The 72,089-nt window shown below is 33.1% G+C and overlaps 1 protein-coding gene across 1 annotated transcript; it reads right to left on the reverse strand.

The window, feature by feature from the left end:
- Nucleotides 1–2,233: 2,233 nt before the first annotated feature.
- On the reverse strand, nucleotides 2,234–46,951 carry LOC128987453 (uncharacterized). The gene is made up of 3 exons (XM_054408299.1): nucleotides 46,929–46,951; nucleotides 40,810–40,890; nucleotides 2,234–3,484 (listed from the first exon to the last, which is right to left on the reverse strand). Exons 1-3 carry the CDS (start codon nucleotides 46,947–46,949, stop codon nucleotides 2,720–2,722), a joined length of 867 nt encoding a protein of 288 aa, XP_054264274.1. The 5' UTR covers nucleotides 46,950–46,951; the 3' UTR covers nucleotides 2,234–2,719.
- Between the last annotated feature and the right edge of the window lie 25,138 nt (nucleotides 46,952–72,089).

Consider the following 72,089-nt stretch of genomic DNA (forward strand, 5'->3'; position numbering starts at 1 on the left):
GTCTGTATCCTTGCGGAATAAATCACAAAGCTTTTCAAACAATGTATTAAAATCAACAATATTAAATAAGAAATATAAAACAACAAGATTCAGAAGCTTAACCTATATACAGTATCTTACACTACCAATAGCTTAAACTATAAATCAATTTGGCTTTATTATTGCACACAGTTATAAGTTAAAAAATAATAGGCTAGACTTAATTCTTATACTGTAAGAAACTAACAGCACATAAAGAAGATTGCACAGCACATTTTACATTCCATGGATTTTTTGTAAACGTAACAAATATGTGACAATTACTATCCTATCCTAACTTTGAAAATACAGTACAAAATTTCCAAACAGTAGAACAAATTTTAAAAACAGTGTATTCTTTTCAAATATTTTCTGATTCAAGATCTTGCATACTTATCTTTGGTTAAACTACACGTAAAATACAAGAAAAGTTACTTAAACTTAAAACTAATTTAAGGTTTGAAAGGAGTTATGTCATATATACACAGATGTGTCTCTATTTTACATTTAAAGGCAGTTGGATATTACTATGCAAATTTCAAGGTATTTCAAGGTATAATTGACTTGTAGTGGAAGTTTGTTAGCAATGCAGAGTCAGCAATTCTTGCCTGTGGAACCCATACGTTTTAAAATTTATTTTTAGGTGGCACTATAGCTTTAGGTTGAACCCGAACTACTGGTAAAACCAGTAGAAATTTGTTTGTGTTAGCATCATACAACGCTAAAAACGTTTAGTGATTGGCGGGATTAGGACCTTGCATCTCCGATACAGAAGTTCGGGCTCTAATCCCTCAACCTACTCACCTATAAGTACAATAAACGATTGTACTCCTATACAAAATTACAGGTCTGAAAAGTCATTCTTTTACAAATCAAATTAAGCCATACTTTACCAAACAAGGATACATTTTACTCTAAGACGATATTCAAACTTAAGCTACAACCCGTTTATATTATATACACTATACGCTAAAATATATTCACTTCCTACACACAAATATTTCTTTCAATCACTCTAGACTTGCTTAAATTTCTATAGTTTATTAATCGTGAATAGTTGGTGATATGAATAAACGCATTCTCTCTACATATCTTTACAAATTAACACAAATCACAATTACTAAAAACATTCGTTAAAAATAAACTTTCCGAGGATCAATTGAGAATTGAATTAACTTTACCGGGATTTCTCGTCAAATTGCAAGACTTCACGTTTCCGAAGCTCGTTTTCTGTAACCGGAGTAATTTTTTGTCAACATTTGCTCTTGGCAGGCAATTTTCCGGTGGATTTTAGTGATTTGATATTTTCATTCACCTGTTCAATAAGTACGACTAAAATCTTTTAAATATTTATAAGAACTCCAATAATAATGTTGAAGGGCTACGTAAAATAGTTCGATAAGTCGTTCGATAATGATATGGTACTACAACTAAATGTTAAAGAAACGCTATGTTTATATAATACGTTTTACCTCTGTATTCCGTACTTGATCCAAGAATTTCAATTAACCTTGATCTAGCTAATAAGAATAGTTCAGTGTTCTATTTCGTTTCGATCTCAACTAATTATCGGACAAAGAATTTTAATACTTAAGAATACTGAGATAAAAATAATCAACGCTCTTTCATAATTTCTTCTTTAATTACCTATCAAAATATGTTGGATTTTAAAATTGTAGTTAACATGTACAGTACTTTGATCTCACGCTAAAACCAAAACCACCTTCTACGATTGATATTAACAATTTAAAATAACAAATTCTCTTTACGATGCTAAACAGTGTACTTTTTAAAACGGAAATTTTACAAAATGATTGGAAGCAGGGAAACTGCTACAAAGGAGCAAAATGTTGGCATGGAACATGGCGAACTATTGACACAAAGTATTGAGAGTTTTGAATTATTTAGTTTATAATGGCTTCCCTCTTCAGGGATGTGTGGGACTACGGCACTGATGTCAAAAGCTTTTTGCGTGTTTGTTTTGAAATGTAAACATGTGAGAATATTCCATATCACGTTGTGTGCTTTTAGATTTTTGTATAAACTATTCTTTCTGGTAGCGTCTTAGCTGCAAATATATTTGTTATTTCTAGAAAATGTTAAATATACAAACAAACTATTGAAAAAACACTTAAGTGTATCATTAAAACACCTGAGTTATATACATAATTTTCTATACCTTGATTTCGTAAATGCCTTGCGAGTTTTGGTTGTAAAACACAATTTAAACAATTATTTCGACTGCGATAAGTCGATCGATTCGCCGAATCGGATTTTGCAATCGATTGTAAATCACGACCAAAGTCTCACTGTCAGTTTTGTGAAGTTTGCGAAAGAAATACAAGACAGTATCGTAATTCAACCACGATCACGCCATGAATCAGATCCAACTCAAGGTCTTAGCGATAAATTATTTTGCTCTTCGATCTTTGACCTTCAAAAATAATTACAGGAATTGTTTGGATTGAGATAGCTATTAAATATTTTGTATTGTATTCTGTTAAATTACTGATGTGCCTCTAGTATAGTACTAACATCTCACTACTAACTTCCATTATAATGTAGATCTAAACATAATGCAATATTTGTCAGTGGAAAACATCACAGTAGTCTATAGGGCGACTAATCTAAGACAACCATCCTATCCAATGTTTATGGCGAACTTCAATACACGTGCTTTGGAAGATCTAGGAGCCTTGAACTATTGATATAATCGAACAGCGGGTTTGGGGTAGGAGTAGCCTAAACTGGAAGATAGAGAAAGGTGAGTCGAAGGTCGTTTCTGGGTGTTTACAGGAGTGCGGAAAGCTTTTGGGGTCCGGTTTACAGTAATGATTGGTTTTGGTATTTTCACACCAGAAGTCTGATCAGGAGGTGGGTTGTTCAGGTCAATGTCAGGATTTTGTGGGAACAAAACAGGTCCTGGGTTGTTCACCGATGGGGACTGCTGCGTCGGCGTGGGCAGTTCAAACTTGAACCCATCTACATTTGGGAAAAAGTTATTAGAGTACAGAAACGGGTAGGACTCGAACCCTCCAAAGTAATCCGGAAAAGACGGAGTGAAATGATTAATAGAAGGGGTTAGTGGTTTTTCAAACGACGGAGTCAGAGGTTTGTACTGAAAGTCTGGAGAGAACTCTGGGTAAGGGTAGGAAACCGGTTTGTGAACGAACGTGGGGGTGTAAACCGGTCTGGGCGGTGCCGCCGGGAGAACCGGTTTTGCTATGGTTACAACCGGTTTTTGGTAAACCGGTTTTGGATGTGCGTTGACTCCGGACTTAGAGACTACTGCGTTGAACCCGTTGTGGTCGTCAGCTGTGTATTCTACGGTGCGGACTGAACCGTCGGCCTCCACAAGGCTGTATTGGCCACGGACCGTGGCACCGTCACGGGTCTCCCATTGGCTCTTGATGTCCCCGGTCTTGATGTCGTGGACCCCGTAGTTAAACAGGTAGTTGGGGTGAGCCTGAAACAAAATGACGGATATTAGGAACAGTCACACACATTATACTCATCATTTATAAGTCATAATAATAATTTATAGATCATAATATAAATTAATATTAATTTTATGACGATTTTATAGTTACGGTGTATATGCGGGATTCTTGGACGCGGTTTAAATTATTTAAACATTACAGTTTAAAGCAGGAAGTAGGGCTTATCAAATAAATACACGAAATGAGTAAGAATTATATCAGGATAAGGCCAAGGACAATATATATCTATATATTGATATATAGATATAGATATAATAGATCTAATAATAATAGATCTATAATAGATCTATTATATCTATATCTAGATATAATAGATCTAGATATATATATATAGATATATATATATATAATATATATCTATATACAGTATAATATATATCTATATATAATATATATATAGCCTATATAATAAAATATCAGGATATAGACTAGGACGGTGGCGTCATCCTGTAATCCAACTACTAGGTCATGAATTGTGGATATTTATAGGCATGCTCTAAGGATAAGATGCTCCATGGTGTGGATTGACGTCCGCACTAGTGAGTACTACGACTATCCGCAGTACTATCCTGATAATAAGACCAATTCCAAAATTTACAAGGAAAAAATGTGCTTCGGAATCCACTATAAACTCTTAATCGCCATCGGCTGTATGTTGTTAAGACACATGTTCCGTCTTAGTCACAAAGAAGACTACAAGATCGTACCACTCATCCTACACTCATCCTTCACTCATATTTGGGTTGAAATACGCACATAGTGGCGTCCCAATCATAAATAATTGATATAATTTATATATTATTAACGGTATCTTATTGGTATATTATTGGGATAAGATCTTATCCCAAAGGCTGAAACCAAGGTTTAAAAAATCTCAACAAATCGTTTGAACTGTTTGAAGATTCATTTCGCTGTTGATTCATTGAATTAAAGTATTCTAAATATTGTGTATACGAGGAAACCGCAAAATTGCATGCAAGTTCATTTCACCATTGCGAATAAATAAATGGAAAAATTGATTATTTTGTTTGTGATGGAAAAAAAAACAAATATTATGCGTGATCTAATAAGATTTGCTATACATGGAATATTAATGTTTCCCCAATGTCCAGAGTTCTTAAACATTAAAATTAAGAAAACTGAAAAAAACCATTAATATCGTATTGCATAAACTTAAACAAAACAGATGGTTCCAGCACTGGTCAATGTATTCAGTGTGTATATGTAGGCTTAGTCAACTAATTCTACCAATAAGAAGCTTAGGTTCTGAAATCGACATTTGGTATCGTTAATCCCCAGATTAATGATGCTGGGCAAATAAAAAGCTAAACTTAGCCAAAGATATTATTCATTCATTTATTCGTTATTTACGAATTACCTTAAGCATGAGATTCAATCAGCTGAATGTGACAACAATTGCAAATGAAGATATTAAGTAAAACAAAGGTTTACGAGGTAAAAGGTTTTCTCACTGTTTTGTATTTTATTGGCAAACTTGTTCATTTATTTATTGTCTTGTTCATTGGTATAATTGGAAGTCAGGTAGTAATAAGACCAGAGATTTAACCATTTGAAAACCACCTAAAATGCAAACGGCGTGGATAAAAAAAATACTATATTGTAATCATCTACTATAACCATGATGATTCATTACGTTATGTATATATTAAACTGGTGAGTACACTAATCAAATTATGGTAAACAAAACCAAAATATTATACAAACTTTCTTTTAAATGGTCATGTATTCAGTATTAGCCTATATTTATACTTTTAGCGAATTCTCTATAGGCCCAGTACCGATATACTTTTTTCATTTTGATGTCCCTAGAGGCCAAAAACACCATTCCTTCAAATGTTTATAAACCGTATATGTACAAAAGGCGGGACAAACTTGAATGAGTTCGCGGACCAGCATGATCGGACCACGAGAACGGGGTTTTATGGGGTAAAAATTTGTGTTTTTTATTATTGACCCTCAAAACACAAAATGTGCCTATTCATCTCGAGGTCTTTTTAAAGGGCTTACAAAAACAAATAATTTTGTATATCAAAGAGCTTTTTACGGTTATTGTAAACGGAGGAAATTTTAAAAATTTTAAATTTAAAATTCTCATGTTATTCTTATGGAGAATATTGTAGAATGTTGTAGTTAGCTTGTTTATGGATATATTTTGTGAGCTATTACTATTTTACCATAAACGCACATTAATAGTTTCCTTGAAGCAGCAAACCTAGGTACTCGTTAAACCTATTGTTTTTAAATAGATTTAATTCAGAGGAATGGAAATTCGCTTAGTCGGCAGGTTTGCTGCGGCGGGGGTATTTATACTTTCTTAGAGAATTATATAACCTGTAAAATGTAGAATGCACTGGTTTGTTTGAAGCTTTATCCCGAAATAAAGTAAAGTAACTCATTAACATTGCAAGTTTAATATTAACAATTAGCTTTTAATTTGAGTCTCCCAAGGCCTGATTGCCAATTAAAAAGTTAAACAGGATTTTGAAAGTTAGTGGTTAAAATTGAATTACTATTAAACCACGGATATAATTGATTGGTTCTGATTAAATTATGTACAGAAAGTTACTTTCGGTCATTTTAGAGGTGAATAAAATAACTACTTAGGCCTATTTACAAGATATATTACTAACTGCAGTTGTGTGAATATAGTTATAAAGTTAAAAAACAAACCTAACTACTTGTATATCTTACGAGTATCCTAAGAAATGTGAATGGACGTAAAATAATTATTTTAATTGATAAATACAGGTTTTAAGTTAATTTTATTTTAATGGATAGTTTGATTTTTACAAAGAAATGGTTTAAGCTTTGTTGTGTAACGGTTTTATACCCTAGACCTATCAACCTATGACTGGAAGACAACGTTACGTAATTGCGATTAAACAACACGCTTAATTTGAATAAAAATAACTAGCAATTAGGTAAAATTATTAAACGCAAAAGTGACTGTTTCGTATAAAAAGTTAGTAAATATAATTGTATAATTGACATATTTATTACAAAAAAATATATTTGTAAGTTTGTTTAACTGAATAACAAAAATTAATATAAAATGTGGCTCTCTTATGTGAAATGTTTTTTAACTGGAATTACTACTATTCTAGGACCTAAAAACAAAGAAATCATAGAACAAAGGATTCTAAGATGTAGCCTAACTCAGGGAGGACAAGATTTACAGCATAATTAGTAGCCTACATAATGGAAATACCTACTGTAATTACAAAGCTGCTAAGTTGTATTGTGACAGTATTAGTATCACTGAGGAAGTGTATTGTGGTAGTTTGTACCAAGACTTGACCGCAGCATTGTACTTACGTTCTCAAATCCAATTTGTAACACCTTATTTAGAACCATAACTGATTGTACTTGTTTTAATTGGACGAAAATTACATAGGAAAAATTTTTATTTATTGAAAATCTCATTCCAGAGTTTCTATCAACTATTTACGAGTTACTCACATTTTTAAGTACTACCTTTTACGTACAATTGTTCGATTTTTCAGATCCGAAGTCAAAAAGATTTTGTTTGAAATATGCACTATCGTATGCAGATAGGGAGTAAAATTATACAAATTATATTTATCTAGGAGAACGAGGTGATTTAAATATTTGTGTGTTCACCTTTAAAATTGAGATTTGCCAGTTCTAACCTTAATATAAAGAATTAAATATGGACCTTCAACATTTGATATTCGCAATGTATGTAAAGACAATTGACATTGTAGTTAACAACTGGGTCAGATTTCATACAGTAAAAATTCTTCTACAATACTACAATACGATACTACAATACAGTAAAAATTCTTCTAAAATTCTACAATACGATACTAATCTACCTTTACAACCCAAACATTACTAAAATCCCCTTAAGTAAATATGCTAAATAAGATGTATATACAAATAATTGATCTTGTGCGTGTATTTTACTTCATTCCTAGGGGAGAATAAACTTTTGCCACCTCGTTGTTAAATCTTAATCAGTATAAGTTAGTTTAAAATTATTTTAAAAACTATTTTAAAACTATAAAATGTATGTTTAGAGAAATATTTTATTGGCACATTTCGTACTGCCTAAGAGACAAATTTTGACTTTCCACGAAGGAATTCAGCTCAAGATATTCTCCGATTTCCCAGGCTACGACATTATTAATCTAAATGGTTTTCTACATTTTCAACACTAGCTTCACAAACATCAGTTCTACATTCCTAAAACTTAACTACAGCCATACATTAAACAAATAACCACTCGTTGCATAAGTACAACGCAAAAAATTAAAACGCTAGTTGGATAATTATTGAATAAAACGTGACCAAAGATGGTTTCTCGGACTGCTATCTCACGACTCTCTCCAGTCATAAATGTATCGTTACAAATCGCCTCGCAACACACGAGCGAGGTAATGTATGCGAGAGCAGGTACCTCCGATATCTGATGTAGATGAGGCTAGGACAAGTGAAAGTTCATTAATGTAGAGCCTGGAGCAAGTCCGGCGCTCGGGGTTGTCAGAGTAGAGAAGGAAACTGCTTCACGAGGATGTAAACTGTGGGGAAATTTATGTCTCGATCTTGTTTGAGAAAATATTTTGTCTCAGAATAGAAATGTTTTGAAAAACTAACAGTGGTTTATGGTCGTGCATTAATTGCGTCAAAGAGTTCCTTAATTGCGCCAAGCCCTCAAAGGGCCACAAACGTTGATCCTTGGTTGCGTATCCCAAGGATAGGGGCGAGTTGCCGAAAAAAGGAATGCCAAAATCCTTTTTTACATGTCATCCTAACCTAACCTAACCTAACATAACATAACATAACCTAACCTAACCTGAGGAACTAAATTGGATAGAATTTTTTTTACGATCTTGTTTTATAATATTTTGTCTCAAAATAGTAATGCTTTAAAAACCTAAAAACTGTTTAATTACTTTTAGTTATCCAGTACAAATTGAGTAGTTTTTTTGTGACCCGGGTTTCAACATATTATTTTGCTATCATGCTGCTATCAGTGAGGAATAATCATTCTACTATGCCGTTTATTTGAAGCTACACAAATTTTATACAAACGCAGATATGAATAAATAGACATTGCCGATTGGTTTTTACAAAACAAAGACTAAGAATATTTGTGAGCAGTGGCCGTAACAAGTGGCATACAAGCCACAAACGGCTTTTAAAATAACTAGAAAGCAAAAGGTACTCTCTACAATTATTGTTCTACATTTTCAATTCACCCAAAAAATCATTCGTTGATGTTCTTGTAAAATATTGTATATTGAGTCTTGCTCATAGTAACGACATTCATAATCATGGGATGGGATGTTTTGCTAAACACCATGGAAACTTAAGAAAGCCACGAGGCCTTTGCAATAGCTCACTAACAGAGATGTTTGTTAGCCAAAAGCACATGGCTCTTTGCTAAAAGCCGTAACCTTTTAGAAAAATAACTGTTATGACATAGGATGTTTCTATTTTAGATCAGGAACACTTGATCAAAGTTATCGCGTGAAAAAGTAGAAAAGTACAACATTACAACTGTGTTGGCCTAAATTTTAGTTACACAGTTAGAAAACATCTTTCAAATATGCAACTAAATACGACTGTCGATTCAAACATGGATTTAATAAATGTATATAACTTAAGTAATGCCCATATGGAGTTGGCTATATCCTGATAGAAATTCAAGAATAGTGGAGGTCCATAGCTGTGAGTATTAGCACAAACACACACTGAACTCTAGATACTTACACTTTGACAAAGTTTCAAGATATCATATGTTACATAATAATGCATTAATAATGCAAAAATGTATTTTGTAATTGTTCCATTCGATTTTTTTACATCTAAGTAAACCACTAGTAAAAAAATATTCTTCAATATCCAGTTGAGCTGTAATTTTAAAATCGTTAAAGACAAATGACTTAAAACAATTCAGAGATCTAATCAGTGTAATGGATAAGTATAATGGCCGTTAGTTTCCACTATAATTACATATTTCAACACAGATCGTAAATCTAGTATTTTTACATGTCAAAGCTACATATACTGCCCCCAACGGGTGGCTTAAAACCATATCAAACATTTAATAACATAACTCTACCAATATTTTACCTTTTGAATTCCACAAATTCGGCTATTCAATAAAGGACATTTGTTTCATCAGAGGCAGAGTTTTGGTGTATTACCGTAATCCTTTTCACTTGGGAAACCTTACATACGGTTCACTTTCAACTAATCTATTTTTGGCTATACCAGGGTGTTAATAATCTATTTTTCTTTTTGTTTTGCTTTGTTCATTGTTCCCAATCAAAATTGACATTCTGGCTTAATTGTGTGAGTTAATACCCCTGTTCACTAGTTGATCTTAATCTCTTACACAAAGGATGGTAATTCACTGTTAAAGCCGATTATATTGTTTTCTTTCAGATGTTTGATTGGGAAAATCAACATTCTTCATAGATTTTGATCCAATATCTTATATATTAAAAAAAATTTGGTTTTCTTTTCCGAGTTCGTTTGGCTCTTCTACCCGACCGATTTTCATTATTGAGGTCTCTAATTGAAGGTATGAACGCACAGATTTGCCATCAAGAATCGGCATATAATTATCTATAGTATTACTCGGTTTATACGTAAACGAAATTTGCTCCCTATGCATTTCTTATGGGAATAAAATTTGGTTTTTCTTTGTCGAGATCGTTTGGCTCTTCTATCAGACCGATTTACATGATTGTGGTCTCAAATTGAAGGTATGCACGCACAGATTTTCCATAAAGCATTGACATATATTTATCTATTATCCCACTCGGTGTATATACAAACAAAATTCGCTTCCCATGTATTTCTTATGGAAGTAAAATTTGGTTTTTCTTTGCCGAGTTCGTTTTGCTCTTCTACCCGACCGATTTTCATGATTGAGGTCTCGAATCGAAGGTATGCACGCACAAATTTGCCATCAATCATCTACAAATATTTACCTACAGTATTACACGACCAGAACACATAGTTTGATTTATTTTATAATTCTTACTTCAATTTAAGATGTACCTTTACCAGTTATAAATTTATAATCCTATATATTTTAGTCTAAGAACCTTTAATTAAATACCGGCTTTCATTTCAGCTATTAGCAATTCAAATCGGACGAGTTTCAAGCAAACGCAAGGTAATAACCAATATAAAAATTATTTTTCATAAGGTTTTAATATGGTTAAAAATCAATAGCTCCATTATTGTTAATGTTTTTCTCTTTTAGACAAAAAATAATCAGTAAATTACAGGATTTAATTTGAGATATTGATTGTTTGAATCAGTTAGCTAAAGATACTGTATTACTCAATCAAAAATTGTAAGTTTGATTATTTCTAGGATATAATAATTATGTTAACGCTGCGGAGCAGCATGGGTCCTATAGTTTCGTTATGATTAGAATTTATAACAAAAAAATCTTGATGTTTTAGAATTTTTTTACTTTGATTTATTACTCTACAATATTTTGAGTGTATTAAAATTATTTCTGTTATTAGTGTTGGTTATACTAAAGGGTCTAATCTATTTTCCAAAGGCTGCATATGAACAATGGTACAAGAAAGAAGGAAAAACGATGGTTATGTTCCACGCAAGGCCTGTTTGTCTGTGTGTTGAGCCTTTATTGTTTAACATTTGCACTAAAAAAACCCTCGAACAAACACAAAGATTACTGAACCATAGTAACGTCCTCAGTTCAGAGGTAGAATACCTAGAAAGATAGAATACAAAGATTCCACAGCCCAATTAAAAGGTAAGGTTATTGTTTGTTACATTTTTATGTATTCAACATGTTAGAACTAACTTTTGTTTATATTTGAAATATGAATAACATCAACCAACATTTCTATTCTCTGAATTACTCAATTTCTAGTAAAGCTGGTAAGTACATTTTTGTGATAAGCGTCAACTTCTACGAAACTAACGTGGATTTATAACACAACAATTAAGTGCTACATTTCCATTTAAACTGGTTCGTTCTGGAGATAACTGCTTAAACCTCCTCCGTTTAGAACGCTAATTGAGATCAATTAGTGGATCATTAAGCTCTTAAGACCATTATTTTTTAAACTGGAACAACACAAGCAGTGATAGCGCTTCTATTTGCAGTTGATGTCTACACCAGGTAGTGGACCTATAACTGAATCACATGGTACTCCATTTCCTTTGACTAATACAACACAGCAAGCAGAAATAACTACAGTGCATCTCTTTCACTTAAAACGCTAAAAACAATGTGGGTCTATAAAAGATGCCTTGTGTTACTCCATTCAAATTTAGATGGTAAATCAATAAAATTAACCAGAACTCCTGTAATACTCTCTCTAGAACGCCAACAGCAGTGGACCTATCACAGAACGCGGCGTTTCTCCATTCACATTTAAATGGTAAATCACTAAAATTACCCACAACTCCTGTAAAAATTCATTTAGAACGCCAACAGCAAGGGACTATCACAGAAACCTGTTGTACTCCATTCCCGTTTTAGCAAGTTCATTACAAAAAATACCCACAATTCCTGTAAAAGTTCATTAAGAATGCCAACAGCAGGGGACTATCACAGAACCCTGCGGTACTGCATTCCCATTTAACCAAGTTCATCGAAAAAAATACCCACAACAACTGCAAAACTCTAATTAGAACGGTAACAGCAGTGGACCTATCACGGGAACCCTGTCACTAGATTCCCACTTAACCGAGTTCATCACAAAAAATACCCGCAACTTACAAAATGCTAAGTAGTTATCTGACACTACCACAGAACCCTGTAGTACCCCGTTCTCATAGAGTTTTGCAGGAGTGGTGGGTATTTGTTCGCTAATTAGAACGCTAACAGCAGTGGACCTATCACACAACCCTGTGGTGCTCCGTTCTAATGCTTACTCCTCGTCACGGTCGTTAATGTTGTATGTGTCTGTACATCCACCTGAGGATGTAATCCGCAGACAGTGGAACGTCTTACACAATCAGACGTCTCCCAGTGCTGTAACCAGCGTGGCAATGTTGGCGCAAACTTCTTTCTTCTCAAAATTACCGGTCCAGATTGAATCACGGATATTATTCCACGAAGGGGGAATCACAACATAAAGAACGAGCTTGCACGCTCCAGATGTGGCCAGTGTCGATTGGTAGAAGGTGCTTGGTTCATAATTTAAATGAAGCGTGGCCTGGTTTTAACGGGAAAAAAGTGGTTGGGTCAAATATCATTTAAGGAATTTCTTATTTAATGCCATGGGTATTATACCAAACAAATATAATGCGAGTTTACTGGTAATATATTAACGATTAAAATCAATCCAGAAATGTATAACTTAATTTAGACATTTAAAAAAAGGTACAGAATGTTTACAAATCATTTAGCTAGGTTGTTTTTTTGTGACTCTAAAACATTAGAAATATTATACGTCCTTCTAAGGTATATTATATTAGTAAACATTATATCAGATATTTAAATGTGTTTTCAAGCTCAGTCTATTCATTCCCAGGTAATACTTTCCTAAAGAAATGTTTTGCAACATACATTATAGGCACACAGGTGTTAGTTATAAGGGTATTTATCTAAATATTTTATAATATTTCCAAGATAACTTAAGGGAAAATCTCCTGAAATAGGTAAATCTTCCACGTGCTGTTGCAACAAAGCATACACGTAAATCTACAGTAAATACATATAGGATATCTGCTATTCAGTGCATATCCGCTTTCTTATAATCCGCGTGCAGAACGTAACCTAGACGTTTTACAAATCTGAGCGGTTACATTACCCAGATCCATTTCCCAATATTGGGCAAGCTGGCATTCTTTGAAATGAAATTAAACTAAGCAGGTACACATTCGCGTCTGGTATTGCGGCATTCCGAGGGCGAGGATAATCTATTGTTGAAATGAGGAATTCCTTCTTTACTCTGCACATGCAAAAATGTCAGACCATGTAGAATTTCTTTGTACTTCCGTGATTAGATCAGAAAAATTAAACTAAGTTTTTAGGTTAAGCTGCGGAAATAATTTCTCAACGAAACAAGGTAAAAAGTTTAGTTTTAGATCAGTCAGTAAAAACTACCACGAACAAAACTCTAGTTAACAGACCATAGCCAATTTTCACTATGTATAACCTTCCCTACACCATTGTTTGAATATATTCTTAACTGACTTAAGCTCTCTTAAACAATCGTATGCCATCCTGATGCTATTACATCATATGAGTGTAGTTAATTAAAATATATTGCAAGTAGAAACAGGATACTCCCAATCAAACGTGATTGGAAAATTAATTTGTAAGTTTTAAATTTTCCTGCAAAAGTTTTAAGAAAGCAGATTAAACAGCAGAGTATAGCAGATTATAGAATATCCAAGTTAACATAGCTTTCTATAAACGAGCAACTAAAACGAGATTTGTCTTCATAAATCCAATTAATTGCTTTATTATAAAAACTAGTGGCCTGTAGGGGCCATAGCCCCTAATTTAGACTAAAAAAAAACCATATATAAAAAGACAAATATTCGAAATGTGTTTTTAAAATTATCAATTTTATGTTACTTCAAATTAATAGTGTTTCTTGTTTATATCTTGGTTTTCCTTCCGTCGGAGTCGTATATTAGTTGCTTCTGATGTGTCAATGAAATACAATTGAAAAATAATGATAAAATCAATAACACAACATAGCCTATTAACAAATGGAAACGTGCACACGGTTGGCCTGAGCCCGGAGAACGACGAATCAGAGCTGAAATCATACAGCCAAACATTGCACATCTTTTCTAGTTTAAAATTGAAGATTTGTTTCGTAATCTTATGAATTCTGTTATAGTTTCCATTTTGAGAACCAAATGTAAAGGTTAAAATTATTATTAATTATTATGAAGGCAACTCCCCATTTCGCGGTAGTAAGTCAGAAATATATCTATGAATTTGTCCCTGAATTTTAAAACAGTAAGACCCATTTCCCGGAATCTCTTTTTGTGTATCGGAAAGCGTCGCAAAAGCCATTGCACTGTGAAGTGCACTGTTGAAGTGAAATGCGCCACAATGCATGCAAGTGCTTTAAAAGGACCTAGATTGTGATTTTGCATTATGTTTTATATTAAGTTCGGATCATGTAAAAACAGTTATTTTAGTTCGTCATTTAGTTGTGGTTGTGGCATGTCCATTGTGGCAACATGCGTTGAAATGTCCATTTGTGGCCTCCTCTGCGAAGTGAAATGCGCCACAATGCATGCAAGTGCTTTAAAAGGACCTAGATTGTGAGAAATAACACTCCATCTAATTTTCCAGCGTTCTTCTAAAGACAGGTTGTAAAACAGCTTCTGAATTTCTTTCACAGTTAGCCCTACATGACATTCTCTTTTGCATTTCTTAAGTCTGTTGAATTCCTGGACACTCTTCCACGTCTTGCAGGTCTTCCCCTACCCTGTGTAGTTACTTCACTCATTATAAAAACGGAAAACATAAAAATTAAACAGAATTCATTTTAAAACATTATTTACCAACATTTACTTTTGGAATAAATGTAAACATTGCAAATAAATAAGTAACAGCTGATAGAATGCAGACGTTTTTCATTCCCCATGCATTTCTTATGGGGAATATTTTACGTTATATCTCGTTTTCTGGTAACTTTATGGGAATTCTGCTATTTTTCCCTAGTCCCTGGGGTCAAGACATTTAATTTAAGACCCCTCCCACTTTTCTGCGACTTACCAGACGTCCACAATTTTCTGGTAAAAATTTGGTCTTACAGAATTATATATAGATTGCATGGCACTAAGTAATATATTTTAGTATTGCAGACAAAGGTAACTAAGTATCCTATTATATAAAATAACAAATACTCTATTACATTTATTTATTTTTTAATAACATTATGTGTTGTGTACAGCGTTAAAATTGTGTTAAACCATTTTATCAAATTGTAAGACTACGTACTGTTGAATGAATTGATCATTTTGCATTTATCCTACTAAAATGCAATCATAAGTGAATTATAATGTCATGAGTATCAAATGTAGAGACAAATATTATCAATACTTTACAACGAATGATTTTGAAAATGTTTCACTTTGTCGTTTAGCCAAGATATTATAATTATTTTCTAAACATATCGATCTGTTTGCGAAGAAATGTCAGTAATGAAAGGGAGACACGCTTTTCGACCTCGGGGGAAATTCAGATTCCAGCAGCGGAAGTTTAGATTAAAACTACGTCTTATATTAAGACAAAACGAGCTTACCTCGCCCTTAACTTTAACTTACAGCTACCCACTGTGTACAGAGCTATCCAAACTAACCTAGTTTTGGCTTCGTGTTTGTTTTCTTGATTGTTGTTTGTGAGTTTTGTACCATTTTATTGGTCTGGAGTTCACAAAAACAAAATGATCCGTTGAAAAACTAAGCATTGCCAGAAATATTACAAGTTTAAGAGTATGGTTCAAAGAACGTTAAACTATGACTGAATATTTGTTTTTATTTCATAAAATTTAGATTTGGGATCCATCAACAAACGATTACTCGTCATGACTTAATTTGTTATAGTTCCAACATACTAATAGTAGTTGTCATCACTAGGAGCAAAACTGTTTTTTTTTTCGTACGCAATCGTGTTTTGCGTCGATACGATTATATACCAAAAAGGCACTTTTGCTCCGTGTAGTGAGGCCCTATTTTCATCATAATGTGGAAATAAGTTTCTAATCGTTGTAAAACTAGACCGCATAATTTGATGTTATAAAAAGTCTTCATCGATGTTTACATTACTGTTTACAAACATAACTTTAAATTTTGTGTGGTTAGTAGTGTTTCTATAATGCACTGATACAATTTTGAGGTAAGCGAACCGAAAAATTTACCATATGTTTTTTCTGTTCCCTATTTGAAGTTACCTGAAAACGATGATTTTGCTGACGATTTAGAGAACTAAAAACGGCTGCTTTCCGAGTATGATGAAAACCTAGTTTTTAAGCTTAGCTGGAATGTTTATAATTAAAATGCATATTAAATTTACTTCAACCTGAAAGAAGGTTTTGATCAAAGACTTTATTGTATAACAAAATTGAATACGATGAAATTTACCGTAATTAAGTTTCTTGTAGTTTAAATACAATTAGAAACTAAGACTTACATTGTAATCTAAATCGTTTCCCAGGCTGCATGTTTAGGAACCATTAGGTTACCTAAGGTGTATCAGAATATTTCGTAAGTATATATCAGTTTTTCGAAGACACACGATCGTTATTTACAGCGTTACAAATCTCTCTTCTGCTCCGTAGGTCGCCACTATTCCGATATTTATCACACGCATGTATTCAATCAGTTTTATACTGGTTCCCTAAAGACAAAAACAGAGAAAAATTTAATTTCTAGAATGATAAATACTTATTTACTCTGCCCAAAACCATTATTTAATTTTAATATTATTCTCAAACAAGTGTATTTGCAAACAATCCCGTAGGATTTTAATAATTGGGTCAAACGAATTACTATCAACGCACTCGTGGTCTATTTGAATTATTTGACGCAATTTCTCTTTAAAAGGCTGCATGGGAGACTTTTGATGTATTAATGTCAACTAAATATCTGAATAATCCCCCCCTAGGGTAGACGAATGGGTCAGTGTTTGTCTTGAAAATTGTGTTGATTGAACAAATCAACATTCATTTATTCACTTTACATTATTATATGGATATTTAAGATAACATACAAGAGTAATTATAATAATACATAGTTCATATTGCTTATAGTTTTATTTAATTATTTATTGATTATTTGTTACCAATATAAAAGGTTTTATAAGAAAGAAATAAAAAATTATATTTCTAGAGAATAGCAACGTGTATAAGAATAACATTTAATAATGCGATGTACAAAATTACAATTTACATAATCAAAAAGATACATTTTACTAAACTTTGTGGCCCTTTAAAGACACATTAAACTTTAAAGAAATTCAACCTGACAAGTCAATTCTTTGATAACTAGTTTTTGTCCTAGGATGCTAGGTACGGGCCCGGATTTGTTTTTCACATTACTTCAGGCTAAATCTAGGGATTGCGGCATTATCACTTAGGTACAAGCCATTGGTGATTTCGCAGGATTTGAACCCGAGTCCTCAGAAACTGAAGTCCCGAGCTCTAACCACTAGACCAGCTCGCCCCCCCCCCCCCATAACAAGTAGGATTCCACTATCTTTGGAAACAAGATCATTTGCACCAAGGAAAAGTGTTCAAATATAGATAGACATTGTAGCCGCTGATAGTTTTAACATGGAATAAAAGAAAGTTTACTTTTCTTCTCCATCCAAAAGGCTGAAGTACAATTTTTACTTCTACTATCGTTGTTTGAAACTAGAGTTTCGTGATTTATCACAGTTATAATCAACCCAATCGTATTTTCTTACTTAACACAATTTCTTTTCGCAACAGTAGCATTGTTTGTAACTGTACACAATAGAAAATTATCTAAGAGTGCGTGCCCCAAACAGAGCCCTAAATCACTTGTGAAATTTTGACCCACGCAAGACATAATCAAAACACGATATTGAAGTTGAGTTTCAAAATCAGACAAGCCACGCAGTTGCGAATATTGTAATTAGTAACAAATTTCTCATCCTTAATCACAGTCTTGTACTAGTTAGCCTGCTTGTCCGTCCGTTTCCTGGTTTCCCATTTCATGAATAGGACCCGGGAAACGGCGCGTTTCAAATCCGCCGGTTCGCATGTCCAAATGACAATGAAGACGGAAGGGAAATCCTGCAAATTTAATGAAATTTGGAACCGCTCTGCTTAGGTAAAAGTAGCCTGAATATCAAAATTATATTTTATGCGTTGAAATATTTGTACAAATTCCTATACAAAAGCTACGTACGTTGTTGTCACTGCCATTTTGTAACCAATTTCATTATTTAACATCGTGTTACACAGCATTAAAGTGCAGAACAAATTACGAATTTGTTTAGTACGGATTAAGTAAAAAACAATAAGTGAAATACCACATCAATCATCCTGTTTCATAGTAAAATAGTTTTAAAAAGCTGCGTTTTAATTATAGAACGCTTGATATTTTCAAGAAAGTTTTTCATTATTTTTATTAAACGTCGCAAATACCTGCTTGACACTTCAATAATAAAATGTATTGTCTTGAAAATTATCTAGAAGTATCATAACAATGCACTACTCATTATTGGCATGCTCATATTTTGTAGTCTTTGGATATTGCAAGGGGACATTTTCAGAAGACTGTTCAAGTTTTACAACCACTTGCGTTTTAGTGCGCTGATTACAACCGAAGGGTTTCAGTTCAGTTCTTAGAATTGAAAGGTTTCACATATCATCATTGTTTACTTTCAAAACAGTATATTTTTTTATAACAACACGGGTAGTGGACTAATGAGGTTCAAGGATTGAGAGAAGAAATCAAATTATAATGATTCGAGCTTCAACTAATCAGCTGTTCATGCCAATTTCATTGTTGAATCGAGCAATTAGTGTTTGGTACAATGTTTCGTTGTTGCTGAGAGGTTATAAACGAAAACATAACCTCTCAGAAGTTGAGTAGTGATTTTTAGTAATTAAAACACTGTCGTAGGTAAAGTAGTGTACGCAACTTGCGTAAATAGTGTTATGGCTCGTACCTTAAATTTTCTACTGATGTCGATATCATTATCTTTACGCAATCGTTGCGTAAACTACTATAACCAAATTCATTCAGCAAAACTAAAAATATTTTACAAGGGAGTATTTCTGCAAATGTGTCTAAGAAATTATTTAAATTTTTATTTTTCCTAATTATATAATACTATAATTTAACATCATCATGTTTTAATTATTTAATCTCAACTCATTCATCTCAAGAAGGTGTGTTACTGTAGTTAAAACAGCTGATCTATTAAATAAGCTGTTAAACTGTAGACGACCATAAAGACGATTGTTCTCAACAGTGGAACACTTGGAGAACGCGTTACTTCGCAGATGACTGATTATTGACGTTTATGTTACTAAAGTGGCTATAATTGCGAGGCTTTTGCATTTCAACCCACTTCCAGAGGGTTTAATTAGTTTTTAATCTATTTTAGCTTCTTCAGTAATAACTGTTGAGCTATTTTGTTCTTCAATATGATATCTTATGACACAAAAATGTCAAGGAATTCATTGTATTGATACTTATATGGTTTGTTTTTGGATTCTTTGGGCACATTGACGTCAAATATAAATAGGGTTATAAAGTCGAGCTAAACTTTCAAATAAGTTTACCTTTCCATATTACATCATAAAATGGTTTAAAAATACAAATCAGCCCCACTTAACACCACAATAAACTGTCTAGTAAATTTAAACTTCTTACCTAAATTGAAAGAAAATATTTTGTGTGAATTTGGGTTTGGTTACCAAAATGAATTATTGATGTGTAACTATTTCAGACAGCAGGTGTAAAGAACCATATTATTTTCTTTATTGTCCTCTTCCCGTTGCGAAGCAGGAGTATGTATAGCAAATAGTTGTTAAGACTAAATCCAATTTAAAAACTGTGTTGAAAGTCTTATAGGTATTAATAAAAGTGAGGAATTGATTTTCCTGTTCCATAATCATCTTGGTTATTGTTAAGTGTGCATGATTGTTATTTCTCAATTACGTTATTTAAAGTCTACAATAATAAACTATTAACAACAAGATTTGTCTTTGCCTGCTATGACCTAACTTAGCGGAAAAATGTCAATTTCACTTAGTGGTTATGTCACTAAACATAGAGTACTGTAGACACTGACATGCAAGTGACGTCATGAAATAATGCAAGGGTATAAATCACAAAACTGCCTCATAATTGGTTATAAACTGCATTGTTTGTGGTCACTCTTATGACTTCACTCAAATCATGGTGTGATTTGATTGGTCAAAGGAATTACTACGTATTTTCTCCATTGGCTACCGTTATCAACCAGTATTGTATGCAAAACAAGGATAATATAACATGTTTTATATATTTTTCCTCAATCTTGAGTATTATACAGGGTGTCCCGGAACTCTCTACCAATATTTTAGGGCATTGTTCCTGGGTAACATGTCTAAATATAATATTTAAATTTTCCGCAAGTCTTTAATTACTCACACATCCGCCATTTTGTTGTTTTCCTTATAAAAAAAAAAATTTAAACGTACGAAATTGAAACTTTGCAGAAACATGCTTGACAAATAGACAAAGCTACAAAAAATACGACAATTATCCAGTCATAAAACAAAATGGCGGGTATTTACAATTTTGTTAATAACTCAAAAACCGTTGATTTTACAACAATTTTATTTTATGGCTGCCATTTTGTTTTATGAATTTGGAACATTGTCATGATTTTTTGAAGCTTTTTCTAGTAGTCCTAAATGTTCCCGCATAGTTTAAATTTCGTATGCTCAACCATAAAAAAATAATAAGTCATAAAAACTAAATGGTGGCTGTGTGAGTATTTAAGGACTTCCAGACGATTTAAATATGATATTTCGATATGTTTCTTACCCAGTAACAATGTCCTAAAATATTGGTAGAGAGTTCCGGGACACCCTGTATTTTAAAATAATAATACATTATTGTAATATCAATCTCCAGTGAAGTAAATATAGATTGATAACTAAACACTAATGGTACACATAGGGAATTTCATATGTAAAGCATTTGTTCCCAAATTGTGGATTATATATGAATTTACTTTTGCTTAGATAATGTTATAAGATTAAAAGATAAAACATAAAAATATTCTCCTGATCTCGAACAAAAGACGGCGTTTTTTGATAAACTTATTAGTAAAAAAACAAATAAAATTAAATCGTGAAGATCAAATATCAAGGGTGCACACTAATACCCCTGCAAACCTGCATACTAAGCGAATTTTCATTTCCCCTATTAGAGTTTTAATTAAATATTTCCTTACACCTGTCAGATTAATTCCCTACTATATTAACATTACGTTTAGCGAGTACTAAGGTTTGCTGCAGAGATTATTAAAAGCGTGATTTTAAGTAAAATAATAATAGCTTAGTATAAAATAAATAAATTCGCCAAGTGTGATCAACACATATCCATAAACAAGCAAACTACAACAGTTTACTTATTGTCCATAAGTAACATCAGCAATAAAGCAGTAGTGTACAATAAAACTTAAAAGTTTACTAATATTTTTTGCTAGAACACTAGGCTTAAGTAAGATATTATTGAAGTGGATTAAGTCGAAGTCTTCATAAGTTTTAGATAGCTCACAAGGGAAATTATATTTGAACCACTTATATCTACGTGTATTGCGTTTGTCTTCCCTCCGTTTAACTTCCATCAAACACAAAACAGTTTCTTCTTTTAGCGAATTTCCCATATAGGGAATAAGCTATTACCGTAGGACTCATAATAAGACCTGGACCCGGGACCGATTTACTTTTTCGTTTTGAGGTTCCTAGAGACAGAAAACACCAACCGTTCAAATTCATATATATGTCCGTTAGCACGATAACTCGAGCAAAAATTATCCGATTTTGATGAAATTTTGTATAAACGTGTAAACCTACATTTATTCGAACGAGTTTACGAACCAACGTGATCGGTTCATGGGAATTATTGTGGGGGATTATAGGTGGTTGTATCGGGTAAAAATGGGATTATCTCATTTTTGACCCTAAAAACTTAAAATTTTGCAATTTAGTTCAAAACCATTTTGTAGAGCTTAAAAAAAACAAATAATTTAGTATATTGAAGCGTTATTATGCGCCTAATTGTTACGGAAAAAAATTAAAAAAAATTTAAATTTTAAATTCCCACGCTTTTCTTATTGAGAATAAGTAAACTGTTGTAGTTAGCTTGTTTATAAGCATATTTTAACCACATTTGGAAAATGCATTTATTACATAAGCTATTAAAAATTTTACAAAAAATACTATTTTACCCTCCTTATTGCAGCAAACCTAAAGTACTCGTTAAACTACTACTATTTAAATAGGGAATAATGTGATATTTTTAAGGAGACATTTTAGTGTAAATCCAATTAGGTAATTGGAAATGAGCTTAGTCTGCAGGTTTGCTGCGGCGGGGGTGATTGATAAGTATAATATACAGAGCGATTGTGTTTTTTTATCCACAGACAAATTTGCTTTGATAGATAATTGGCTATAATACGTATACGAAAAGCTAGATTACAGTGTAAATAGATTTGAATGATTGAATTAGTGAATTTATTCTACCACATATATAAAATTACACAACCAAATATACAAAAAAGAAAAAGGGTTTTATGCAAAACTAAACTAATTTAATCGTTACTTGGGTTTTTCTTATCTACACATTTGGAGATTGTTGCTTTAAATCGGTAAGAGCACGGAGCTTCTGTTTTGAAAGCTCGGGTTCAATTGCCGATGATCACCGATAAATAGCACGATGAATAGCAGCTGGTTGGTATGGGAAATTACACTTTGGAATAAGTCAACCAGATGACTGTTCCAGGCAAGGAGAAATATCCAAATCTTAGGTCAAAGCCATAATTAATGTTCAGAAATAAAATTGTTTCACTAATTTTCAATAATTTTCGTAAATACATTACCTTGTGTTGGGTGTCGCTTTTTTTTTTTAAACAAACACTAAGTACAGTTTAAGGATGTTACTTTTATTTCAATATTTGTGCATAACAGTAACAAATAGATAAGGTAAAGAAATTGTGAAAGTTATGTAATTTGAATGATTTCAAATAGCTGAGCTAAAAGGTAAGTAATAAAATGAACCTTTGTTATTTTTCCTTATAAAATATCATAGTTACTCCCACCGATTACCCATGATAAAGGTTGTTGACAAACTTATGGGAGAAAGTATGTGTCAGACTGCTGATACTGTTTATTTCATTTTTACTGTTTTATACCTTTATACCTTTATACCATGTATCCATCGATGACCAGTAGTGACTGGATAGATTTCGTCAAAGAAAAAACATTTAAGTTTTAATACTTTATATATTTATGCGGTTAACATGGCTGTAGATTTACGAGGTCCATTCACCATTTTCCTCTGTGAAATATTCCTTCATGGAGTACAGGGGCCGCGCCTTGAGTAGCTCCTCTACTTTCATTTTAAAGCTCTTAAGAGGGAGTGACTTTATGTCCTGGTGCAGGTGGTTATAGAGTCTGATGCCAAGGACCGGATAACATTCTTTTTGTTTACTAAGCCTGCAGAAAGGAACGTTTAAATCTACTCCTTTTCTCGTATTATAACGATGTAGCTGGTTTCTGCAGCTGAGGTTATCTATATTTTCCTTGGTCTGCACCAGACAGTTATAAATGAATTGGCTGTAGATAGTCATTACTCCTAGGGCTCGGAAAAGTGGCCTACAATGTTCGTGTCTTTCGCTGGATGTTATGGCTCTATGGCAGCCTTTTGAACTATCAGTAGTCTCTGAAGCGTGTCACCAGACAATGACACCATAGCTCATCAAGCTGTGGACGAGGCCATAATAGGCCAGCTTTAAGTATGCATCTGTGACCAGATTTTTTAATTTTCCTAAGAGGAAAACAGTTCTGGAAAGTCTGCTTTACAACTCATTTATATGTTTGTCCCATGTCAACTTACTATCCAGCCAAAAACCTAGTAGTTTGACAGGTTGTTGTTGCAGAGTTTGGGGTTTTACACTGCATATAAGTTCTTGGGTTTTGTCATTATTTATTTTGAGTTTGTTGGTTGAAAACCAGGCTTTTGCCTCGTCCAGGATTTCAGCTGCTTCGAGTTTTAGTTGGTCCAATTGACTATTGCTCGTAATGAGGGTGGTGTCATCAGCAAAGAACAGGGTTCTCCCGTCAGTCCCCAGGTCGTTGATAAAAATCAGGAAGAGAACAGGCCCTAGGATAGAACCCTGGGGGACCCCTAAGCTGACATTCAGGTCACTGGAGAGAGCTCCCCTTATAGATACCACTTGCTTTCTGTCTCTCAAATAGTCATGAAAGGTTTTTAGTGCAACGTTCTTTATCCCGTACCTATCTTTCCATTTCATTCATATTCATTCGTATTCAATTGTAAAATTGTGGCTAAGCTAAAAACCATGGTATTTATTTATGCTTTAGATACACTCTCTTTAGCTATGTCATTCTATTTTCCCAGAAAATACAATTATTACAGTACTATAAATTTGTAGCTGACTAACAAGGCGAACAGTCAATATTTGTACAAGAAATTTGACATTTGACATCTAAACACATATTTATATATGCAAGATTTGATCCCAGAATAATAAACTTGTGGATTCTAATTCATATTAATTTGTAGCCAAAAGCAAATTAATTAAGTCTAATCATTTTATGTATTACAATTTAATAACATAATAATAATTACATAATAATTAAATAACATAATTTAATAACTTTTTTTAAGACATAGCTATATCAACCAATTTCCTTTACATTTCTAAACCTAAACGGTGTTGTTAATGAAAGATTAAAGAGGTAATGTACATTTACATAAGAAGTTTGCGTGTTCTATACCCACACTTGCACAATTGCACTCTATTTAAATTCCACATCGTAGTCAGTGAGTTGTAGCATTACGATGAGATAGCTGATTACAAGCGAGAGCATCTTGGTAACTAGAGACATGTCTATAGAGAAGACTCCTCCAACACTGAAGCTGACTCTGGCGTTGAACGTCGATAGAGAGAACAGACTGACTGTCTCGATGATCACTTCGGGTGAGTTACACGTGACCAGCTGATGGGCGAGGACAACTGTCTTGTGAGCTTCTTGACAACAAGCCTCACACGCGGTGCAATGAGACAACAGAGCTGTTAACTCTAGAACTATGAAGATGAGTCTTGGCCAAGTGAATTGCTCGGATCCAGCTGTGACTAGAAACGTGAATCCTTCACTACACAAGTAGAGAGTGCGGACGAACTGGACGGAGAGCAAGTAAAGAGTGAAGAAAGAATTCATCTTTTGAACAACCTCCTGGAGTTCAGTGTACAGTTGAAATGCGTTTGCCAACTGCGAAGCTGTTGTTTGAGAGCTAACAGTTCCTGCTAATGATTTTACTTCAACGATGATTTCATTAACGGCTGTGTAGAGTCTTCGGAATGTGACCACGAATATCACGTGATATACTTGGGGTGCCAGGAAACAACCATATGTGAAGCTCGACAGAGTGACGGCCATAGTTTTACCAGTCCAAGCGGCAACTGCTAGAGCCAAGTACTGTGCGAGGACCCCACAGAGAATCATCTTCTGTTGTCTCGACGTGTATGTCACGTTTAGACGATCCATCAGACGACCTACATCTGCCCAGATTGTCTCACAATGGCCAAAGTATTTCCAGTTGTAGATCATGCTCACTACTGGAACGCTATAAAAAGTGACGACCGCTAAAGCAGCTATCACTTTATTAAATGTTGTTTTGCGTTTGTCATTTGCAAAAGAATAGAACCTCTTTTGATACAATACCATCGCGACTGCTAGGATTACGAAACAGAAGAGTTTGCTACGGCGATGGATTCCACAGCTGAACAATATCCATTCTAGGGGTTTGTATATCATCATTGTATCATTTATTTTCTTCTACTGCTAAAGGGATTGGTGAACTCAAAACATGGTTACTAAGGAAAACATTTGTCAATATCATTAGTGTAAGTGTTTGATATTGCTGTCCAATCGAATCAAGTGTTAGAGAAGAAAAATGTTGTGACATGATCAAATTAATGTGTTAAAATGTGTGCCACTCTTACTTATGGCTTTATTAGATACTTACTTTTAAGCTTACATTTACGATATTATTTACAAAATATTTACTTGCCTTTGTAATAACAACAAAGTATACACATGTATTTACAAAATGAAATTTCTTAGAATCCCAAAATACGTTGAGCACTCAGAGTTGAACTCACAGCTTGAAGTAAGCCACGACGAAATCATAAAGTTTCTCCGAAAATTGAAAATGCTTTACGGATGAGAGTTATTCACCACAATAAAGTTTTGCTTGAACTTAAAAATGACTTTTGCTCTATTGTGCGATCCGAAAATCGTTGTTGTGTATATGTTGCCCTGAAAATCGTATTTAACTTATTTATTGGTTCCCGGTAATTCACAATCATACTCCACTTTCAGAATGTAGAAAATAGTATAATCTAAGTTAAATATTGTTTTAGTTTGTTCTGGTTAGTAAAGAATTGGTTCATGCGAACGACAACTGTTCACTTTTTAGAGTTATATTGGTTTTGAAAATCGCAGAGATATTTAATCGGTCGAGTCAAAGCAGATTTTCAGATAAAAAATTATCTTATCATTGGTCTTTAGGGTTTGAAGATTGCATTTTTTACCAGAATACTATCACGAATCAATTCAATCCAAGCACTTTAGGTCAGTGAAAGACATTTTATACAATTATCTTAAAATTAATTTAATTACTTGGGTGTTTTTAACTACAATATCCGTTGAAAAATAAATCATTAAACTATGGGGGCGGGGTGGGTATACTAAATGGTATTACAAATCTTATTATTATTTAATGTCCCTTTTAGTCATGAGCTTATTATTCACCTTCTTATTGATGAAGTTCATGTAGCATCTTTATGTGGCAGCTACTAAACGTGAATAATTTATGATACAGTTTTGTAATTTTTTATTTTTTTTTTAGGTTGGCGACCTCTTTTAACCTTGCATTTGCCTGTCCACATAGACTACAGATCTGTACGTGGAACGTATCCAGCAAAGCAAGGGGTGAGCCAGTACAGTACGAAGGTGAACTATACTGATAAATTTTAGTGGTAGTGACCAGGATCCGAACCCACGACATCGCTGCCTTGGGCCCGAAGTCCGTGACGCTACCAACTGAGCCACCGACTCACCATTTAATTAAATAAAAAAAATTGATCTTAGTCGCTTGGAAATTCCGCTTCAGAATAATTATTGTTTAACTTTTAAAACAATGTAACGTATTAACAATAAAGGAACAATTACTCGGAAACACCCCCTCCTTTACAGTTTTGGAAAATGTTGTGTTTTCTGTGCTGTTCCGAGTATTAATCTAACATAAATTGTATGTTGCATACATCTTAGTCAAATATAATTTAAATCTCATAAAATTTCAAGAAAACCATTCCTACCAGAATTTAACTATAATTAAAATGCCAGAGATGAAAATAATCACCATAGACTTACACAAAACTCGATATTCAACTCGCATAAATTATCAAATGCCTCCGTAACAACCAACACGGTAGCCGATGAAAGCTCGAACAAATTTGAAAACCCGCCAGGAAGTCTGCTAACCAGGTATTAAATAACCTAAACCATCTTTACCTGTTGGAAATATCACCGTTGCTAATGATTATGTTCTCCGCAGATCGTCGGGAGAAACCGGTCCGGTCCGGTAGGCCCAGCAGGTGCCGTTTACGGAGCCAAAAATTGGACCGAAAAATCAAAATGTTGGGACAGTTTCTCGTAGGATGAGCCGCACGAGGACAGCTCGTGTTGTACGCGGCCGCGTAAGTCATAATTATTACGTTTTCACCACGGACCCCCAATTGTGCGTTGACTTTCGTTCGGTTCGCTTTCTCAGAACTGGTTCTACATTTTTATTCCGTCCAATAAGGTCCGACCGGTTTCCACGGAGCCACCGTGCAGCTTCACTTCGAGTTTGAATGAAATAAACAAATGTTGTTTTAGTTACATGAATAGAAGAAAGTAATTGTTGTAATTTTTTTTGGAGAATGTTAAATTTTATTATGAATTACAAAATCTTCAAGGGCTCGCGTAGCGATACAAGGACTAAGAAATGCACGTAAATAGCTTTGACGGTCCCTAATATAGTGAAAAGGAAATCCAAACCTGTGATATTAGATTAACGTTCTGAAAATGAATAATAAACATAATTCCTTGCACAAGTGATATAACTGAATAATCATTTTCGTCCTTTAGATAATATGGTTTCAAAATGAATTTCACGGAGACCGGCATCATTTTTTTTTCAGATATCCTCTCATATACTTTGATCACTTACAAATTAAAAGGAAAATTCATACAGAATCCACGCTCTAAAGGGACCAAATTTCATTTATCATCTATATTTCAATATATATATTCTATTTCTATATTTTACGTAATGCGTTTCTTTGCGTCAAAATTGTGTGCAGTCGTAGAACGACGGAAGAGGGCTCAAATAAAAGGAATTGAACTTTGAATGGCTGAAATATCATAAACTTTACTAAAATTTTAACAGAGGATTTGATAACAGGTCAAATATCTGTATAATTGTGTATAGCTGTTAAAATATTTTATAAAGAGAAATCTTGATTATGAGCTTCTTTAAATACTATTTATTATAATAATTTGTTTTGCATTTGAGCTTTTTAGTTTCTTAAGTATGTGGGTCTCTACCAGCCACTAGTTTAGTTATCAGCTTACATTTTACGGTTATTTATTGACAATCAACCAAATCACGAAGTATTCTGTGAATTGAAGAAATAATTTTTGATTACTTTGATCAAAATATTCTACTAAATTTTATTTCAAATACTAGACTTAAAGGTGTGAATGGTGACCGACATAAGTTTTCTTCACTTCGTGGAGGAGACAGCTTTCAAGTTCGGTTTCCCAATCCACTAACAGCAGCCTATCCAAGTTCTGAGAGTGTTTTATTGGAATCTAAAAGTTCGGATTTGTCTTGGGAACTAAATATAATGCTGCGTCAGTAAGATTCCATTATTTACTGCGTATTTTCCTGCCGAAATGTAATTTATTTTATTGGCTGTTTCACAAAACCTCTATATTACAAATATTATATATTTTACATGGTATACAATCTTGTTACGCGTAACCGTATTAGAGTAGGATTGTGCATTTAAACTTACTGAAGTATAAATCATTTAAATGCGTCACAAAACGACAACTAAAATCAACAGAAGCCCTAGGATATTGTTTAATGTGGTAAAGCCTTCATTGGTTGTGTTTTTACAGTGCAACATCACTAAAATATATCATGTTTTGTTATTTCGTGTAAGTAATCAGTTATATTTTCTATCATAACAACTGTCTATGATTTGATGCATATAAGAAACAACAAGTAATGTAATTGAATTGTAAATTGTATGAATTAACTAGTATGAAATGTATTATTTTTCACCTCCATCAATGTGTTTTTATGAGACATTTTGAAGTGGGCGTGGTAAAATGAAATCCAGATATTTCTTCAAAAATAGTACAAACTTTTGCACGATTTTCAAGCTGTGAGGTCCTTTCAAAGCTATTATAATAAGAATAGCAAAGAGGTGTTTATTAGTAAATTCGACGTTTTATTTATTTCCATGACCATTTAGATGGGTTTTCAAAGGGAGACATTTCAACCACAGACCAAATGGGGGGTATAATTCTAGAGGGATACAAATTCAGCCCGTCCAGATTTTTTCATGACGGTTGATAATCAAACCACCCGTGCATATCAAATCCGGATGAGGGAGCATTATTCAGACCCATACATTCCGCACCGGTTAGACTGAGAAAATGAGATACCATCATGTCGTCACTGCTCTGATCGGGGTACAATTCCTTCACCCCGTTGATAGGTAATAGTGCTCGCCTTGCAAAATCTGCTAGTTCAATTCAAAGAAACTACAGAGGCTTTAGCGCAACATTGTGTTTGCTGAGTCATCGACACAGAAATCAGGATCATTGTCATTGCCACGGTCACTGTGACAAGGGGAGATCTACATAACCGGTCTAACGGCAACGGCGAGAAACCCGCGACCACTCTCTCACCTTCAGTACGTGACAAACCAATTAGGATAGGCGCATCCCGGCAATAGTTACTTGGAACTGTTACTTCGACTCATTCGCCTACAGCTACATGACAGAATGACAGACTAATTTGGATATAGGTGCATCACGGCAATAGTTACTTGGAACTGTTACTTCTACTCATTCACCTACAGCTACGTGACAGACTGACAGTCTAATTTGGATATAGGCGCATCACGGCAATAGTTACTTGGAACTGTTACTTCTACTCATTCACCTACAGCCACGTGACAAACTAATTTGGATAGGCGCGTCCCGGCAAAAGTTACTTGGAACTGTTACTTCGAATCATTCACCTACAGCTACGTGACAAACTAATTTGGATGGGCGCATTCCGGCAATAGTGACTTGGAACTGTTACTTCGACTCATTCACCTACAGCTACGTGACAAACTAAATTAGATAGGCGAATCCCGGCAATAGTTAATTGGAACTGTTGTTTTGGCTCACTCACTTGCAGATACGTGACAAAATAATTAGGAATGGATCATATCGGCAACGGTTACTGTGAAGTGTTACTTCAACTCATTCACCTCCAGCTGCGTGACAGACTAGTCAGTAGTACTTCATCCTGGCAATAGTTACTTGGAACTGTTACTTTAACTCACTTACTTGCAGATACGTGACAAACTAATAAGGAATGGATCATATCAGCAACGGTTACTGTGAAATGTTACTTTGGCTCACTCACCTGCAGATACGTGACAAACTAATTTGGATAGGCGCACCCCGGCAATAGTTACTTGGAACTGTTACTTTGGCTCAATCACTTACAGATATGTGACAACTAATTAGGATGCGTATCCCAGAAACGGTTACTGTGAACTGTTATTTTGACTCATTTATTTTAGCTACGTGATAAACTAATAAGTAATGACACTTCCCGGAAACGGTTACTTACTTCGAACTGATACTTCAGCTTACTCATCTATGGCTACGTATTAACCAATTAAGAGTTGCACTCAAATTTACGACCAAATTACCGATACCGGACATGGATGGTTCAGAAATAGACTGCAATGAATGGTGTTGGACTATGGAATACACACTACGGAGCAATTGTAGTATACCTATGAAGGAAACTGCTTATCACTTAATTTTTGTCTCTAAGGAGCTCTCTAAGGTAATAAGGAGAATTCTTCGCAATCTGGTAAGTGTAAGTCACCTTCCTTAAGAGGAATTAATTGATCGTTAATAAGTAGGCTATATCAGGTTATTGCAAAATCAAAGGTCGCTGAAGACCTAGACTGACTAGGGTGAGCAACAATCTGACTCATGATGAAGCTTTTTTTTAATTGTGAATTTACATATTAATGATGACTAAAGTTAGTTGATTAGACAAAGCTATAGTCGATACAACAAACAGTGGGTTTTACGAGGAATTGTTTATTATATTACGAGTAATATAATATATGTTTATATCATTTTAAATTCTCCTGATATTCTCTTCTTTATGTTTTGTGCATGGCCAAAATAAATGGTTCTGATAGCAGAATAAATTATAAAAATATGTGAGTAGTATTTTAATTTTGAACCAATTTTTTCACCAGTTGAGATCTATCATTTAAACATAAGCACGATATTACTACTGTAATATAATAATTTTATGAACGGTTTACAAACAGAATGCATATTCAAAGCTGATTTAATCTTTCCCGACATTTTCCTAGTACCTCTTAAAATCATTCTTTAAAATATTTGACGACATTGTACATTTTACAAGACATTTAAACGGCATTTCGAAAGTTTACTTGTAAACATTTGTTTTAAATCCCTTTTAACTTTCGAGCACTATCATCTCAACTTAATCAGAATTCCAGTGCGGGAAAACCCTTTTCAAATATTCCCAGCTTTCCAATACAAGTAAAAGCGCTAACGCGTACATTGAATAGCAGAAATGTCCACATGAGCAAATTTCATTCACCGTTATTTCGTTCGGCGGCTGTTCTCAAAGGACCATTTTCCCGCCTTAATGGAGACATTTCCCGGTAAACGGGACAGACTGGCATTTGTATGGTTATACAACCGTGGGTGATTACCCAGTAACTAGATGGACAATGGATCGTGTAGGTGCAAGAGAGACAGACTTATGTGGGTCCTGTGCTAGACAGAGAGGGAAATATGTGGGTAGTGTGCTAGACAGACAGGAGAGTTTCTATTACAGAGTATGGGAATTTACCTAATCATCGAGCATTTCACTTAATAAGCAAAGGCAAGAGTTCCGCGTTTTGAAACTATCTAGTTTGCTAGTTTTGTTTGCAAATTCGATTATTGACTTAAGAACAGTGCTGGAGTGATTTTCTACCTTAGCATTGTTAACCTCATCAGTTGAATGGAATATAATTTGATTATTAAATGAACGTTTGACTGTTACAGCAATTTCTTTCTTTATTTAGGAACCATAAAGGAATATTTCAGTATTCGCATGCAAATCAGGTTATCGTAAATTCGGGGAATATATAATTGTTTATGTTTTTACTGTAAACACCGTAACACTTCTTGAAATATTTAATAGATTGTAAACCTTTTATAATCAATGTTAACTACAGTAACCAATTGTTTCATTGGCTACACGTATTTTATTTATGATAAAATGCAGTAGCAAAACGACAAGTTTAAAGTCAAATATTATTTTTTGAACCTTAAACAGTTTAAATTAAAATGTTTTTGTGTAATATAATATTTTAAGTTACTTGTTATAAACTTTTATTGCCAAATAATATTGACCTACCAAATTTTGTTAAATATGATTGTGTTTTTAATAAATTCCCATGAGAGGGCGTTCTTTATGTTTAGTCTTTTGTTTGCATTTTTACCTCACTCTTAAAGCTTTTTTAGAATTTGCTTATGCAATTTCCACAAACTGCTTTTTTCGGTACAATTTACTTAATAGAAAATGTAGGCTACGAATAAAAAAAATGCCAAAACAATGTCTTTTTCACCACACGATGATGTTTTTAGCTATTTTACATAGCCTACGTTAATTGGTGGCTGAAAGTAACGTTTTGCTGGCCATGCCAGCTGTCATCGTCATCTGGGGACCAAGCAGGTATTTACATCCCTAGGGCCGCAAAATCAGCTACCCGCTTATTTTCTTAAAACATGAAATACACAATCAGTAGTCATAGCTTTGCATAGAATTGTTTTATTGTCACCGTTGCCTAGCAACTATATTTATAATTATTTTTGCTGATAACTCAAATTATTTTTTTCACATAAGCTTAAAGTTGTAGTTATGTTGCCCGTTAGTGTGCATTATTATTGTGGCGAATAGTGGTAATAGGGTATAGTGTGGTGAAAAATAGCGTTTCTACCACGGGCCGAAATGGTTTTGCAACTCTCGATCGTTTTAAGTTATTCACTTCGTCTCGAACTTAAAAACAATCTTGAGCTGGCAAAACCTAATTTTTGGCCCTAGGTACGAAATATACTATTAATTAACTTATTCGATAAAACACATCCTAAAAGTAATTCACATAAGGAATGACGGCCTTAGTCACTAACAAGACTACAAGATCGCACCACTCATCCTACACTCATCTCCATTCATACTTGGCTTAAAATACCTACTATGTATGGTCGCCATTTCATTGAACAGTATGAACAGTAATTCACCAGATGCAGACTTGATGTTTAGCATTACACAACCTAACTTTAGCAATTACATCACATATACAAAGCACGACGTCGAGTTATGTGAACTTCTGTGTCAATCAGAAAGTCGCAATGTGTTATCCGCAATTTTGGGGCAACAATACGCTTTCCCAGGTACTTGACCCCGTGCCAGACAATAATGACAGTTTCTCCCCATGATTGTTTGCTTTTCCCATACTTGTCCCTGTCTCCATACAACACCTGGCTCTTTATGTCCTTCATCTCATTTGGCGCGGTAATGTTATCGCTGTCTAATTTGGCGGGAACTGCAAGCCAATGCAATTGGTTGTAAGATGTTTATTGAGTCGTTTTGATTGCTCGACCAAGTTGTAAGACTAGTTTCTTCGGCGTTGAACGAAAAATATGGTTTTTGAATAAAAATTGCTTCGTTTAGTTAAAGAATGATTTATGCTTTTTCTTACACCAATTTTATAATCATGTCTAACTGAAAGGCCATTTTTGAGAGCTAGCGTCTTTTGTACTCAACAACTACGAGTACTATTGCATAACACTATATGGAAGATGTATTTATTGACGGTAGTATAAAAAAATGTGTCAATTAACTGTTTTGGATTTAGGTGAAAAATTTAACACAGCTGGTCCATATAAATGTATATTTCATATATTTTGTACCTAGGGCTGCAAAATTAGGTTTTGCTGTCTGGAGATTGTGATTAAGTTCGTCTCGAACTAAAACAATATCTCGAGCCAGCAAAACCATTTCGGCCCGTGGTACAAACGCTATATTTTACAACACTGTACCCTATTACCACTATTCACCACAATGATAATGCACACTAACAGTCAACACAACTACAACTAGGTTGTGTGAAGAATATTTTGACGAATCAGCAGAAAATAATAAATTAGTTGCTAAGCAGCGGTGATAATAAAATAAGTCTATTGCAATGCTATGGATATTGATTGTGTATTTAATATGCATAATGTTTATAGTTAGTAAGCTTACGGCTAATTTTCGGCCCTAGGGTAGTAAAAACCGGTTCAATCCCCAAACAATGATGACAGCTGGCATAGCCAGCAATACGTAGCTTTTGGCCTCCAATAAACATTTGTAAAACGGCTAAAATCATCTTAGTGTGTTAAGTCTGTTTCAATGTTCTTAGCAAATGTTGGTAGAAAGACTCAAAATTTTTTTATTACTAAATCGAAATTTGGTATTCTCAGGAACACGAGCTATAAACATGTAATTGTCCAGCCTGAATACTACTTAGGTGACTAACTTTTAAAGATATATAAAATGAAGGAAATCCATCAAACACACTGAGGCGACAATAACCGTTATAGCAAAAACATTCAGATCTCAAGATGGGCGAGTTCCTTTGAAGTAACGGAAACCTAACACAATAAGAACAACTACATTAAAAAACCACTGAGCAATAAAGATAGTACAATACAAATTCTAAAAGGTCTACAATAAAATTAATTCCAATATGTTTGATTAATCTATTTTAAAATTGAGTACAATCGATTAGACGAGCACTGTAGAATCAATACCATTTACATCCCTTCTCTCTGTAACGACAAAGTTTAAGTTCACCTTTGCATGTTTTGTACCATTATCACCACAGTTAGGTCTCAACTAGTTACTGATAATAACAGGTATTTCAACGTCCGGTCGCTTTCGCTAACTCTTCCTTTCAAAGACCTTCAAAGAGATCTTCCAATGATGGTGCCGTTTGATTGGGCTACGTTGACTTTGGATATTCCAAGTAGACCTCGTTCTATTGTAAAAACTAGAGCAGGTTTTATGGATGTTTCATTCTAAGCTATAGAAAAATTGAATGATGTCTCTGTCTGATTTATTAAGAAAGCGTATATTTTACGGTTTGATTCTAGTTATTTAACGTATTCATACTATCTAAGCCGAACGAAACAATCTAATTTCAAACAATAGCTCGTATACTGTAGTTTTTAGCAAAATTTCCCATAGGGAATTAGATATTACCTTCTGGCATGGTAAGACTTTAACCCGGGACCGAATAACTTTTTCACATCGATGTCCACAGAGTCCAAAAACACTATTCGTTGTAATTGTTATGTATATCAATTGCTATCACTAATTAGTCCGCAGCAAACCTGCAGACTAAGTGAATTTCAATTTGTCTGATTGGGATTTTACAAAAATATTTCCATAAACAAGATATATGAGTATTATTCCCCCATTTAAATAGTATTAGATTTAACGAGTGCCTAGGTTTGCTGCTATGAGGAAGGTAAAAAGTGTTTGTTCACCAAATGTTAATAATAGTATGATTTCATAAATAAATTTGCCAAATTTTATCAACATGCACCCATAAACAAGCAAACAACAACAGTTTTTCCTCCATTATAATCCATAGGGGAATCTTAAATGTACAGTTTTGGGAAACTTTCTTTGTAACGCTTGATGTTATACAAAATAATTTATTTTAGCACTACAATATGGATATAATAAAAATTGACCATTTTAATGTTTTAAGAATAAAAATTTGAAAACCCCGTTTTTTTTATTTAAACACCTTATAATACCCCGTTGTTCCCAAGTTCCGTCCTTGCTGGTTCGCAAGCTCATTCAAGTTTATCCAGCACTTCACATTCAAACAAAATTTCATCAAAATCGGAACAACTCGAGTTAAGTTATCGCGTTCACGGACCCGGGACCAATTTACTTTTTAATAATATGTCCCTAGAGGGCAAAAACTGTGTTATTTCAAAATTGTATGTACGTATATACATATAACACTGTTTTTGCCTTCTACGGACATATTGATTAAAAAAATTGGTCCCGGGCCTCGGTCTTACCAAGCCACCTAGCCACCTACGGTAATAACCACTTCCCGGAAATTCGCTATAAGGAAAAGCGTGCCACAAAATCAAGATCATTATAGAGTTTTGATAATTTCTCTGTAAAAAAATATTTGTTCTTCTGTAAAATATCTAGCTATGTTTCCAAAACATTCAAAGTTGCTTATGTAAATAAAAGGGAAGGTGATGCTTTATAACAAAATGTATGGAATACTGAAAAAAATCTTGCTAACAAAATATTTTACACACTCCAGTGTAAAACTTTGAAGACTTATTTTGCTTCAACATTTCCGTCTCCGTTATTTAAACTTTTGTAAATCAAGTTTATTATCGTGACCTGATTGTTAAAACTTGGCATCATGACTAACAGACAAAACCAAAACAGACTAATATTTTTGCCCGTTATTATTGCAATCCTTTCGAGTTTCTGAAATCATTTTATCTCAGCCAACATAAGTTATTTTATCGTAACAGCAAACTTTTGAGGTTCTTTCCGCCAGTGTATATTTGTAAATAAATATACCATTGTTTAATGAAAAACTTCCTTGAAGCAAGTAAAACATACACGATACGTTTGTAAGTATTGAGTGTGTTTATTTTTTCATTCTTTATACCTATTTATATTTAGTTATGCTCAGCTGGGCGTATTCGAGTTGATTTAAGATACAAATTTACATTATCGGCCTATCTCTTAGAAATTCTTACCTGTAAAAATGCTTATTTATTTTCTAACTTAGTCCTCAGTTTTAACAATGGAAAGCTGAAAATGTATTGTTAAAAAGTGCAATTTTTACACATACTTCAATCTGTAATTAACTCTATGTACTAGGTTAGAAATATATACACTAGTCATTGCACGATGTTTGAAATAACGAGATTTAAATTAAACTAGTTGCTATGCCCGTGCTTCGCTACGGGGTGACTGGGGTGAGAATACAGAAAAGAATAATTCTGTTTTACTTTGAGATACTATAATATACTATAAGAAACTGTTACAACACACTTACCAGGAAACATATAGGCAAAGGCTCAATCGTGCTTATTGATTATTCAAATGAAGATCTCTCAATGTATTACAATACTATCATTTTATATAGTGTATGGCATTTAAAAAATATATGCTAAAGTATAATTCATTGACCACATGGCACCAAGAAACAATTTTCATTGTAAACAAATTAAATTAAATAGCAGAACAGCATTTCTGACAACAGCTGGAGTTTCATAACAATGTTTGTTTCCCATGTTAATCTTATGGAGAAATATGAAACTTTAAAGGGCCCCAGGGCCTTATTCTTTAATTATTTAGCTAAAAAGAAAGTTTCCTGCACAACTTCACGTTACGCTCTTTCCAATGACACCAAAAACATGTCAATCGGTTCAGTAGTTTCGGAGGAGTAATTGTCACAAAAAACTTGCTTGCGTATTAAATAAGTATAGATGAAAAAGATGGTAGATATTAAGTTTTACTAGTATCATAAGCCTCTCTAAAAGCCGCTGTGTTGAAGTGTGGCAACGTCGCAACGGCCTATTATTGCCATTTCAATTTCATTTACTGACGGAAATCCTTTAACAATTTAAGTTCGTAGAATTCATAGATTCCTGTATTAACAAGGTGTAATCGTGGAAACATTTCTCAGGAGCCATTGATTTTTAGGTTAGTGCAACAGCTGTTGCGTTAGGCCGGGGCGGCGGCGTTGCCACTTTTCTCCCCGCGTTCTTGTGTTGGGTTCTGCTAGCGTCTCATCTCTTTAGATATGTTTCCATAACATTTTGTGAACATACTGAAATCCAAAAACTTTATTTTTCAAAAGGTAATTGCAGTTCAAGTCAAATTGTACAGCGTTTGAGGACGGACAAGGTGCTGACGATTTTATGGACACTTTTACTTGAAAGTTCTGAACTTGGCAAGATGGTCACTTTCACGATGTCCGTTACATAAGCGGACATAACACCCAAATAGCCTTAATAAACGCCGCTGCCCAATGAAGATTATGTCGTTAGACTAGAAATCAAGTCTCATTCCGGGCCCGGTTATTAATTTTCACAAATACTAAAAATGAGTTTGACGCCTCCTGGACTCTCGCTTTCCAGATTCCAAAGACGGCGTGATTTTGAGCGATTTTCACTACATTCTTGTGGTAGGTATTTTATTTTACAATATAGAACTCTTTTTCAATGATATATGAAGTAAAACTAACTAATAGGTCAAATAAAAATGTCACACCAATGCTGGTCTAAGTCTCACGAAATGTATTATCAAAAGTTTGAATAGTAAAAAATATTAATATTTCCACATAGTTAAAAAAACAAATTTTTAATAGTAAATCCATCATACCGATTTAGGATATTGAAATCAGTTAATTTATAGGGATACTGACATAAAAATAATAAAACTCTTGAGTTTGAATACATACTTTTTCTTTGTTTCATTTTTTGGATATCCTAGAGAACGATTGTTAATTTTGATAAGGAGAAAGAAGAAAATACTTAAAATGTGCTTATACATTTTAAGCACAAAATTAATAAAGTAAAAATGTACAATGACAAATGATCTTCTATTGGGAATGAATCGATTTCAACTAACGTACACTTTACTTGCAAATAGTACATAAACTTCCATTATTTCATAAAATGTATTCCGATAGTAATGTTGGATATTTTATAATTCACAACCAAGATAACCTGGCCTGTTGAACTTGTAATAATTTCTGCTTATCAAGAAACCTTTTTACTATCGCTACATTAATAACTGTGGGTAAAACAAATAGTTTACTTTCTCAGTTTTAAGCCTCGCAGTTAATTCAAACTTCGTTTTAAAACTTTTTCTTACGGTCTCTAAGCCTATATATCCAGGTTGCCTATTGTAACTATATAGTTCCTAACTAACTAGGTGATATGAGGGAGGTTAAAAGTTATTAATAAGGTCAATCTACTTAAGCGACACAATTTGACTTCTAGGTTATACGGGATTTATATGGATTATATTGCCATTGGTTACGTTCAGTGTTGAACTTAATTGAGTGAGATTTATCTTTCTCCTGTTTTACTCTTTTTTATGGCTTAGTTAAATTTTCTCTGTTTTATTATATTTAATGGTTTGATTTTACAAAGATTTTACGAGGGCGATTTATTGAAAAATATAAGAATCTCAACTAATAACAGCAATACATTGCAGTATATTCTATCAACACATTTTGTACACATTTTTGGTTTCGGAGTGTTCTAAATTTGAATTGATTCGGAAACAGTGGTGTTGTGGAATTAATAACCGTTTGACAGATTCTATTACGAATATTAAATTGACTACAAAAAAGGAATAAAATTGATCCCTTAACGCAGCTGTTGTTGGTGAAATTGGCAGAGTTAAGCTGCAGCGGTTAATTTCCCCGATTATAAAAATCATATACAGACATAACATCATTAAATTGGGGGTAAGATAGATCACAACTGAATATAAACAGCTCAACCATATACAAACTCATTAGAATATAATAATATAACATTAACCATATGTCATAGGCAAATTAGGCAGGCAAGGTGAATATGAAAGATATACTTTACAACAGCTTCCCGTGGTATTTTCTTTAAACCCCAAGTGAGCCCCGCTTTTTCTATCAGCGTCGATTTTGATGCAATGTTTTTCACATATTAAATTTGTTGGGAACAAATGTTTTCCAACTCAAACAATGAAGAAAATAATTGAAGAAAATCATCACTTGAATAAAACTGGGTGCAAATATGAAACCTTACCCGTCTTTGCTATTTCCTTGTGTCAATCTCACAATATCTGCACGTTGCAGATCGGAGATTCGTTCAGGTTTATTTTATGTTGGTAATATTTGTGAAATTTTAACAATTCTTTTGAAGATAAAACTTTTGTCTAAAACAAAACTGTTGTTAAAAAGTGATAAAACTGTATCGAACTAGAGACCTTTTGGTTTTAGAATCGATCGATTCAACCATTTCTGCTAATTCAGTTCTAGGAATTGTGTATATTACTAAAGAGATTTAGTTCTACTTACATAATGTTCCAAGCTGTGATCGTATGTGAAGTGACTTGGACTCGAATTGACCAATGATACTAGACATATCACTGCGAGAACCTGAAAAATAGTATATTGAGTTAATAGCATGCACCTCAAAAGTGGAAATGTTATTTTCTCATAAATCTACGGTGGGATGAGCTAGGAAAAGTATTTTTTAAGATTCGCAGACAATTCCATGATCTACTAGCCATATTTCAAAATACATCTATATCATCAATACAAAATATCATCTATGGCTAGTAAAAAGTTACATGCTTGGATAAACCTATAAACTTATAAGTATAATGCTTACTGCTTATAAGTATATAAGCAGTATTATAAACATTTTCTTTGAGAAAAGGACAAATTGAGGTTACTGGGAAACTGTATAAATTACTATTATTTTTTTATCCTTTTTCTTACTAACTAACCAGACGAAAATAATATTATGTCAATTAATTTAGTTTCAGTTTAGTAATTATGTGCTTTTATCAAAATTGGTGTGTTTATTAATTTAACATATGTAAGTTTAATTTTGTGATTTGGTTATTTTATTAGTACGCAATGTTTTACGAGATCGCCGGCTAGATAATTGCATGTTGTATACATTCTACCTGTATTAAGCTAGTTATGTTATTAGCTAGTATAGCCAACGTGCAAATATTTCCCTTACAAATATTATGTTTTAATTAGGTGCCTTCTAAAAGAAAATATTTATGGTATTCCAAAAATATTGTTTCATATTACAGTACATGGTTATTTTATGAGCTGTTTGTGTAAGTCATGTAGTAGCATAATATGTTTACATTAGATTGACTCATCACAAATCAAATAATATTAAAATAAATCACAGACTTAATTTGTTTTTGGTTCTCAACATTCCGACAGATAACAAAATTTCTGATTTGTTTAGAGTATTATGCATTTTTATGGTTTGTGTATTTTGTTATTGCATTAGAAAGATTCAATTGTAATTAATTCATTATGCAACGATTGTCCCAGGGAACGAACTCAATCTTTATTATCAGGTCATTATGTAAAATTTAATTGTAAATGTACTTAAAAATATTTGTTGATATATTACGTAATAAAAAAAATGTTTTTCAACAGTGCAAAACAAAACTTAACGAGCCCTTATAACAGCCCAGACTATTACTCAAAAGCATTTCTATCTAAATACTCATCTCTGAATAAATAAGTAGCCTACAGTGGCTTTTTAAATCCTTAGCAGTTCATTGCATGATAACCAAAGTTCTTTCAAAAGGGGTGTTCTTGTATTATTGTATATTAACAATAACAGTATTAAATAATGTTGAAAATCATGAAAATTGTTGTTCTGATGACAAAATATAAGCTATCAGCTACAAGGATATAAATATGACAGGAGCAATAACATGTTCTGGACGTTTTTAAGCATTATGTTTTAGTGAACCCTTTTGATTCAACATTTATTAATCTGGCAATCAAAGTTTTTGTATTATCCGGTGTAACGATAAAATTGCATCCGTACTGTTGTACAGGTTTAGTTATGTTATAACATTTAAAATTAATCTGTCTCCTTGAAACATCTGTTTGTAGTGTGGAATTCCCATCAGAAATACATGGAAGACTCAAACGTTCTCAAAATGTAAATTGGTTGGAAAATATATCCAAAGATTTTTTTGTCCAATGAAGCGTTAATTGGGAGCAGAGTCAGATAAAAAATTGAACCAACATCCGGTACGAAATTAGGAAGAAGTTTCGTAGCATTTGAGAGAAATTCAGAACTTAAAAAACGTTTCTACATTTCTTTTTCGACCAAATAATATCAGAATGATAAACTTATTGCTGATAATGAGATCTGTAATATGGTAGCTAAAGGTGTATTTTACTTACTGAATAAAATGATTGCTTAACTGAATTTTTTTAAATAGTTTAAATTTTTAAATACCCTCTACTTGAAGACTTTTCAAACACTCTTTTGGACCTTAAATGGTTCCACCATGGACACACACTAGATATTTTATACAGGCTGGTTAAACGTAGTAGTTATTTAACGAACACAACATCAAGATAAAATTAAGTAATATCACGAGTGAAATCCAATGTCATTTCGGCAAGTGTAAAGCTGACATGCGGAATGTGGGAGAAACTAAGATGAATTGGCAAACGAGGCATTGTGGGAGTTTTGAGAAACTACAAACGGATGTTTGGGAACAATATGGGAACAGGAAAGAAGAATTTCATATGATTACAGAGTTAACAAGGCTACAATAGAGTATACATAACTTTAAACACGTTTACTATATTATTTCATATTCAAAGTTTGTGAAAGATGAAACCAGCAGAGAGGTTTTTATATGTTTAAATGGCTAATTAGGTACATCATGCTTGTTAATGATCTTGAGTGCTCAAAATGTCCAATTGCTTAACTAAGATACAGGACTTCCCTCTATACTTGATATCTCTTTCAAAACCAATTGGAAAAAGGTATAAAAGAATAATTGTTTAAGTATAGAACCGTATCACATTTAATGGGAAATATTTTCATGGGAATTTGATTTATATGAAAACTAGCTGTTTTGTCCGCTCATAGTTCGGAAACTTTTGAATGGTAGTAAAATAAGTTCACTGCCTGTGAAATATAGTTGTATAAATTGGGAATAGTTATCGAATGGTGGAATTAAACAACAAAAAAGTAAACCGGTTTGAACAATTTGTTCTTCTTAACAAAGTCATCTTGTAAACACGTATTTCTTCAGGGTGAATTAAGTGAAATGGTCACCAATTTGTGTTCATAATAAATGCTTGTACATTTAGCATTTTATAAAAATTACGATTTAGCGAATTTCCTTATAGGGAAGTAGCTATTGCCATAGGTCTCGTGGTAAGACCTAGGCCCGGGACCGATTTCCTTTTTCATTTTGATGTCCCCAGAGGCCAAAAACACCATTTGTTCAAATTATATATTTATGTCCGTCCAGACGATAACTTGAGTAATTTTAGTCTGATTTTGATACAATTTGTTTTGAAGGTAAGGCCGGATAAACTTGAATGGGTTCGCGAACCAGTTCGGGAACGGAGTTTAACGGGGGATTTTATGGGGTAAAAATGGGGTTTTCTAATTTTTTACCCTTAAAACACTAAATTTATCAACTTTCTCCAGGCCTTTTTAAAGAGCTAAAAATGTTTTTTATTGTATATCAAAGTGATTTTGTACGGTGATTGATTACAGAGAAAATTTAAAAAAATTTTAATTTAAAATTCCCATGTTATTCTTATGGAAAATATTGTAAAATTTTGTAGTTGGCTTGTTTATAGATAATATCTATATTATATTATATTATATTTTTATCAAACTTGGCGGATTTATTTATTTCATACTAAGCTATTGATATTTTAAAAAACGCGCTTTATTAGTTTCCCTGTAGTAGCTAACGTAGGTACCGTACTCATTAAACATAAATGTTAATTAATGGATTAATTGAAAATCAATCCAGGCAAATGGAGATTCGCTTAGTCGGCAGGTTTGCTGCAGCAGGGTATTTTTATTTGTTTCATTTGTTTATTTGGGTGCCAAACTGGTGAAACGAGAACAAACCTCTCTCAAATTAAACCTTACCCTTAACAAAATGTCCTCAAGTACAGTAAGTTAATTGCCTGATTAATGATACCAAATTATCTTTCATCGGGGAAGAAATAAAAAACGAAGTGAAAAGTTTCAAAGACAATTAGAAAACCATCCAAATCTACTGAAAGTAAACCTTCTTGATACCAGCGAATACACATTTAGGCTTAAACGAATTAATTCATGCAATTAGCTTTCCAAATGGTTTATGTTTAAATTTGTTAAAAATGTTGTATGTGTTTTTGTTAGTGCACTCGTTGAAGTGTATCCAACCCTTGTAAAATTGACATCAATTTTCTGTTCTAGTAATAAGATCTTTAAATAAATACTTGTTAAAAATATGGGTCTTTTGAATAGTATCTACAATTATTGTGTTTAGTTCAAATATTAAATTACCTACCATTGATCTTAGAACACTAGTTTCGTCATGTCAAACATATTCCCTTTAGTTTATCCCCCTTAAGCCGGGTTTTCCTAGAAGCGTAGTCGGCCAGCGGAGAGAGGAACGCGGAGAGCGGACTCAGCTTGTCTTAGGTAATTTAATGTTACTGTTTTCCTAGCAGCGGAGCGGAATGCCATGTTAATTTCAATTCCGCTCTCCGCGTTCCTCTCTCCGCTGGCCGACTCCGCGTCTAGGAAAACCCAGCTTTAGCCCCCCCCACCCCCTCCCTACGTATACGGTACAAAGTCATATGATATTGTATCTAATTTGCGTCTGTTCACATCGTTTGATAAACACCAAGTGACATGAATAATTACTCATCACTTCCTCCAAATGCATTATCACATGTGATGTATATTACAACCTTATGAGTTTCAAACGTAATCATCCATCAACGTAATTGTGTGCTTAACATCAATGTATCCAAAGCGGTCATGTATTTATTTCAATAGCGCGTCATTTATGGCGAAGGAGAATTTTTATGCTGATTTTGACAGTACAGTTCTAAATTTTAGAGTCTTGAATATTTTAATGTCTTTTGGGAGTGTAGGATAATGAATTGCCTTTATTCCAATATTCAAAGCATTCTGTGAAAGTGTTGGTCTCATTTAATTGCTTTTGAGGAAATAAATGAATTGATTAGTTTCTATAGTTAGGACAAAGAGGAATTTTGATAAAAGTATATGGGGCCCTGTTGAGGTTATGACCCTCGTTAAAATTTAAGTTTTTGTTTCACAGATTTTAGTTTAGGTTATATGTTTGATTCCAGGAAATCTTAATCGTTAGAGAGCTTACCGACTTAATGTATGAGTTTGTTTAAATTTTGCCTAGTAAATTTGTCTCATTGTGAAATTAAAAACCCCATTACGATAGTTAATGTTGTAGCTAATTTTGTAAGTTAGGGTGTTTTAACCACTTTTTTACAACACTAGTCTAAACATCAGCTAATAGATAGTTTAAGGACAATTTAAGGTATGTCTATGTCATGTAACACTTTATTGTAAAAAAAATGCATCTCTTTTTATAGGCTGCATGGCACATTTTAAAATCATTATGCCAAAATAAAACTATTCATTATTTGTGACTTCTGTTTGTACTCTGATAATAGAACCAAATAGAAGGACATCCACTGTAAAACGCTAGAATCGCTAGATAGAAACATTTCGGTCTAGTCAGAGTTACTAAACAATGAAAACCCCGAAAAAGAACTTCAGAATTCACAATAGTATGATAAGGCAGACCGTTTCATTCAATGTCTAATGTTTTGATGGTAATTTTATTTCATGTGGTGGCAGATGTAACAGTACACTTTGTACAGTTTTACTAACAAATATAAATAAATCGTAAAAATAAACATTGCTTCAAGTAATCAGAAACTCAAAATAATCATTGTCCACCAAACAATAGTAATTCATAAAATTGACATTCAATATTAATGGTTATCACATTTTGAAGTGCATAGTGAACGCGGAAAGACTGAACTAACAGACATTATTTATCTTCCGAATTTAAATATTATTTGAATGTTCAAAATCTTAAATCTTAAAGGCAATTGGTTAATTCAGGTTGGCCATTTTCAAATCAGAGTTAAACAGAATTATGCTGTCGGTAATAATATTTCTTTATAATTGTGTCATATGTATGACTAATTTTTTCATTTAGATAAGGGCACAACGTATAATTTAAGCTAAACCTAAGTCTGAACTGAGTAAGGTATTCTGTAAAGCTTTCGCTCACTAATTAAGATCATCTGGTTAATTATCCTTGATCATATGAAAAACTCGATCAAGGACAATTTGTTCAGTTTCGAATCATCTAAAAGCTACTTTCCTTAAGACCACCCTCTGATTATTGTTCGAGCAAATTATAATAATTCGAATTCTATCACGATGAAAGTCTTGAAAAGCTGTTAGATATTTTGCAAACGCAATCTGCGCACACGAATTTTCAACTCCACAAAAAACTTAATATTATACTCCTGGCAATTCAAAAAATGTAAACCAATGTGGCAGCCTGTCTACCTAACAGCCAAACCTGCTAAGACATATCCAAGGGCCTCGTACGCACCTGAGAATGTGAACTCTCCATGGCACACGATGAACTGACCATTCTACTCTCACTGACTAGGATTCTTACATCCCCCCTCCAAGGGCACGGGCACCGTGTCGTCAAATTCGGACAGACGTTTATGGTGTCTTGTGTAAGAGCTTTCTTTCATCCGACTTTATGGTGGGCAAGGTCATAGAAATGAAGATTTCCATAAGTGAGTTCATAAAGTGTGCACTGTTTGTACGATTGTGGCGTTTAGTGTACTTTCTTTTGGTGTTGGTTTTACAACCGATTTATATGTGCTGGGATAGTACAGTGCATGTATAGAGCTCAGACAGTACACGGTTGCTGGTTCAAACAATGAAAAATTTCAGAAGCGTTATTTCTAAATTAGGCTCAGCAGTCTTTTGTTGTAAACAACTATCTACTTAATGTTAATATTAGAAATAAAATAAAATGATCTGTTATTTTACCCCCGTCCTTCATTCATCTTGACTCAAAGTTCATAAATAAACAAAAATATATAAAATATTTATTATAAAATATATTTATTTATATTAGTTTGTTATATTTATGTATCATGAGTAGTACAATCTGATATATCATATTATTTAAAGCTAAATCTTTACTTTTATCTTTAAATGTATCAAATACATCTGTATTTATATGGTAAATATATTAACTTGTAATTTTACATACTTCTCTGATTGCTGAAGATTACTGTTATGCTATATGTGATGCTTCTATGTTTTATTTCTCCAATTATTTGCATACCATTATCAATCCATTTATCGGGTTTCATACCAAAATCCACATTTGCGAGTGAAAATGTTTAATTTACTGAATTTAAACTGGTTATTTTATGTTTCATCACGCTTTCTTAGTACATAAAACGGTTACAATGTAATTTGCTGGATCCACAAAACTTTATATACCTATTTTTCATGACCATATAATTGAAACATAGTCCACAAATAAAAGTGTTTGCCATGAATGAAACAGTAAAGAACTTTATTATGTTCTTATTAATGTACGATAGTTAAAATGCAATAATATGCAAGGAATAAGGGAAATGAAAGGTCTCCTTGCAAAAAAAGAGGTATACAGTACCATATTGTTTGTGGGTATTAAAAATTAATGTATTGTTCGTCGCAGTAACATATTGGAGTAACAGGGTTATCCCCTTTTTACTAACGGCGATTAGTGGTTTTGTTATAACCAATAACAATCTAATTCTCAAACTATTCCGAAAAACAATGTTTACCTCTTCCGATACGTCATATAATAACAAAATCCATCGCCACAGAGTTTGTCATGATCATATTACAATAACAATTTTATTAACCTGGAGTTAAACTCGATTGTTATTAAGCAGGTTTAAATTAAACAATGATCACCCAAACATAACATTTACGTTTTGAACTAAACGTTATTCGGGGAATATTTCATTATTTTATCCCCAATAAAAATATTCTGTTTTCTTTTACTTTTCTTTGAAAATATAAATATGCAAAATCTTCGTATTTTAAAGTCAATTCTTCTTTATTGAAAAGAAACATATTGCATACGTTGAGATGCGTAATGAACAATAGATTGTTGACAATTCTGGTGAGTGGTTTGTCTAAAGGTTTAAAGGCCTCTGTCATGGTGATCAAAGTTCGATTTCTGCCAAAACCCAATAATGATTAAGAGCATCATCCTACTATCCTCCTCTCTGTGTGTCCTATATTAGAGATTTCCCTCCATGATAACTATTTCGACATAAATGTTGTATTATATTACACTAGCTGTTGTACCCGTGCTTTGCAACGGGAAGAGGACACAAAATAGAAACATTTTAATCATTATCTCTTGCATATAATAGTTACAGATCCGCCAACGCTTTTAGAAACAAAATTCAACTTTTATAGCCTTAATAGAAACGTTTAAGTCATGACTTTTAAATCTGGTAAGTAGTGGATACCACCATTTTGGTTTTGATTAATTTTAAATCTTGTGGAGGCTGATATGAGAAAATCTGACCAAATCTTCGAGTAAAACTTGAACATGATTTACCAGATTTACCTTCATCTCCCTTAATTACACATCTTTTAATTTATTATTGACATTTTAAATTTCAATTTTGAAGTTGCGAAAATAATAATTATTAAATTTAAATATCTTTATATTAAACTCTTCTTTATATTAAATCGCAAATCCTTTCATCTTCAGTTTTTTCACTCACAATAAATCATTAGCAAAACTAAGTCAGCTGTTATAAACTTTAGAAATATTGCTGTGCCTTATCAATACAGTATTTTAAAATATTAAAGAAACTATATCCATAGGTACTATAAAAAATTTCAAACAAATAATTTAGCATTAAAGACAGCAGACAAAACTAATATGATTATCAAAGCATCAAGGACTAAAAAATGTAATAGCAAATACAGAATATGTTTCATTGCATCTCTGATTCTACTATACAAAAATATCAACAAACAACTTAATATACAAACCAGTTCTTTTAATCATTTCCATCGTCCATTGCCTTTACATTTTCACACTTACCATTAGGAAAACATAGTAACAGATATTTCATTGATTTTAAAAACAAAAGAACACTGTGTACTGCTTAGTTTTATGATATTTTCCTTGGTTTAATTTAATCAGTGGTGTGGCAAAACACAAACAATAAATTTATCAAATAAAGTAAAATTTGAACTGAAAGCTATGTTAAGATAAAATAAGAGTATTTTGTATTTCCGCACATATACAACAGATTTTAGAAAACAAAAATCAAAGACAATTTAGTTATTGATGGTATTCTTTAGTTTAATTTAAGCATAGGTTTAGCAAAACACAATAACTTAATTTACCTAAATATACATATAAAAAACAATGTGATGTGCAAATTATAGTTAATCTAACACATGTGAAGCAGTTTGAATTTATTTAAAGTAGCCTCCAAATTCATACAAAACATCTATACATTGTAATTTTCATACTGTTTCCATGAAAACATATCAATAACATTATTTTAACTTAAGATTATTAACTTAAGACGCTTTAAAAAATCCAAAGCAGAGCCGGAGTTGATACAGCAACGGTTAGAAAATCTTTTTTTTTCTATAATCATTGACATAGTTTTAGAATAAATAATCCATGATAAAATGTTAGATCAAAATAAACCTACCTCATATTTATGGAAAATATTATTTCTTTGTATCAGCTGTCTGAAATTGTGAAATATGCAGTTTAGCAGTTCTTCTTGTTTATATTTAAATGTCAAAGCAAATGTAAACAAACATTGTTAGTGTTCTCATCACAGCCATGGAGACCAATCAATATTTACTTTTAAAATGTTCACCTAAGAACTTTTAAAACCAAAGGGGCAAAAGTTTACGGTCAGTATCGAAATGTGAATAGTCCTATAATGGTCCTTGGTATGGTAACTATATTTTTGTAAAATGTAAGCCCAGTTAGTTCAGTAGTTTTTGCACCTATTAGTAATACACATACAGACAGACACCATTAGATTTTTATATAATAGTATAGATAGATTATATCTTCCTTCCTTTTATTTATATGCATGAATAAATGATTAACACCCTTTGTATTGTACTGTCTGCACTCAATCAGAGATATTAGATAGCTACTTACTTTTCATAATACAATCTGGAAATGGAATAATCTTAACAGGAAAGTAACGGTAAAAATGTATTTCACAGACTTGTATGATTAACTTTGCAAATCGAACGAAGAAGGGACGTTTTGAATTAATTTATTCTGATTGTTTAAGGCCTTTCAAAATATAAGGTAAATTTAAATAAACGATAAATTATTTTAAGAATACTATTATAATGATTATTATTTAAATTAACTAAAAAATTGAAGTTGCAAATCTATATATTAATAGGCAAGCACGTTTCTTTAAAACCTTTTTTCTCAGCTCATGATCATCACAGGAGAAATCTATGCATACTGTTAGAAATATATTTTCCTGTAGATGTGCAGTATCCCTTTATAAACTAATATAGGCTAAAAAATAAGCAAAAAAAATGAATTTTAAATGTTAAGAAAATCAACGTGGACCGTTTGCTATGCTGGTGACGAAATAACAGCACAATATGTATAAACATAAAATCAAAACATAGGAAAGAAACTCCAAACACATGTTTTAAGTGAAAATAGAGAAGTCTCTACATTTCGTATTTTTTGTTGAGTTTTCTACTACTGGACGACCTCTAGTATAAATAAAACTGCTGACTTATAGTTTTATTAAAATTTGTAACTTCAAGCCCTTTTTTTATGTAAACAGCTGTTATAAATAAATAAATATAAGAAATTAAATGTTTTAAGCCGCAGTTCATCGGGTTAATCATTTATGAATTAACTAATTAAATTAATTAATATTCAAATCTGCCAAAGAGACTGATTGGCTCCAAACATTTAAAAATAAACCTATTAAACTATCAACAAATTAAAATCAAACAATAGTAACGTCATGTCATAACACTATGCATAGTGAAATAAATGTAGCAGGTGTATTAAAACCCCTCTAACGTATTTTTTTACAACATATCACATAATTGTACCACTACAAATACTTCATGAACATACCACATACTTTCATTTATACTTGAATTAAATAACAGAAATCTAATAAAATACAATACGTGAATTTGGTTAAATATCTTAAATTTGGAGTGTTTAGGTCGGAATTCGACTTATTTAAGTTCAAGAAATTTTTTACTCAACATCGTAACAATTCTGTTACCCAACAGTTCTGTCATTAACCTTCAAAGTCAAATGTTCATATACATTTATCTTCCGTATCCGCTAACTGTCCCGTTTATACTTCCATTTCCCTTTCTGCTTAGACTTCCGGTGACCGTGACAGCGGCCAGTTTAAACCGTTATACCGTTATTGGATACAGCAATTTGGGGAAAGACGTTATTGGATATTGGATGACGATCATTGGATAGGCTTTGGCCTATGTAAGGGCATGGTTATTATCATTATTTAAGTTGTACAGCGTTTTCGAAAGGGCTCTTAAATAAAATTATTGGTAACAATGATGCAACAAATATTTAAAATGTTTGATAGTAAAAGCTAGTATCAAAAGAAATTAGGCATGTATAGGTTTGTGTAAGTTTAATTAATTAAAGGCTATTATAATGTATGTGATTTGAAACCTGTGCTTATGCAAAAGACTTAACCTTTAAAAAAATATCTTCCAAAATTGTAGGCCTATTATTTGATATTTTTATAAGATTTACAATTTTAAACCCTACATATTTTTTATCATTGAATAAGTTTTCCAACGATTGTATAGATTGAGTGTTATAGTTCACAAAAATTGAGTACTTAGATTGGATGAGGAAGAAGAAGTATTGTTAAACATACATTAATGTATGAACAAATTCTTATTTATGAAAATAGGTAAATGAACTACATTTCGTAATAGTAGTTTATGCAACGATTGCGTGAAGATAGTTTTAACGACACGAGTAGAAAATTTAAGGTACGAGCCTTGGAGAGTGCCTTAAGGCGCGTTCACACATGGCGACTAACTAGCCGCTACTTAGTCGCCGCTACTTTAGTCGCCGCTATTTACTCGCCGGCAAATTTTCGATCTCTGTTCACACATCGCGATTTGTAGTAGTTAGGACAGTTCGATGATTCGTTGTGAGTAGGGTTTGCTGTGGAAAATATCTGTAGGAAGGCGAGAGACTTTGAGACGTGTATTGAGTATCTGTGTTAAGGAACTTTGTGATGAATTAGTGAATAAATTAAGAAATAAAAGAAAACGTAAGTGGGTCCGGGAGTGGATAGGGACATCTTCAGTCACTATTATTCCATTAAGTCTGAGTTCATCAAGCAATTTGGCAAACGCCTGTTGCTTCGAGTCGCGTTTTAGATATTCAGGTGACCTAATGTCCCACAAACACTCATGCTTTCTGTAAATTTCCAGGAAAGTAACAATTTGGTCACTACTCCACTTCATACTATCGGCCATCTTTAGTATAGAATCCGTATAAACTGACAAAACGTTATTAATATACCCCCGCCGCAGCAAACCTGCAGACTAAGCGAATTTCCATTTGACTGATTTGATTTACACTGAAATGTCTACTTAAAAATATAACATTTATTCCCGATTTAAATAGAATTAGTTTAACAAGTACTTAGGTTTGCTGCATCAGGGAGGGTAAAACTTTTTTTTTTTTTTGTAAAATGTTAATAGTTAGTAAGAAATAAAAACAACAGTTTACTACAACAGTTTACTTATTCTCCATAAGAATAACATGGGAATTTTAAATTTACAATTTTTTGGAATTTTCTCCGTAACCATTAGGCGCATAATAACTCTTCAATATACTAAATTATTTGTTTTTTTAAGCTCTACAAAATGGTTTGGAAAGAAATTGCTAAATTTTATGTTTTTTGGGTCAAAAATGGGAAAAACCTATTTTTACCCCATAAAACCCCCCGTAAACCCCCGTTCCCATGGTCCGATCATGCTGGATCGCGAACTCGTTCGAATAAACGTAGGTTTACACGTTTGTACCAAATTTCATCAAAATCGGATCATTTTTGCTCGAGTTATCGTGCTAACGGACACATATATATATATATATATATATATATATATATATATATATATATATATATATATATATATATATATATATAAATATATATATATATGAATTTGAACGGAGGGTGTTTTTGGCCTCTAGGGACCTCAAAACGAAAATAAAAATCGGTCCCGCGTCCAGGTCTTACCATGAGTACTACGGTAATAGCTTATTCCCTATATGGGAAATTCGCTAAAAGGAGCAAAACACAACCACGAGTCGTCAGATCGCAAGCTACCGGCTTCTAGTCGGCGATAACACTATTCACACAGGGCGACAGGGTTGCTACTACTCGCGGCGAGTGTACCACGTGACACTTCAAGGTCAGCTACTGGCGACTACTCGCCCCAAAAGTTAAACATGTCCAACTTTCCTCGCGAGTGATTTTTTACTCGCCGGCGAGTGCTAGTCGCCGCTACTTACTGTTCACACATAGCGATTAGTAGCCGCTACTCTAGTCGCAGCGAGTAAAGTCGCCATGTGTGAACGTGCCTTTTAAGGACGTTTTCGTTTATGGCCTCTCACTGCCACTGACAGGGATTTTTACTTCTCCAATTTAACTTCTTCTCTCTCAATCCTTGGACCTCATTGGCCCGTTACCCGTGTTGTTAAGTAAAACTATGCTGTTATGAAAGTAAACAATGCTGTTACGAGAAACTTTTCAATTCTATGAACTGAAATGGCTGCTTTAAAAAACTGTCGTTAGTAATATTTTACGTCTGACCTTTTTTTCTGACTCCAACCATTTCCCCCAGCAATGGCTCCACTAAATCAACGTCCACTTTTGCCCTAACAATGTGTACCCCTAACTTATCCAGCCAATCACCTATTATTTCAACCAAATTGCCCTCGGAGACCTCAAGGCCCGTTGTTTCACGCCCTTTGCGTCCGATGATCCAAGGATAGTCCACTCTCCGTTTCCCAACACGGGGATGGACCTCTTTGTCGATTGGCCAAGCGACCGTATCATTGCAATGTAATGGTTGAGCAAGTAAAAATAAGAGGCTCGTTGACTTCGATTATTTCCAGGGTATTTAAATCGCTCGTACATCATCAGCACAAAGGAACGTTCTACTGAGTACTATCACTTTTATGTTTGAAAATTGCAGCTGATCCTGTATAAGAATTGGTAATGTTTATTCGCGTCTTTGTATTGTGAAAAAGTAGATTGTAGATTCATAGAACGAGAAAGGAATGTTTCTAATTTCACTAGGTTCAAAATGTTATTTTTTCTCTATACTGTAGTGAAAAAGGCTGTTAAAATACTTTCTTTCTGGATCTATCACTTTTATGTTTGAAAATTGCAGCTGATCCTGTATAAGAATTGGTAATGTTTATACACGTTTTTGTATTCTGAAACAGTAGATTGTAGATTCATAGTAACAAAATGAGAAAGGAATGTTTTTAATTTCCCTAGCCTCATTTTTTTTTCTTTTCGCCATACTGTAGTGAAAACGGTTGTTTAAATACATTCGTTGTGGGTCTAAAGAAGGCATTTTCTCCCTTGGCCATCCGAGGCATCAGCTGTACTTCCCTATCTTTGTGATGCGTCCAGACGTCAATTATTGTGTTGGCAGAGTAAGTAACACGTGTTGCTTTCAAATAACAGTTATAGCTGTTGCTATACAAATGCAAAACAAGATATGAATATTTTTTGAGCCAATTTACAAAGGTTAATGTATGAAATTCTGCAGTTACCTGACAAAGCGGGCTTTCTTGTACTCATTGTAGCACTGAAAGTAGCTAATTGCTGCATTTACCTACTTTTGGCACACTAATCTTTTTGCCGTCTCCAGTATTCCAACCAAACACAAAAAGTGTGCTTTTATTAGACACGTAATACATGTACGTTTAAAAATAAGTTTAGTCCAGTCAAGGAATGAGGTGTAGAGTGCGTGAGCAGGTAACTAAGCGATTCCTTCAGAAACTTGTTCAGGGGGCTTAGGGTGTTAACATACCAAAAGTCCTGACTCTTAGGTGGTGAGCCAGGGGGTGGAGAGGGGAAAAAGGGGGGGGGGAGAAAGGTACGCATTTTGGGTTTTTTGATTATATCTCGAAAACGATCAACTTTTTGTATACTATAGTAAACTATATAATTGAAGAAGATTAAATTTTCTACAAGAAAAGTATATAATGTGTTTACTTTGGTTCAACAGATTACGAGTTATAACTTATTTAATTGATATCTTATTAAAATCTTCTTCCATAAGAAATACATGTAAATTAGTATGCGAAATGGGGCGAATCCTATCCGCCCAAAGGAAATATAAATGATATTCTGGAAGTCTTGACAAAATTTCCAGTAATTTGACACTTTAATCATTAAAATTGATCCAAAACTAAGGCGAGGGCGAGGTAACAAAATTTCGAGTTTTGGTGTTTTTTTATTGGAAATATAAAAAAACCTTAAATCATCCCATTTTTAAACGCTCACCCTCGCTTTAATTTTTGACAAAATTTCATGATTAAAGTGTCAAATTACTGGAAATTTTGTCAATATTTCCAGAATATCAGTTATATTTCCTTTGGGCGGATAGGATTCGCCCCATTTCGCATACTAATTTACATGTATTTCTTATGGAAGGAGTATTTTAATAAGATATCAATTAAATAAGTTATAACTCGTAATCTGTTGAACCAAAATAAACACATTATATACTTTTCTTGTAGAAAATTTAATCTTCTTCAATTTTATAATTTACTATAGTATACAAAAAGTTGATAGTTTTCGAGATATAATCAAAAAACCCAAAATGCGTACCTTTCCCCCCCCCCTTTTCCCCCCTCCACCCCCTGGCTCACCACCTAGGAGTCAGGACTTTTGGTATGTTAACACCCTAAGCCCCCTGAACAAGTTTCTGAAGGAATCGCTTAGTTACCTGCTCACGCACTCTACACCTACTTTTGGATCATTCATTGACAACATTTAAAGATACCGTACTACGATCGTCAGCTGGTGCAGTGTTTCCCATTTCGTTCAACGCTTGGATTTAACTTAACCTAAAAACGTGTTGTATAGTTTTTGTAAGACTTATTATTTAGATGCTTTAGTAACTGAAAAAATAAAATGTGTAACGTGAGCGCAAAATGTCTTTGCTGCACTCGAGAAACTTTCCTCTCATGAGCAGCAAAGTGCCACTTCGCACACTATTTACACAAATAACTAATTCCTACTCAGTTAGCTTAATAATCGTGGAGTCGCAATATAACGAAAAATATTTCAATATAAGTAAGGAATGAAATAATTTAACATTTGCAAAATTTTAAAACACTGTTGACTGTTTGTAAAAAAACTAAAAAATTCTGATCATATTTAAATTAGATATTCATAACTACGGTATTGAACCTTTGACCAATCATCTGTAACTTTTACCTTGATTGATTACTGTTCAATTTTTAGAACCATTATGAACTACTTTAAACACGATGAATTATTCATCAGTTTTAATTAATTTGGTTTCAGTCTTTATTTTAGAGTTTAGAAAAAACCCGGATGAAATTCTAACTGTTTCGAGGTCAAGTTTAAAACTTGAAATGAAACATGATAAATAAATTGGCCTTTTTTAAGCTTATTGAGGGTTAAATTTGTTATAATGTATAAAGATTTGTAAAATTGCATTCACAGAAAAATTATATTTTATCGTTATGCACTTTAACACCGGAGAAACATCGTATTATTTAATAACTTATAATACACTTTTTTTTACTTTTTAGCGAATTTCCCATATAGGGAATAAGCTATTACCGTAGGTCTCATGGTAAGACCTAGACCCGGGACCGATTTACTTTTTCGTTTTGAGGTCCTTTAGAGGCCAAAAACACCATCCATATTTATCTATACTATTATATAAAAATCTAATGGTGTCTGTCTGTATGCGTATTACTAATAGGCGCAAAAACTACTGAAGCAACTGGGCTTAAATTTTACAAAAATATAGCTACCATACCAAGGACCATTATATAGGACTATTCACAATTCGACACTGATCGTTGGCTTTGCCCCTTTGGCTTTAAAGGTTCTGAGGTGAGGATTTTAAAAGTAAATATTGATTGGTCTCCATGGCTGCCATGAGAACAAACACAATGTTTGCAATTTGCTATGCCACCCAAATGTAAACAAGCTGAACTGTCAAACCACATTAATTCACAATTCCACAGCTGACTTATAAATAGTTTTATAATATTGTCTACAATCATGTGACATGTTTATTTATTCTTATATTTGATGGTTCATTGATTATTGATTTTATGAATTAAGTCAGATTGTATATCTGTTGCTGTATCTAACCCTAATTAATTATTTAAAATCTCGCTAATGTGAATAATGTATCGAAAGATTTTGGTGTACAAAATAGTGAAATTATAAAGTTTATATTTACTTCAATCATTTTAACATTTTTCTACAATTAACATGTGTTTAGAGTAGGGCACACACCTTAAAAATTTAAACTTTTTCTCAAGGAGATAATTAGTTGTATATTTTCACCATTTTGAGAGAAATATTGTTCACACCATTTCCTTTTTCACAAATTTCTAAATCATAATTTCACATTACTACCCATAGATTGGTAAGTTATGGTGTTTTCTAATCCAGAGGTAGCTACTACCTATCTATATTATAACTTTTGACACTTTCTGTAGATTTCACATTCTATTCTAATAATGAACAACTTTTTACAAGCGTTTCATGGTCATTACATGTATATTTTTAACCAAGTTCCTCTTAACTTAACCTAGCCTCGACATAAACATTGTTTGAATGACGTTAAATTTCCTTATTCTAAGCTGATATACAAATATTTCAATTTAAAAACAACAATAAAAACCTAAGTTGTATATGCACTTGCCTTTGGTGCATGAATAGTAGGAGCTATAAATAGTAGGGCTAAGTATATTTCTGTTTGTTTTAGTAGTAAGAGTGTTGATGTTTTTCTTTGTTCGCATAGTATATAATGAGATATTTTTATAATCAATGCTTAGTGAGCAATGCTTTTTAGAAACAAGATCACATGTTTCATTTAATTCAAACTGTAATATTAACCAGATGTTGTAAATTATTGTTTGTCTATGTTTGATTTTATCATTTAGTAAAAGCTTTGAGTTTTTTATTTCTTTTATTGTTTGAAAATGTTTTTTTATGTAATTAGTAAGTTAAAAGTTTTTGATAGGTACATTTATTGAAATTTAATCTTATTTTACTCTTTTTTTCATGTCAGATTTCATAAAGCAACATATAGCCTACATCAACCCCGGACGAAGGACGGGTCCTCTGCTAGTATATATATATATATATATATATATTTATTTATTTATTTATATATGTGTCCGTTAGCGCGATAACTCAAGCAAAATTGATCCGATTTTGATGAAATTTGGTACAAACGTGTAAACCTACATTTATTCGAACGAGTTCGCGAACCAGCATAATCGGACCATGGGATCAGGGGTTTATGTGGGGTTTTATGGGGTAAAAATGGGTTTTTCTCATTTTTGACCCTAAAAACTTTAAATTTCTAAATTTCTCTCTAGACCATTTTGAAGAGCTTAAAAAAACAAATAATTTAGTATATTGAAGTTTTTTTGAATGTTCATTGACTACGGGGAAAATTAAAAAAATTGTAAGTTTAAAATTCCCATGTTATTCTTAAGGAGAATAAATAAACTGTTCTAGTTTGCTTGTTTTTGGATATATTTTAATCAAATTTGGCTTATTTCATACTAAGCTATCAATATTTCAATTGAAAAAACACACCTCAACATCTTCCCCGTAGCAGCAAACCTAACTACTCACTAAAATTAATGTTATTTAAATAGGAAATAAATCTGAAAATTTATAGGGAATATTTTAGTAGAAATCAAGCCGGGTAAATGGAAATTCGCTTAGTATGCAGGTTTGCTGCGACGGGGGTATTTTACTAATTGCGTGTAATTATTTCAATATGTAGTTTTAAATAATATGTTAAATATTTATATTTTTGGTCTGCTTACAAAATAAGATTTATGAGCCATGAGATTTCATACAACAATAATTTTACACAATACAAAATTAGGAAACTGTATTATAACTTTCACATAATATTTATTTAGTGTAAAATATTTCACAACGAGAGCTAACACAAGTAACACTACCTAAAATTAATGCATGTCTTGTCTAGTAAGAGTGGCTTTGGCTCATTTCATAACTAAAAAACCCATAAAGTAAAACAATTATTATAAATATATATAAAATAAAAATTGTATATATATATCTCAGTTATTTTTAACGCTACGAAAGATGAAATCAAAATTAATTTTATAGTTTTATTTATGTTTAGCACAATTATCGTCAAAATGACTATAATTTTTGCAAATAAGAAAATCTTTTTCTACTCCACCTTTTCACCTAATGCAGTGACATTGGTATTAAATCCTCTTAAGGTGCACAGAGCTTAATGGAGGGTAAAATGTATACTCTACCCGCTAAATAATGAACCTGTTACAAGAACGTATATACTGCAGGCTCATTAGATTACATGGTCGTCCTAGCTACGTATTAGTCCCCGGTGTAATATGAGGTTGCGCTATACTAGTATACTGTAGTATGTACTTTGTACTACACATTGTTTACCAGAACACTAAATAATTTACCTTGGCGGAACCTAAAATTTCCTGGATTCTATTTCTTTGAAAGCAAAGTGTTCTTAATTATTAGTTTTAGTTAATTATGCACTGCCGTGAGAGTTTCTGCTGAGTAATGAATTTACCAATGTCTCAAACAGCTGACAACTTGTGGGGTAACGACAATTATGAACAATTTCAATTCTTCAGTCTCTAGCTTTTTACAAACCTATAAAACGTACATAATAGAATTTTTTTCACAGTTGTAGTAATTAATAGACTAAACTTCATTCTTTAGTGATAACTAGCTGTTTGCCCGTTCTACGCACGGGGGTCTTATCATAGTCAGTTAAAACCTTCTTATATAAAGCACAGCAGTTGGTTTGCATACTTTCAGATATGCTGACAAAACTATTCCTTCGCAAATACAGTATTTGACAGTTTCAAGCCAAAACTAATGCTTCGCAATTAAATGTCACCCGGATCTTGTTGGTCCATATGTTATATCCAATGATTAAACTAAATAAACGGTATCAGCATTCTGACACATACTTTCTCCCATAAGTTTGTCAACAACCTTTATCATGTGTAAGCGGTGAGAGTAAATATACGGAAATGGGATTTGTACAATTTTGTTCAGAATTTAAAGGACTATAACATAATGGTTAAAAGTATTTAAGGTACTACCTCAACCTCTTAATTTAACACTTTATTCGGGTTGACATTTTCATTATCAAGGCGCTCTTGTCCTTTCCGTGAAACATTGAGAAACAAGGACATTAATGCGTTACCATCATACATACACACAAAAATACCAAACTTAATTAGGGAATCTGCTACGCTTTAAGCATAAAAAGGTACATATAAAATTAGTACTTGAAATCTTATATAAAATGGGTGTCTCCGTTTTTTTTTAAGTTAATTAAAATTCAAGGTCATTATTTATGTCAGTATTCTTGATTTTATTTTTAACTCACAAATGGGCTGTTTCCCAACTCAAATAGAGCAAATAAATTTAAGTAAAATAGAAACAATCAGAACTTCAAGGGCATAACCTCCACTTTTTTAACCATTGAAAATGACTTCTCTAAGCCATAATATACTCAACGATACATAATATTACACTAGGTTGGTAAATGTAGATGGATCTATAATCACTAAATAATTGAACCTTATTTAATGGTGTTCATAATATATTTAGACTCACAAAAGCAAGATATCACTAAGTATTATTAATGGAATATAAACAGTCTGCTTTTAAGTTATTGCCAAACAGAATACATCTACAATTAAACACTAAATACACATCCTGTAGCCTCCAGGGTAGGCTACAGGGTGTGACCAAAGTGAAGTCAATACTACCAGACAACGATCAATAGAACCAATTGGCAGGTCTAATTTCACATGGTCTGATAGCTATAGCATTCCGACTACCATTCATAAGCTACAATGTAATCATAAAATGTACTTCCATTTGGAATAAGAATAAATAAACTTACATTCTTTGAAACTTTTAAGATAAGGAGGAAATATTTTTCTAAGAAAAGTGTCTCGCCGATTTGAATTTACTATTGCCAGAAAAAATAAAACAGTGCGTCGATTTTTCATCTGTGATTCTCTTTAGTGCGTTTTGATGAAACGTGACAATTTATTTTAAGTTTAGGGGAGCTTATTCTTTTAAATGTATTTTTTTACGTTTTTATTAGCTCGCTTTCTTGTCTGGTACAAACTTTGCAATCCATTTTAAACTAACTTCCTGATAAGCTGGATGCTTGAAACTTGAAACGTAGCTCACAAATGGATGACAGTGCAATATTATATCATTTTATTTTAATATTTCCCTTGGGCTACGACCCATGGGCTTCCAAATTTTCCATGTTTACATTTTGGAAGAATGTAAATAAATCAATTGAAGTCAGCTGTAAATACTTAAATTTACTTTTCGAAGAGCAGAGGTTTAGAGGTACAGATTCTTAATATAAAAAAAACATTTAAAAGTAAAGACAAAATATCTGATTACAGATAATAAGGTTTTGGTTATGTATAACAAAACCAAATAAAGTAAAAAATGTTTCCTTTTTTTGTTTTAAACATATTTACACATTAAAGACTAAAAAGTATAAAAAAAATTATAAATAATTTTTTATGCCACGCTTTACAACGCACTAAAAAGTAGAAAATAATTTATAAATATGTGGAGAGAATAAATACTTGTAAGATTTAAAACGAAAAACGTGGGTCACATGCAATAGATAATAATAGTTCAATTGTGAAGATAAATTGTAAATTAGCATGCGCCCTACGTTTTCTGTTTTAAATCTTACAAGTATTTGTTCTCTCCACATATTTATAAATTATTGTCAACTTTTTAGTGCGTTTAAAAACTTGGCATTTTTTTTAAGTGTATTTATAAATTATTTTATGTGAAATTTCATTTGATTGCATTTTTATTTGTATAAAAAGAACCACAGCTAAGTGTTAAGTAACACAGCTGTTATCTCATTTGTTCAGCACTAAACTCCGCCTCAAAACTCGCGCCCGCGGGTGTATCAGCGTCGGAGAGATTTAATTTAAGCCACCATTATCAGTGTGCTCAATTTAAATAGTAATAACGTTGTTTTAATGCTATTACCACTGTTGATAATGTACACCAATGGATTAAGATGGGACAGTTTTACATAAACACCTAAACAAACAATTAGTGTGTGAACCATTTCCAAGCAGATGTTTATGATACATCAGATATCAAAGCCGCCACTCTCAATACAATAGCTAGCAAAGTGGTAAAAATTTATAAACACAATCATGTTTTTGTAAATTACTAGTGTCCCTGTTGCTCGAATTCGGGCAATTGCTAAGTATTAAAGGCGTTATTTTAAAACGAATAACAGTCATAATTTCTTATGACTTTGAAAGATTCGACTCAAAGATTTTGGAAATACTCATGATACTCAAAAAAAGGCTATCCGAGTAATAGTTCGGCCGCTTAGAAAACGACCTGCGCGCTAATGCTAAACCAATGCTGGAGGAGGTCGCTTTCTAAGCGGCCGAACTATAATATGTCAGGTTCACTATCTGGAGCATTGTAGGCATTTGTTCGCTGAACTTCGCATTATGACTGTTGTAAATGTATTTACCTTTTATACTGGCTTGTTTTATTTGCCATCATTTATTAAAAGCCCAATGATCCAGAACAGGGCTCCCAGTTTTTAACTATCAAAATACATTAACTCAGGATCATCAAGCGATGTCACATAGACAACAATTTCCAAATAGCTCAGTTAAAATATGAAACTACACCCAAATTTGACACTAAAATCTATCCTGACATTCCCCACATGCTTGCTCGTAAGTTGAACGTAAGATTAATAGTCCAAAAAACGCACAAACAGTTTCCTCTTTCTTGAGCGGACGCAAAGCCGCCAGAAAATGAGAGTAAAACCAGCGGAAATGAATTAAATAATGTTTCTGTCATTAAGGAACCTTCTCAGACTTTCTTTTCGCACGTGACCGAGTGACAATGGGCGACATGATGGATCCAGGTCTGCTTGAGAGAAAGGTTGCAATTTGGGAATTTACAAGGGCAAACATTAATGTGGGTAGTTTTATATTGTTGTTAAACTCGTTATTTTGGCGTGCTTTTCTTATATTTATTTGTACTAGCAACTTTCTTAACACATCAATCATAATAACAAGCATGTTTCATCTGCTGTTTTCATACGTACGAGAAATTAAAATATCGTTCTTTCAGCGGATTTTGTGTTAACATTTTATTTCAGCAGGAGCATATAACCTATATAATATAATATAATCCTAGAACTGGCATTATTACAAACCACGATTCTCCATCAATTATCAATTATCAATCATTGAGATGTGGACGCCACCTAGGTGCGTATTTTAACCCAAATATGAGTTGAATCAATCCCCTCAATCTTTGCTCTCCTGACCTATATATCCTGATAATTTCGATAGATGTGTGCGGAAAGCGAGATTTTAAATGTACTTAGTATATAAATAACCAGTATAAATGGACTGTTTCCAAACGCATCGAATTGAAATAAATTCGTGTGTACAATACATGTTGGCTTTACAAAAATGTTTAGCCCCTTGGTCAGGTTTATTTTACAAATAAAAAGGTTAAATACCTTTTGTACCATCTGTGATCGGTTTTTTCAGTCATGACTCATATTTTACCGGCTACACCACACGACCTCTCTAAGTGTTATAATTTGGCTAAATTTGTGTTCAATTTTTTTCATACAAGTGTTAATTGATTACTCTTCACAACCCCAGAAAAAAAGAGAAATTTTAACTTGGTAAAAAGATCGAAAATTAACCTTTATGTTCGCAGCTATGGTCATAACTGGCGGTACAGCAGGTAAAAAGTAATTATTGCAAATAAAATTTCAGATGTCTTAACATTTTTCCAGGTTAAATAATGGTTTCAATTATATTTTATTGTCTGAATTCTTATAAGACTTGATTTTAATGACAAGGAAATATTGCCTATAAATTTTTTCCCGGTTCTTATTTCTACTAATATTAAATTCATGACGTTTTTTTTTTAACAGTCCCTCATGTAAACATATTGTATAAAGTACTGCACAAACGACGAAAATTCAATTAAACTCAATAACAATCGAATTTTTCCTACAGGGGTTAAAGTTTCGTAAATGTTTCTGGGTCTTTCTACAAAGAGTAATATAAAACTAAAGATAAAGACATTTTAAATTGTATTTCTGGGTTATGTTGAACTTACCCACTAGGAAGTTCTAGAAATGTTTGTCATGTGATATATTAATGATTAAACTAAACGATTCTTCACTCTTCATGGTTTTAAAAGTCACTTGATTGTAAATTAAATAGAAGGATAAATATCACAAAATTTAAATGAAAGTTTTATACATAACTGTAGTATATTCAAAATCTATGAACTAATCCGTACTAAAATCTTACTTTAAATTTTAATTTGCAGTAGGTATTATTATTTTCAAACTCATTCAATGCTAACGTTTTAGTTTGCTGAATGTACAACTGAAAACTAATTGAATTACGTTTTTAGATTGTTTACACTTAATATTAATATTAATTTGAATATGTAATACAAATCTTTTACAAAACCAATTTAAATCTGGCTGTTCAAATCCCTTTGTTCAAAGGGACATAATTTATAGTTTTGTAGCATTTAAATTCCGTAAAAGAATAAATGAATGTCTGCACAGAGGAATATATTAAGCAAAGTAGGAGAATTGGATTTTTGAAAGCTGCTTCCTTACATGATTTCATTACGAAGCTTTACAGAGGCGGTGTTTACTAACGTTTCTTATTTTTAGCTCTAAAACATTTATCTTTCACATGCCAGGTTTGGATATTTTAAAACTAGCAATGTTGGTTTTCTTCTCTTACTTCAAGATTTCCTGTAGAATGTATACAATTAAACTGTACAAATATTGTTTGAATTTAAATAGAAATGAGATTCATATTTAATTACAAAATTGTTTGAAGAACTGTAAATACATGCTATACTGATATTTTTTATCATATAGACTTGATTTTAGGACTCATTATAGTCTTAATGTTTTTTCCTCATCCCATATCACTTCTAATCAGTTTGATTTTCATTTAGATTTTTTCAACAGGTTCAACAGGTAATCTATATGTTGTGTAGTTTTCAATTAGTATAATACTTGCTCCAAATCGATATTAGAATATAATAACTCTATACTTAGATTAGGATAAAGTATTCGGATAACTAAGGTTTACAAATGGCCCACCCTTTTAAACCTGGGCTAGAAAGATAACTACAACTAGTAAGTGTCCTCAAGAAATCACAACAATGTTCATTTGTGGAAGCATATATTATGCTCTGTTGCTAGTTTGTCAATAGATACTTGCAATAGCTCTTCTGGATCGTCTACAGACATTTCCACATTTCTACACACCGGACAGAGGTTAACAGGTAAGGTGATGGCCCGGCCTTCAACTGATATCAGAGATAACACGACACAGCAATGCATTTAACTTTCTCCTCACTTTTGTCGTTTACCACCATAAACTAAATGTTGCACCTTTAATAACTAAATAAATTCTTAACACTTCATAACTTTTAGAAAACTTTTAGAATTGTTGGAAATTATGGGCAAAACTCATAATACTGTACACATGTTTTAGTTTTATCCTAGTTTTTTAGAGGTGTAGCCAGGAGGTGTCTATCGGCATGCATCCACCCTTCCTAATATATTATTAACATAAAGTAATTTTATTACCGAATATAAAAGCTTCACATCATTTCTTGACATATAATTGCGCCAACTTACCCGAGTCAGACAGTGGGCATTCCTGAATTGCGCCAACTACTCCAAGGAGCCACCCGAAACGTGGCTGCCCTCTTTGACTGTATAATTGAGCTGGTTAGGATAGTTATTTTAGGTTGGATTAGGATAGGTTAGAGTAGGTTAGGTTAGATTAGGATGACACTTATACAAGGACATTACTTCTGCCGGCAACTCACCCCTACCTGGCTTGGGCTTGGCGCTACCAATGAATATATAGGGTATATATTCAATGGCGCTACTAAGGAACATGATTTGGGACCCTTTTATAACTTGGCAAGATTAAGGAACTCTTTGGCACAATTAATGTACGGCCACATATAAATAGCACAATATCCTCTTAGGCAAAAAGCACTAGTCACTATATTGATTTTTTTTAGAGTTTCGGCATGTAGTTTTATATTCCAAATAATATGTGAGCATTAGACAAGAAGCAAAAACTAATAATGACTTAAACAAAGAATGAGTTCCAGTCTTAGAATCCAATGTTTAAAAAGTAGGCTAGGCAATGCATTTCTGTAATTTTAAAATCAAATAGTTATAACTGAGAAACATGGATGACATCTGTAAAATATCTACAGGAGTATTTAAAACAGTGGAGTGGGAAAATATTATGCTACAGAGACGGAAGTGTATGTTTGTCTTTTATTTATGATTGTGGAAAGTACACTCAACCACGGCATCTTTCGTGCTTCACTCTACTTTTTAAGTAAGACGGTTGTAGGTTAATAGTTTGTAAGTCCTTTCTTTAGTCTTCATAGGAAGTACCGTACCAGTTTATCGTAAAGGTTATTTAGAGATTTAGAAGTATTTCTTTGATTTTTGTGTCCTTGTGTTTTTTTTTTTTTTTTTAAGATAAGTTTATTATGTGCAAAATACAAGTTATATGTTCCTCCAAGAGAGAAAATTGGGAATTTGAATCTATTTCGGAAGTCCAAGTTTAATATAATGTTTCGTTGAGAAGATAACTGCAATAGTGTGCGTGTTTTTACCAGATTTTTTCGTTTTCAATAGTATATTTCGTACCTAGGGCCGAAAATGAGGTTTTGCGGCTCGAGATAGTTTTAAAACGATCGAGAGCTGCAAAACCATTTCGGTCCCTGGTATGAACGCTATTTTTTCCCCACACTATACCCTATTACCACTATACACCACAATAATAATGCACACTGATAGTTTACACAACTACAACTTTAAGAATAAATAATCATTGTGAGGTGGAAAAGTATTTACTGTATTTGCAGGCTCTTTTAGTTAAATAATACACCATGGATACTTTTTGTTTCAATTCTTTCCTGACAATGTGTTTCGTGAATACGCTATAATTTATGTTTAGATTTTCGAAAAGCAAAAGCTGAGATTACATACTTGTAAATTGAGGAGCGCGGCAGTGGTCTTAAAGTCAGTACTCCAAAAGGCACTAGTACGAAAGAAATTACATGGTCAGGCACTGCTTCGAATGTCATAAGTCCTAAAGGCACTGGTTCGAAAGTCACAACTCCAAAAGTCACTAGTTCGAAACATTTTGTGCATCCAGGCACTGCTCCGAAAGTCATAACACCGAAAGTCACTAGTCAGAAAAGAATGCAAGAATGGACCACTGCATGGATCTCGTAAATTGTGGGGTTATTAGTTTGCTCACTAGAATTTTTTCTGACATGTTTTACACATTAGTTTATTTAGCAACAGCCTGGGTAAAAAATGAAAAACCCAGACTGGCGAATAATACAACAATCCAATTAAGAACGTGTGTTGTTTGTAGAAGATGATTGCATTATTCGATTACAATTCTGCAGTTAGTGCACTCGTCAAATACACTAAATCTTCCAAGCACTCGGAGACGAGTCTACACATAACTCTTGAGAGTTCCTTGAAGATTTATAACCCTTTTAATGAGCTTGCTAGTTTTGCACGGGTTTCATGACCTTAATACTTCTGACACAGAAGCGTTTTGGTGCTTGGTGCATAAGCTGCTAAACTTATTTTGTTCTATTTTATTGATTATAATTTGTTTGGTTTTGAATTAAAATTTGTTTACCGAATGATGTAAACCTATTAAGTATCCTCAGGGACTTTGTTTGTTGGATTCACAGTTATGAAGATAATTTTTACATTTTTGATAGTTTTTTTTTTATTTAGTAAAAATATAGAATTTCCTGGTTTCTCTCAAAAATCAAGATCACGTGTATGCAGTTAAATATTGTGTATAATGTAGTGAAATTAATTTCTAATAAAATGTCTAAATCATTATTTTTATATTTGATTCTTTCAACTTCTACATATTGTCCCGAAAAACGAAGAGAATCCAGGAATTTGCAGATCACCAAAGCTGGTCCCAAAATGGACTACAGTAACTATGAAGACAGATTATTGGTGAGGCAAAACGTTGGTAAAGGTATGCGTGGCCACAGGATTGTGTAAGTATTGTTTACAAAACACTCCTCATTCGGAGAATCGGCTAGGCACGATAAAAATCACACGATGTTTTGTGTTGTCTTTCTCTTTCAAGTCGTATTTTAGAGGAAAGAGCTCATTTTTTTGCAGAAATAATCTTGATCAGACTTGAATAATCATAAAACGGGTTACTGATTGTTCGGGAAACAGTTTGTTTTGCATTTACGAATGAAAAATTAGTACTTAGGAAAATTAGCAGGACGTAACAGGTTTCAATAACCAAATACTTCGTGTCTTGATTTTTAAATAATTTCACAATACCTAAGAACTGAGCTTAGAGCGACCGTTATATTTGTGGATCTTCTATTGCACTTTAAATTTCACGTTGAAGTTAACCCCCGCATCTGCAGCAACTGTATGCATATTGTCTTGTTTTTATCATCCAACGTGCACGTCCTAATCTACACTTTATTCCAGAACCCATTTTACCCTTATTTTGAGACTAGGCCTAAGAGGGTCGTGGCTCCATCACTTTGATAAAATTCATTAGTGTTTGGCAGGATTTGAACCCGGAACCTCAAGTACCGAAGCTTCGAACACATTGAACTATTATAATAAGTTACTCAAGGTAACTTTACTTAGGACTAGGCCTAGAGGGCCGCGGCTCTAACACTTTGATAACATCTATTAGTGTTTGGCAGGATTTGAACCCGTCACCTTAAGTACCGAAGCTTCTCGTACATTGGATTAGTACATTAAACTCAAGGTAAATAATCTAATAATTTAACTGTATCACTGTGTATTCTCTAGTTTTCCTTCTGTCACGTCACACCATGCAATCCTCCACGCAAGCCCGGCGCGGTTCACCACACAGTCACTACACCAGTCATGTACCCTCGTGGTCTTATTGTCCACCAATCCAATTAATTACCTAACAAACCCTTTATTTTGTAACAATCCCAGTCAAAGCCTGAAGCAATTGCGACCGCTTCTGTCTTAACACGGTTTGACACAGACTTCCTTGTTGGTTTTGGTGTGTAAAACGTCACATTGCAAAAGACTTGAAATAGTTTTATTTATGGGCTGTTTGCGATAAATTTATTGTGAAAGAACTAATTAGAACCAACTGATATAGTACAGTACCTACTTTAATACTTAACTTTGAAATGGCGACCATACGAATTTAGGTATTTTAAGCCAAGTATGAATGGAGATGAGTGTAGAATGAGTGGTGCGATCTTGTAGTCTTGTTATTGAGGCTGACATATTCCTTGGACACAGCTGTTAGTAACTAGCCCATACAGTCAATGGCATAAGGGACCTACAATTTATAGATGAATCAGAACCACAAACTCTTTTTACTACAAATGGGAGTAGTAATGTTGTAAATGCAGTGTGGTTGGTTAAACATAGAGAAGTGTGTTCAGTTACAAACAATAGTAGTGTCTTTAGGTGAATTAAATTAATGAAAAATTGCTTTATTTAACAAAATAAATATTTACACTCATACAATAACAAATAAAGAGCCTAACTATACAATTACAACGTTTCAAGTTGACATAGCACTTACAACAATGGTCTTTTGGACCGTCTCTGGGTTGGCATCCAATAAATATTAACAAGCAACTATTTTTTTATAACTAATGGTTTTTGAATGAAAAAGGTTGTTAACTTACAATGATAATATTTGGTTAAAAATTGGAGCAATGTGATAGATTACAATCAGAGTTAACAGATTATAACCGGAAGAGTCCCTGATTACAAATTCCAGTATTGCCGTGGAACTTACAAAACGAAACGAGGTATGGAATATGATTAGAGCTGGGAGCAGCCTTCGATTTCAAACTCTTCCAGTCCTACAAGAATTGCACTGTGTTACTGTGTTATTTCTGGCAGTTAATGTGTTGAAGATTTCTAGTGATGATTGCTTTTGTCTAGTCATTCGTCGGTGGCCGCAAGCCTGCAATATCTTCGGATTGCCATCAGCTGGTGATAAAGACGAGAAAGTGACGTTAGCTCGCGTTCCCGCCAAAACTCGGTCAGCCTCGGGCCTTCCCGCCAAGTTCAAGGCCAGCCAGTGAAAGTAATTTGACTCGTGAACTGTAATTGTGTATACACTTTCGTTTTCGAGATGCAGTAGCACCCATTGTTGCATGCGATGACTAACCTTGAATAAGGCCTTGATAAACTTCGAGTGGTTAGGGAAGAAATTTATTCCTCCATTCCTAGTTTTTATGACCTACCACAAATAAACCACTGAATATAAGAAATTTTTCACTGAAAAAATAGTGCTCGTCAGCACGGTTAGGGGTTTTTTACTTTGCTTGGAGTAGTAGGAAAGGTTTACGATCAAACAATGTGTCTTTAGAAGTATGTTAAATTTTCCTCATTACGTCTTCTTGATACCGTATTGATTTTGTTAAAGACTGTTGAGGTGTCAATTTCTCAGATCCATGCTAAATTTACTAAAACACCAAATAAGTTCAGAAAATTCCATTTTATGGCAGAAAATCATACATATTGCCTTGGAGATTTGATTGTTAGCTAGTTTCATTGAATTTAATAGAATTTTCAATTACGTTTCCTATCGATTGATCTTTGATCGAGCCTTTGAGATAGGTATGAAATTTTGTCAATTATGTGGCTCTGTATTTTGGAACTTCAGAAAAAAATATCAGATCTATATAACGCCGACACACCCGAATTTATATATGAGATGAACGTATATTAGCGTACTAAACAACTACTAAATTGAAGAGAGTAGCTGCATATTTTGTCTGTCTACAATCCCTATTTATTTACAAACACATCCCTGACAAAACAAATTTACAACACCTTATTAAATTTACAGAGATACGCCTTCATGCAATCTGGTTTTATGTGGCTTTTTGTTTTTGCTCGAGGCTTGCGACAAAATAAATTAGCTTCAACGAAAGCTCCTTGGCACATTTTGAGATTGCATGAGTCCCATTTTATATAATTAAACTCGCTTATACATATTCCTGACATATGTTTTGTTCCCTTGGTACTTTAAGTGAACCTTTTGTATATGAGTAAAATAAGCCTTCGGTATTTTTTAATATTTTTGCGAAATAATCTAAATGTATTTGACTAAGGTCTAGGTGTTTAAATATTACATATTTTTATTAGGCCTAATGTAAATTCTGTACATATCCACATATGTTAAGTGAAGCAATCACTTTTCAATGACAGCTTGGTCATTCCATCA

This window comes from Macrosteles quadrilineatus, unplaced genomic scaffold (genome assembly GCF_028750875.1).
Source record: "Macrosteles quadrilineatus isolate MER2022 unplaced genomic scaffold, UCM_ALF_1.0 Scaffold_2__2_contigs__length_208266976, whole genome shotgun sequence".
In the NCBI taxonomy this organism is placed as follows: Eukaryota; Metazoa; Arthropoda; class Insecta; order Hemiptera; family Cicadellidae; genus Macrosteles; species Macrosteles quadrilineatus.

What these genes read in the sequence shown, in the direction of transcription:
- LOC128987453 (XM_054408299.1), bottom strand. Translation starts at nt 46,949, where the DNA reads ATGGAGAGTTCACATTCTCAG. An exon ending in TGGAGAGTTCACATTCTCAG is followed by an intron (nt 40,891 to 46,928) that starts GTGCGTACGAGG and finishes ACTATTTTTCAG; the next exon opens with GTTCTCGCAGTGATATGTCT. An exon ending in ATCACAGCTTGGAACATTAT is followed by an intron (nt 3,485 to 40,809) that starts GTAAGTAGAACT and finishes ATTTTGTTTCAG; the next exon opens with GCTCACCCCAACTACCTGTT.